The sequence below is a fragment of the Onychomys torridus genome, chromosome 5, assembly GCF_903995425.1.
Source record: "Onychomys torridus chromosome 5, mOncTor1.1, whole genome shotgun sequence".
In the NCBI taxonomy this organism is placed as follows: domain Eukaryota; kingdom Metazoa; phylum Chordata; class Mammalia; order Rodentia; family Cricetidae; genus Onychomys; species Onychomys torridus.
The window spans coordinates 31,603,789-31,675,163 of record NC_050447.1 but is presented as its reverse complement, the minus strand read 5'-3'; the positions used below and the strand labels follow the sequence as shown (position 1 = coordinate 31,675,163).

Here is a 71,375-nt window from a genome sequence, read left to right as displayed (position 1 = left end):
TTAGGGGGTTTGGGGAGATGAGGTAATTTTTGTTATTTTAGGATTCTCAAGCATTGGAACCAAAGGCCAAATAATAAACAGCCTTCACTTTTTAAAGTAAAATTAATTTTATTTGCAGAATACACTTGTATGGTAGACTGTAAAAGACAATTTTATGACTATTTATACACATTATACTGATTACCTCTGTCTTTAAATGGATAATTTTAAATAAGCCCAACCTAAAAGTTTCAGCCCAGATGAGGGCTGTGAATTGGTCTTTCCTAAAAATCCAACAGACATGCTGCTAGATTATTTTATTTGCACTTTTTTTCTTTCTCTTTTTAAAGACAGGGTTTCTCTACATAGTCCTGGCTGTCCTGGAACTTGCTCTGTAGACCAGGCTGGCCTCCAGCTCAGAAATGCACCTGACTTTGCCTCCCAAATGCTGGGATTAGAGGTGTGTGCTACAATGCCCAGCTGCACCTTTTTTTTTTTTTTTTTTAAATTGGCATTTAAAAAACAGTGTTTAAACTGAAGAGACTGTTTTCTTAACTTGAGGAAGTTGAAAGTGGCTGCTCTGTACATCATGACCCTAACAATGCTGATGCTGTAAGTGAAAGTTCACTGTTGTCTCTCTGCTAAGTTCATTGGTGTTTTTAACTTAAAATCCAGAGTGCAGAGGATCTCCCACTAGCCTTAGTCTAGGGTGTGGCTCTACCTGGGTGCAGTATGCAGTCATGTGGAACCTTGCTTTCTAGTGCTGGGGAAGATGTCTAATTACTGGCTTCAATAAACATGAATCCAGACTGCTTACAGGTTTTGGTGACTTTGTTTTTGATAAATCATTTCACTAGGTATCTGTTAACCACTGATCATATGGGGGTATATGGGTATGTGGCAATGTAGCTAAAAATGTGTACCTTGGGCTGGTAAGATGGCTCAGGGCCATGAAGCTGCCATGACAACCTGAGTGCAATTCCTAGGACCTACTTGGTGGAAGGAGAGGATTGACCAACACAAGAACATACACAGTAAGGTAAATGTACCTCTCTTGCTTAAAATAATCAGAAATGGGGGCTGAAGAAATGGCTCAGTGGTTAAGCACACTTACTGCCCCTCCAGCCTCCAGAGATCTGAGTTCAGTTCCTAGGACTTCATCAGGCAGCTCACAACCGCTTGTAACTCCAGCTCGGGGGTCTGACAGCTACCCCCCCCCCCCCCACACACACACAGAGACCAGAAATTTTTTTAATTTACTTTTTGTTTTTGTTTTTTGTTTTGTTTTGTTTTTTTTGATATGGAGTCTGCCATCTAGCTCTGGCTGGCCTGGAGTTTTGTATCCACCAGGCTGACCTCAAATTTATGGCAGTCTTCCTACCTCTGCTTCTTAAGTATTGAGTTTATAGAATGCCTAGCCAATAATCATAAATTCTGATAGAACATTTAAAACTGTACTTTAATGGTTGCCCATGCAGACAGAGCAGACAGAGGCTTTGTGGGTTGCCATGTGTTGCTTTCATATTCTGAAGTGCACTGAGTGATTTTTCATGTGGTTGACTTAGGAGTGTTGAGGATTCATAGAGAAACTTTAAAGCAATGTTATAAGCTTTTCTCTAATTTATTTATTCAGATTTTTAAAGATTTATTTTGCCGGATGGTGGTGGCGCACGCCTTCAATCCCAGCACTCGGGAGGCAGAGCCAGGCGGATCTCTGTGAGTTCGAGGCCAGCCTGGTCTACCAAGTGAGTTCCAGGAAAGGTGCAAAAGCTACAGAGAAACCCTGTCTCGAAAAACCAAAAAAAAAAAAAAAAAAAAAAAAGTATTTCTTTTTGCTAGGCAGTTGTGGCACACACGTTTAATCCCAGCACTCATACTCGGGAGGCAGAGGTAAGCCAATCTCTGAGTTCAAGGTCGGCCTGATCTACAGAGGGAGTTCCAGGACAGCCAGAGCTACACAGAGAAACCCTGTCTCAGAAAACCAAAAAGAAAGGAAAAAAAAAAAAAAAGATTTCCTTTGATGTGCCTATATGTATATCTGTGCACCATGTGTGTACATGGTTCCTGAAGAGGCCAGAAGAAGGTGTCAGATCTCAAGACTGGAGTTACAGATGTTGTGTGCTGCCATGTCAGTTCTGGGAATCAGGCCTACTTTTTCTGGAAAAATAGCAAGTGCTCTTAACTGCTGCACTGTGTCTCTGGTCCCTGTTACTTATTCTTCTTTGAGATGGCCTCAGACTATAACCCTGGCTGCCCTGGAGCTCACAGAGACTGCTTGTCCCTGCCTCCTGAGTGTTGGGATTAAAGGCATGCCCCACTGTGCCTGGACCCACCGCATTTTAAGAAAATATTTAATTTTGTTTTGTTTTTGTGTATTGCTTGCATGTGTATTTCTGCACCACCTGTGTCTTGGTGTCAACAGAGGCCAGAAAAAGGGTATTGAATCCCCTAGAATTGGAGTTACAGCTAGTTGTGAGTTACCAGGTTAGTGTGAACCAAATCCTGGTTCACTGCAAGAGCAGCAAGTACTCCCCTGTTGAGCAGTCTCCAGCCTCTACCTTTTTTAAACAGCCCTGTGTAGTCTGAAACTCAGAATCTTTGTCTTGGCCTCCCTGACTTCTGGGATCATAGATGTGCACCACCACCCCTGGCTCCTTCCTGTTATTTCAGCAGAGCACAATAAATGTGTTTAAGGAAACTGGGCTTGGGCTAGAGCAGTAGCTCACCTGTTAAGAACACACACTGACTCGGAGAGGGTTGGAGTTTGGCTCCCAATATCCATCTCAAGGGCTTATAACTGCCTGTAACTTCAGCTCCAGGGGAATCTAACACCTCTCGCCTCCATGATACCTGTACTCACATTCACATAGCCACACACATTCACATAATGAGAAACATTAGACCTGTTGGCAGTGGTGGTGAGCACCTTTAATCCCAGTACTTGGGCGTCAGAGGCAGGCAGATCTCTTGAGTTCCAGGACAGCCAGGGCAGCTACACAGAGAAATCCCATCTCATGCACCAACCACCTGCCAGTAAATAAATAAGGAAACAAACAATAAAAGAGAGAGAAAGTTGGGTTCTCTAAATTGAAATGCATGAATTGCGGAATGTTTTTGTTATTTGTTTGATTATGGCTTTGGTTTTTTGAGATTTTTTTTTTTTTTTTTTTTTTGGTGGCCCTGGCTGTCCTGAAACTAGTTCTGTAGACTAGACTGGCCTTGAACTCAACAGATCCACCTGCCTCTGCCTCCTGAATGCTGGGTTAAAGGCATGCACCACCACCACCTGGTATTGTTATTGTTTTGTTTTTGAGCAGACTGTACAGACTTATTAAGGAAAAACAAGAAGAGCTGAGTGAGGAGCTTCAAAGAGAAATAACCCCCGCTGCCCTTTGTTTTGGGACATGTCATGAAGCCTAGCTAACCTAAACTCTTCATCCTTCTCTCCAGCTCTCTAGTGCTGTGGTCCAGCAAGCCTTACTCATGAATTATATTTCTGATTATTGAAGTTTTACCAAGCTGGGCAGTAGCCTTTAATCCCAGCACTTGGGAGGCAGAGGCAGGTGGATCCCTGTGAGTTCCAGGCCAGCCTGGGCTATAGAATGAATTCCAAGACAGACTCCAAAGCTACACAGAGAAACCCTGTCTCGAAAAAAAAAAAAGAAAGAAAGAAAAAGAAGTCTTACCAACTTTGCTCCTCAAGTTTTATTTTAAAAATTATAAACCTGCCAAGCATGGTGGTGCATGCTTTTAATCCCAGCATTGGGGAGGCAGAGGCAGGCGGATCTCTGTGAGTTTGAGACCAGCCTGGGCTACAGAGTGAGTTCCAGGACAGCCAGGGCTATACAGAGAAACCCAGTCTTTAAAAAGAAAAGAAAATATTGAAAAGAAATATATGGAAATACATTTTTGTTTGTTTTGTTTTCAAGACAAAGTTTCTTTGTGTAGCCCTCACTGTCATGGAACTCAGTCTGTAGCCCAGGCTGGCCTCAAACTCAGGATCTGCCTGCCTCTGCCTCGAGTGCTGGGATTAAAGGCGTGCGCCACCACCACCTGGATCTTTTCTAGAGATTCACACTTCTGCTCTCCCTTCCAAGATACGATCTCATTCTGTAGCCTAGGCTGACTCCTTGCTCTGCTTCCCAAATTCTGGGATTGGCATGAGTTATGATGCCCCTGCTTCACCTGTATTAATTTAACTGTCATCAATCCACTTGCTTCATCCTCCTTCCTCCAGCTCTCCTCCCGATATACTTTTGTGCATCTGGTCACAGGGGTTTTAAGGCTAGTGGTGTAGTTTACTTGTAGAGGGCTTGTCACCACATACAAGGCCCTTGGCTCAGCCCCCATACTGCACAGAGACAAAATTCAGAGTATTTCACCCTTGGCTAGATTGAGCCAGGCTAGTTCCAGAACAAGGTGGATTAAACTTTCCACTCTTGACCACTTTGCTTGAATTTTTAAAAAACAATTCTTTAGTCCAAGTTGTGATATATGCCTATAGTTCTATCACTTGTGATACAGAGATCAGTAGTTTATGGTCATCCTTGGCTACACAGCAAGTTCATAAGCCAGGTTATAAGAACCCCTTCTCAAACAGAAATACATGGTATCTATATAATTTCTCATTTATTACATGTAAAAGCAATTTGCATATTACTGAGATAAGGTGCTTTTTTTTAAAAACCAAAATCGGAGAACTTCACACTTCAGTCCATTTTCTTGTCTTCATAAAGGCATAAAATGTCTTTCTAGTCGTGAACAGTAGAGGAGGTTCATGTATGTCTGACTTATGGTAGGGTTTCAGTGTGGTGATCCTGAAAGCAATTCCTCATTGTAGCAACTTCTTCCTTAACCCCACTCCTTCCATTTATGGCATTTTGGTTTATAATTTAAGGAAGCAGAGGTTAGAGGGAGGGATATGCCTCAGTCTTTACCCATGAGTCACTTTGCATCCCTCCCTGTTCCCTGTCTCCTTCCCCTTCCCTACAAGGCCTATAGACAGACCGCAAAAGACACAAAGTGCTCTTTTTTGATGGTTTGTCTCTTTTAGTGAGTCAGGGATGGTAACTGGGAGGTGAGTGACAGACAGAAACAGTGGAAGGGACAGTTTAGACCCCAAGAAAGAAGGCTGCACCCAGGTGCTTTGTAGTTAGCCAGGCCTGCACCAGTGAGAGAATCTCAAGGTCAGAAGGGAAAACAAGCTTTGCAGAGTAGCAAAAGTTTGCAAAGCCCCAGTTCTGTGGGGATGGGATCCCAGAGCTGAAGGGATTACATGCTATGTGGGACAAGAAATCTTTTAACCACTTAGTCATAGTTTAGATAGTAGCCTGACCTACCAAATGATTGTAACCTTGTTAAATTCTTTTGTGTTCTAACTAGTGGCCCCTGCCTATTTTTTGTGTATGAGTACTTTGTCTCTTGTGTGTATGTGCACCATGTGTGTATCTTGTGCCCACAAAAGTCAGAAGAGGACTTGGACCCACTCAGACTAGAGTTAAAGATAGTTGGGAGCCTCCATGTGGATGCTGGGAATCAAACTTGGGCTCTTCCATAAGAGCAACAAGTGCTCTTAATTGCTCAGCCAACTTTCCAGCCCCAGCCTAAGCTATTTGACACCCTGTATTTAAAAAAAAAAAAGCAAAAAACTAAATAGCATCCTCATCAAGGAAACTTGTCTTTGCAGCAGACACAGATCATGACAGAAAACCACAACCAATCAAAATGCATAGTTAATGGAGCCTAATCCCAATGGACACATCTACAAAACAAATCCTGTACTTAAGGCTCAGGGAACCTTTCAGAAGAGGAAGCAAAAAGATTTTAAGAGCCAGAAGATTCGGGAGTTTGCTGTGAAATTGTGTCTCCTGATAATGTCAGAAGCTATACCCTTAAAAGTCTCACCAACATGACTGTCCAATCATAAGCTGAACAAGGACAATGATAGACAAGCCAAAGTGCTTGGGGGGAGAATGACATGACACCGTGAGTCTTCAACCCTACACAAAGAACTGCAGACAACTAAGGAATGCTGAGAACAGGAGAAATAGTCTTCTCCAGGGAAGAGCACAATTGATTATCCAACACCAAATGGTCAGCCTTGGAAACATACACACAAGTTATGTACAGACTGATCAGGTTATATTTAAGAATATATATGTCTACACATATATACATACAATAACAATGAAAAGGAGGCCACAGATTTGAAAGAGCAAAAATTAGTATGTGGCCTGTGGTAGTGGCACATGCCTTTAATCCCAGCACTTGGGAGGCAGAGGCAAGTGGATCTCTGTGTTCAAAGCCAGCCTGGTCTACTGAGTGAGTTCTAAGACAGCCGTGTCTACACAGAGAACCCTTGCCTTGAGAAACAAAATAACAAAAAATGATATGTGGAAGGGCTTGTAGGGAGGAAAGGGAAGGGGGAAATGGTGTAGTTATAATTGAAAAAATAAAAGAAAAAGCCTAAGTGAGCTGGAAAAATGGTTCAGTGGTTAAGAACACCTACTGCACAGCCATGAGACCTAGTGTTTGGATTCTAGCACTATTAACAAGCTAAATGCCCACAAATGGCTATAGCTCCAGTTCTGAGAGTCTCATGCACTCTACTGACTTCCCCTTGCACATGGCTGCACACCTGCATGTGCATTTGCATACAAACCTAGAAAATAAAAATTTTAAAAAGTAAAATGTTTTGGCCTATCAAGATGTAGATGCCTATAATCCTGGTACTTGGAAGGTAGAGGCAGGCAGATCAGGAGGGCTTACTCAGCTATACAGTAAATTTGAGACCACCCATGGCTATGTGAGACCTTATCTGAAAACAAACAAAACAACAACATAAAAACTAACTTAGTAGTTCCTTTGTGGCCAGCTTTGAGACTGCAGCAGGAGAACCATAAGTTCAAAGCTTGCCTGAGGTATAGAGGGAGTTCACGGCCAACATGGGCAGTTTAGTAAGACCCTGTCTCAAAACTTTAAAAGGAGATGAGGGGGTGGTGAGCTAAATGGTTAAACATACTTGTTGCTCTTGCAAAGGATCTGGGTTCAGTTCCAGCACCCACATGATACAGTCCTCTGTAATTCAAGTTTGACGGGATTGGACCGCTACCTTTTGATCTCCAGGGACACCAGGCATACACAGTACATATACATACATGCAGGCAGAATATACACATAAAATAAATCTTAAAAAAATGTGTCAATCAGGGGGCTGGAGAGATGGCCCAGTGATTAAGAGCACTGGCTACTCATCCATAGGACCCCAGTTCAATCCCCAGCTCCCACATAGCAGCTCACACCTGTCTCTAACTCCAGTTCCATGGGACCTGACACCCTCACACACATACATGCAGGTACAACACTAGTGCACATAAAAAATAAATATGTTAGCCATTAGTGGTATAACACAGTGGTAAGAGTTTGTCTAGCTTTTTTCCTGTAACATCTAGTAGAACCTTTTTCTTGTATAGAATGGAATTCCCATTCCTAAAAGACCAGAGTTGTAGAAAGGCAAACATGTTGAAACTTTTGAGAAGAATTCAACAATTTAAAACTTCATTCCTTTTTAAGGCCCTAATCTATGTTAAGGATTGGGGGTGCCTCCGTGTGTCTGAGGGGATCCTCTGACGTTACTATGTCCTTGATATTTTAAACACTTGTCACAGTTCCACTGTGAGTCCATTCCTGACCTATTTAGACTCATCTGACAAACACTAACCTGACATTTTAATTATTAGGCATTTATAGGAAATTAGAAATAGCTACAAATAAATAACTGTAATACTTTAAATCCTGAATGCAGAAAATGTGTGCATGTTGTTTAGGTATTTTTAAGGTGCCCTGAGAGAACATCTCTTCCAACAGACCCAATGGGGGTTAACAAACCCTGAGCTTAGGATAAGCCCAGGAAAAAAAGCCTTCAGTTCTGGTGCAGGCTCTACCCCTAACTACCGACTTTGCCTGGACGATTACTTTCCCTATTTGCAAAGACTTAAGCCTACTCTTCCAGAAGTGTGTTCTGGACGGCATCAAGCAGGTTTAACTTCATTGAACAGGTTTTTATTTAGATTTGGTTTGTGGGTGACTGGGTAACATGATTATTCAGAACACCCTAAGTGTTGTGTTTCCTCCCATCCCCCAGGTTCCACAGAATGAGCTAAATGTGCTCCTAGAACATTTGTGTGCAGAGTGCTAAGGCTCCAGCTAGGCCTGTGTCCCTGTAATGTTTGCAATTTGGACTGGCAATAGCACCTTCTCTGTCGCTCTTCTGTCCTGCCCTGCTTGCTTCCTTCCTTCTCATTTGTGAATGTTAAGACAGCCTTGAGCAGGACATCACTGTGGTGCCCACCAGTAGCTCTGTCCTAAGCACAGAGAAAAGTCAAGTAAATGTTCCCCTGCAGGTGGCGGCAGGCCTCGTGGGAAACACCACCCAACACAGTGTCCATTCAGCTGCTTTGCCAGATGGTTCCCACTGCACTCAGAGCTCTCATGGTATTCAGCCAGACTGGGAAACTAGCCCACAGCTGCAGCCTTGACACCTGGACTTGAGTGTGAGTCCTGGCCCCAGAACTTGATGGTTGAGTGGTCTTGGGGGAGTCCTTCAGCCTCCCCACACCCATCTCAGTGTCATTCTCCAAAGAAAAGAGAATCTCACCTGCCTCTTGGGGAGACCCAAGGACTCTGAGGCCTGTGCCTAGCAGCCCTGAATTATGTGGCAAGGGCAGAGCTTAGAACTTTGAAAGGGCTTAGAGAAAGGGACAAAGAGCCAGGAAGGAAGTTGCTGACAAGGTCACACAGAAAGGAGCAGGCTGGGGTGTGAATGAATTCCAATTTTCTTGGTGTTGCCTTCTCAGGCTGCGTGCTTTCTTCCCCAGGCTGGACAATGTCAAATACCAGGTCTTAAAACTCAAGAAATAAATTGCTAGCTCATACTGAGCAAGATAGCTATTTTAGGGCAGACAGGCTCTCAGCAAATCATAAATTCCATCACCTGGGCAACTGCCTGCTCTCATGGGCAAGGCAGCGCTCTGCCATCTGCATGCGTGGGCATCTGGATATGTAGATATATCTGTAGCACTGGGCCTCCTCTCTTCCTCTCTGGGTAGCTATTGTCACTGTCCAAGGACCCATGGACATGGGTTGCTGATACTTAAGATGCTAGTAGTGGAGAGTTGAATGTGGAGTCCACTCAGTCCAGACAGGGCTAGTGTCCCTGGGGCTACAGGTAAACTCCATGGTTTCCCTTTAACTCCACTTTCAATTGCCAGATTCTTTTCTTTATAGGCCTCTTTCCCCACAACAGTTTGGTGCTAAGGCCTTTCAGTGGGCAGAGCATGGGAGATATATCTACCTGTGGGTATAAAGGGGAGCCATGGAGGCCTGGAGCAGGTGTTTGGAACTTCAGCAGGTAGAGAGACATTTCCTGTGTATGGGAGTGGAAGAGCCTGGCAGGGAGGGCTAGCCACTGCCATGGGAGAAAAGCACTCCTGCAGGCATCAGAGCTGAAATGGGGTGAGAAGTACAAAGCCATAGACTCAGGATTTGATGGGATCTAGTATCACTAAGGAGACAAGCCTCTGGGCATGCCTGTAAGGAATTACCTTAATTAGGTTAATTGAGATGGGATGACCCATCTTAAATGTGTGCAGTCCTGTTCCCTAGGCTGGAGTTCTGGATTGCATATAAAAAAAAAAAAAAAAGAAAAAAAGAAAAAAGAAAAAGAAAAAGAAAGCTGTCAGGGTTGCTGGCACATGCCTCAGGAGGCAGAGGCAAGGAAATCTCTAAATTTGAGGTCAACCTGGTCTGCAAAACAAGTTCCAGGCCAGCCAGGACTGCAAAGTGAGAGACCAACTCTTAAAAAAGGGAATGGAGTGTGGGTGGAGAGGTGGCTCAGCAGTTAACACTACTAGCTGCATTTCCAGAGGGCCTGCTTTGATTCCCAGCACCCATGGCACAGCTTACAACCATCTGCAACTCTAGTTTCAGGATATCCAACACCCTCTTCTGGCTTCTATGGGCACAAGGCATGCATGTAGTTTGCTTGCATACATGAACACCCATACACATGATAATAAAAATATTTTTTTTAAAAAAGGAACAAAGCTGACCACTCCTAATCACCTCTCTTTGCTTCTTGACTGTGGAAGCAACATGACCAGCTGCCTCAAGCTCCTACTGCTAGAAACTCCTCACCATGACAGGTGATACATGATGGACTGTCTATCCTTAAATGTGAGTTAAAATAAACCCTCTCTCCCTTAAGTTGCTTTTGTCAGGGTATCCTCATGGATGTATTGCACCCAGGTATGGGTGTGTGAACCAGAGAGGGGTGACCCAGCCATATGACAGGATATCTATAGATACCTATGTAAGTGAGGTGAGGGTGGCAGTGAGGATGGGAGAGCATGGTATAAAGGGACATCGAGCCTATGAATTCATGAAGAATGGATAGCCAAAAGAAGGCAAACTAGAATGAATCCTGTGCTGCTGGATGGGACTAGGAAGAGCCAGTGTGAGCTCAGTTTTGAATAGTCAAGCAGAAAGGCGATTAGCTAGAAATATGTGGCTCTGCCTTATTATCCTGCACTGCAAGGCCTGGAAGGAGCATCAGAGCCCGCATATACCCAGCAAGGCCCCGGGTTCAATTCCCAACACTAAGAGGAAGAGGGAGGACAAGAGGAAGGAAGGAAAGTCCACGTTTTCCCCACTCAAAGGGGCAGTTGTAGTGGCCTTGGGTTTCTACAGAGTTTTGAAGCAACTGACTTCTTTTGCCACCTTCGCCCCCAGCATCATATGCTCTGGGGGAGGGGCTCAGAATCTGCCCCAAAATGAGTCCTATGTACACGACAGTTTGTGAACCCCCCTGTATTCTAGAGAGAAAGCACAGGTAGGGTTCTCATCAGCTCATCTCAAGTCCTGTATTCACCCCAAGCTAATCATTGGGGTGGAAGGGTCTTTTTGTTGCACTCTTCCTGGGTGGGCCTCTGTCTTAGGGTTGCTGTTGCTATGAAGAGACATCATGACCATGACAACTCTTAAAAAGGAAACATTTAATTGTGGCTCATTACAGTTTCAGAGGTTCAGTCCATTTTCATGGCGGGGAGTATGGTGGCATGCAGGCAGGCATGGTGCTGGAGAAATAGCCAGTGTCCTACATCTTGCAGGCAACAGGAAGTTGACTGGCAGTCACACAGAGGGAAGCTTGATCAAAAGAGACCTCAAAGCCTGCCCCCACAGTGACACACTTCCTCCAACAAGGCCACACCAGTAGTGGCACTCTCTTTGGGGACCATTTTCTTTCGAACCACCACAGACTCCTTGTTCAGGAACATGGTGAGCACTACCATTAGCAACAGGGTTGGATGCTAAGCAAAATCACTATGATTGCATATGTATTCCCCAAACCTGGTTCTGATGTAAGAGCCTAGTGGTCCCAGCACATAGCCCAATGCCTGGCACATGGAGTGAGCCATCAGTAGATAGTGGTTGTGGGTGTCGCCTGCTGGTTACCTCAATGGCTTCCTGAGGTTCACATGGCTAGATTAGTCACCATTTGGCCTAGCAGGACACAAGTCTTGGGGATAAGTGAAGTCAGTTTGCACTTTTCCTTGCGGCCACACTTCTGGCCTTTGCCCAGAAGAAGGGGGAAGTCAACCAGGCGAATCCCCTGCCAGCACCTCATGTCTGCAGGGTATGGAGGTGCCTGGCAACACAGAGTGGGGTCTCCCAAAAGTGGGATGCCACTGAGACTAATGAGGGGTGCACAATGGTTTGTTTTAAGTTGTCTTTGGTCACGGAAGAAATGTCAAACTGGAAAATCCCGGCAGGCACTATTTTTAGAGAAGACTCAGAAAGCTTTTTTTTTTTTTTCTGGCCAAAGGGACAAGTTTTTTTTACAGAAACAGCAGTTAACTCTAACCCTTAAACCAACCACTCCAGACCCTGGAATTCTCCAAACCCTGGCCCCTCCACCATCATGTGGGAATGTTGCTGGAGGAATGTAGTGCTGCCACAGAGGAGACTCTAATCTTTCAGATACAAGGATGTCATACTGGTACCCTCCTTTGAAAGGCCTTTGGAAATCAGAATCATTTCGAATAAAGTAATTAGTCTTAAAACATCAGATAGAAATTTTTCTCATCTGTTTGGTTCATGCTTAATGCTGGAAATTGTTCTTTGGGATTATTTTTTTTCTTCTGGGCTAATCAACCCATATCTTATTCATGCTAGGCAAGCATTCTACCATTGAAATATATCTTCTGGGGTTGGAGAGATAGCTCAGTGGTTAAGAGCACTGACTGCTCTTCCAGAGGACCCAGGTTCAATTCCCAGTACCCACATGGCAGCTCACAACTATCTGTAACTCCAGTTCCCAGGGGACCTGACACCCATGGCAAAACACCAATGCACATTTTAAAAAAAAAGAAAAAAGAAAGAAGAGAAATATATCTTCAGCTCCCTCTGTTTTTCGTTTTGAGACAAGGTCTTAGTTACCCAGGCTGGCTTTGAACTCACTCTGTAGCCTAGGCATGCCTCAAGCATGTCATCTTACTGTCTTGGCCTTCTAAGATTGCAGACCTATGCCACTGACAGTGTAATGATTTACTTAGTTAGTCCCCACCCCACCCACAGGAGACAGGGTTTCTACGTGTATCTTTGGCTGTTCTGGAATTTGCTCTGTAGACCAGGCTGGCCTCGAACTCACAGAGATCTGCCTGCCTCTGTCCTGAATGCTGGGATTTAAAGTGTACACCATCACCACCACCCAGCTTAATGATGATTTTTTAAGATTTATGGTTTAAATTATATGTATGTGTGTGCCTATGTGGGAATATATGCTTTTGAAGCCCTTTGGAGCTGGAGTTACAGATAGTTTCGAGCCACCTGATAAGGGTAGTAAGAATCAAACCTGGGTCTTCTGCAAGAGCGGTATGGACTCTTAACTGATGAGCCATCTCTCCAGCCCAAACTTTTTTTTTTTTTTTTTTAAATGAGACAGAATCTTATTATATGTTCCAGTCTGGTTCCAAACCCACAGTAGTCCTCTGGCCTTAGTCTCACAAGTACTAGGATTATATCTGTGCCTCACCATGCCAGCTTTAATGATAACCTTTGGGGGAAAAAAAAGAGACATTTTTATTTTATGTTTTGCCTGCCTGCATGTGTGCCTGTGAACAACCATATTTGTGCCTGGTGTCCTCAAAGGTTAGAAGAGGCATGGGATCCCCTGGAACTGGAATTACAGACAGTTGTGAACTGCCATGTGGGTGGTGGGAACTGAACCTGAGTCCTCTGCAGGAGCAGCCGGTGCTCTTAACTGCTGAGCTGATTCTCTGGGCCTTTAATGGTTACTCTTAGTCTCCTCATCTTATACTTTATGTTTGAAACCTACTTGCCACTAGTCTGTGTTTTTCTTCAGAGACTGAGGTCTCTCCGGGGTTCTTGCTGGTTGTGGAGTATGTATGCCACACATGGAAGGTGACACCAGCTAGCTCACTGAAGCCAGAAAAACCTTTCCTACCTCCAGCACTCACAGGATGCAATGGGGCATGGCCTGGGTAAGAAATGAGGTGGGGGCCTCTCTCACCTCGCTCCCCACGTGGACAGGATACACCGGGGACAGAATCTGGGCAAGCATTTTGTGTCATGGAATTTGGAATCTAAACTTGTAGGTTTGATCATCTGAGGCAGAGGAGGATATGAATTCTGATGATCAGGAAAGAGAGAGAGAGAGAGAGAGAGAGAGAGAGAGAGAGAGAGAGAGAGAGAGAGAGAGATGTGTGTGTATGTGTGTGTGTGTGTGTGTGTGTGTGTGTGTGTGTAGGGTACAGTGAAGAACTCCCTAATTTGGAGGTAGCTGAAAGGAACCAAGTCCAGATTTAAACAAGAAGCCAAGGGACCTGAGAAGATGCCAGACTTGGTCCAGGAGAACTTAAGTACTACTGTATAATAAGGATGCTACAGGGTGAGTAAGGTCTGCAGTCAGCTGAGTGAAGAAGAAAAGGTGAATGACCAAGAGCTTGTTCGGGCTCTCACTGCCTAGATGGAGGAAGACTTGGCCCCTGGCACTTGTAAAGCCCAAGCATGTCTGCAGGTGTGAACTCACTGTTCCATCCTGGGTCTTCTGAGCAGTTCATTCTGGATCCACTGACAGACTAAGATAAGAGCCTACCTTCTGGTAGGATCTCCCCTCCCTCCCGCAGTCTGGAATAAGGTAGCATCTGGCTTCTTCATCAGCCTTGTCTGAATCTGTTTGCACTGAGTCAGGCCTGGATTTGTGGATCGGTCCCTGCAACAGGGTCCTATCCAAGTGCTGCCTGCTTCAGTTACTTTCCAGTTGTTGTGCCTCTGGCACTAACAGAGGCACAGCTATTGCTAGGGACTCCTGATATATTACAGTCCACCACTGAAGACAGGATCATAATACCAGGTTTTGTCAACTATTTAAGGATCCGTGCGGGATTCCCAACAACACCCCTTGGAAGTCTGTGAACTTCTGTTAAAAGTCAGAAGAGAAAAATTTGAGTCTCTCTCTGGAACTAAAAATAAACTTAGGCAAGGGTCCAGGAGCAGAGAACAGTTAATAAGTACTGGAAAGAAGCCTCCAATCTTGCCTCTGCTCCATCCATCTCCTGCATAGAAGCCAGAGAGTGTCCCAAGAGGCAGGCCACTGGGCTGCTCTAGTGCCAAACAGTCTTCCGCTTGGAGCCCACCCTCTGAAATGCTTCACAAGGTCCACAAGGTTCAACTTCTGACCTCATCTGACTGTCCTCCACTTGAATTCTGCACTTGCTCCTCCTTTTTCTCTCTAAATTACATTTAATTTTATTTTTTAGAGATTTGTATGTATGAGTGTTTTATCTGCATGTGTGCATGTGTATCAATGTGTATGGCTGGTGCTTGTGGAGGCCAGAAGAGGATGTTGGATCCCTTAGAACGAGAGCTACAGATGGTTGTGAACCACCTTGTGGATGCTGGGAATCAAATCTGGGTTTCTCTGCAAGAGCAGACAATGCTCTCTTACCAGCTGAGCTTTTCTCTCCCGCCCTTATTTATTTGTTGGTTGGTTTTTTTGCTTATGTGTGTTGGTCAAAAGACAACTTGCAGGAGTTGGTTCTCCTTCCACCATGTGAGTCTCAGGGTCGTCATGTTTGGCAGCAAGCACCCTCACTTGCTGAGCCCTCTTGCCAGCCCTCTCTGTTTTTTGTTTGCTTGTTTTTTAGATAGGATCTCACTATGTAGCCCTGGCTGGACTGGAACTTGCTATGTAGACCATTCTGGCTGTGAACTCACAGATTCACATAAACTTTCTTGCTCCTAAGTGCTAGGATTAAAGGTGTGTATCACCATGCACCCCCCTCCCCTTTTTGCGACAAGGTCTTGAAGTGATTTTACCTCCCAAGTATTGGAATTACAGGTGTGTCCCCAACACCCAGCCACACTCCAGCCCATCTTCAGAGTACTTCACTTCTGCTCATCTCTGGGCCTTTGCATGTGTTGTTCTCTCTGCCAAATGCTTTTCCACCATCTCTCACCACCCTGGTGCTCAGATTTCAGATCTCAGCTGGAATTAGGATCAGGACATGAAATTCTTTGTGGGGATGCTCATAGCCTTGTGAGCATCCTCTTCTACCACAAGCATTCAGCAAATACCCTCCTGTACTCACTAGCCACAACAGATGCTCTCCCTGTCCCTGTTGGCAAAGACATTGCTTTGTTTTCCATCAGTCCCCAAGATTTTATCTTACTCTTCTGGGCTGTGAATGGGAACTTCTCTTCTGCGGTGCTGTGAATGGAACTTGGGGCCTTGGGCATGCTAAGTGAACACTCCACCACTGAGCTGTACCCCAGCCCCTGAGATCCTTTTTTGTTTTGTTTTGTTTTGTTTTTCAAGACAGGGTTTCTCTGTATAGATTTGGAGCCTGTTTTGTTTTTTTTGTTTGTTTGTTTGTTTTTCATTTCCATTTCCTCTGTTCTAAATTCATAGAAGTTTTTCTCTTGGACTATGTCTCTATGCCATATTATTTAATATTCATGAGTATGTATATATGCATGTGATACATATAAAACATAAATATATACAAATCTTCTTGCCCCTCTGAAGTGTGTCATTCAATGACATTAAGTACTTTGACATGTTTGACCATCACCATTATCCAGTTCTAGAACTTTCTCATCACTCAACTGGAAACTCCATACTTAATAAATATTATTCCCTGTTGTCCTCTCTTCAGTCCCTTGAAAATATTAATCTGCTTTTTCTTCTTATGGACTTGGCTATTCTGAATATTTCATATAAATAAAATAATGCAATATGTGGTCTTTTGGGTTGCCTTCTTTCACTTAGCATGCCCCTCCTTCAGACAGGGTTTCTCTGTGTAATAGTCCTAGCTGTCCTGGAACTCACTTTGTAGACCAGGCTGGCCTCGAACTCACAGAGATCTGCCTGCCTCTGCCTCCCAAGTGCTGGTATTAAAGATGTACACCACCGGGTTGGGGATTTAGCTCAGTGGTAGAATGCTTGCCTAGCAAGCGCAAGGTCCTGGGTTTGGTTCTCAGTGGCACACATTTGGGCTGTGTCTACTTTCTAGCTCCTATAGATAATACTGCCATGAATGCTCTAAGTTTTGTTTCAGCACCTACTGTTGAAGTGTAAACTCAAGAGAGGAATTGCTACACAATGTGTTGTTGTTGATGGTGATGATGTATATATATGCACATGCCATGGCACTTGTATGGAGCTCAGAGGACAATTTTCAGGAGTTGTTTCTCTACTTTTACTTTGTGGAACTCTGAGATCAAACTCAGATGAAACTCAGGCGTGGCAGCAGGTGCTTTTATGGGCTGAGGCATCACATTGAGCCTGTTTTCATTTTTTGTGTGTTTGTTTGTATTTATTTGTTTTTGTTTTTTTGAGATAGTCTCTCTCTCCTTAGCCCGGGCTGTCCTGGAATTTGCTTTGTAGACCAGACTGGCCCTGAACTCACAGAGACCCACGTGCCTTTGCCTCCTGAGTGCTGGGATTAAAGATCCCACCACACAAGGGTTTTTTTTTAAGAACTTCTTAGATTTGTTATTTTACTTTTTTATTTGTGTTAGTGTTTTTCCTGCCAAGTATGTATGTTCACCATGTATATCTCTGGTGATTGCAATGATTGGAGAGGTTATCAGATTTCTTGGAACGGGAGTAATGGATGGTTGGGAGCCACTCTGTGGGTGCTGGGAATCAAACTTGGGTCTTCTAAAAGAACAATAAGTGTTCTTAACTGTGGAGCTATCTCTCCAGCCTCTTATTTTTTGGGGGATGTTATGAATATATGTGGGTTTGTGCACATAAGTGCATTGCCCCATGGAGGCCAGAAGAGGACACCAGATCCCCTGGAACTGGGGTGATAGGCATTTGTGAGTACCCCCCTACTGGGTGCCAGGAATTGAACTTGGGTCCTCTTCAGGAACAGTACCTATTCTTGGCTGCTGAGCCATCTCTCCAGTACCTTTTATGTGTTTTTGAAACAATATCTCACTATTTCCCTAGGCTTGTCTTGAATTCATGGTCTCAAGAGATCCTTATGTCTCAGCTTCCCAAATAGGTTGGCCTACCAGCTTGTCCCTGGATCCCATATGGAAATTCTATGTAATTTTTTTGAGAGTTGCTAATGTGTTCAGTACAGTGGCTGTACCATCCTGCCAGTAGTATGTGGGGTTCCAGTTTTTCATAACCTCACTAACATTTGAAGTCTTTTCTTTATTTTTTAGAACTTACTATGTAGCTGAGGCTAGCTTAGGACCTCATGGCCATGATCCACCCTCAACCTGAATGCTTGGATTATATATAGGTATGGGCTTTGCCCAGCTCTGCTTATTTTCTTCTTGTATTTCTATCCTGGCAAGTGTGAAATGGTTTTGATTTGTATTTTCTTCATATGTAATGACACTGAACATCTTTCCATGTGTTTGTCCAAGAGGGCTTTTTTCTCTTAAAATTCTCTTGTATAGCCTATCTTTCCTTTCCTTCCTTCCTTCCTTTCACCTTTAGACTCTCCTTCCTCAGCCTCCTTAGTGCTTGGACTATAAACTTGTCATCCTTCCCTGCTTAGCACTATCTGCATTTAAATTTTTACTATAGTCTCCTCTGGTTGAGAGCTCACTAAGTATCCAGAATGGCTGCAAAGAAGTGTCCTCCTGAGTGTAGGGATACCAGGTGTAAGCCACTACCACACCCAAATTCTTTTGATTTTGTTTTTGTGATAGGCCCTAGTCTGTAGACCTGACAGCCCTAAATCTAGCTATCAAGACCAGGCTGGCCTTAAACCAAGAGTTCTCAACCTGTGGGTAATGACCCTCTTGGAGGTTGCATATCAGATATCCTGCATATTAAATATTTGCATTATAATTCATCACAGTAGCAAAATTACAGTTGTGATGTAGCAACAGAATAATCTTATGGTTGGGGGTCACCACAGCATGAGGAACTGTATTAAAGGGTTGCAGCATCAGAAAGGTTGAGAACCATTGGTTTAAGGCTTAAACTGAAGCAACCATCCTGCCTATGCATCCTAAATGAGGAATTATAGACATGCACCACCACATCAGTGTCTAAATCTTTTATGATTATATCCATTCTTTGTAAATACTTAAATACATATATTTGCATATATACAAATATAATGATATATTTATAAAATGATATACACTTTTTTTTGCAGACATCAGTTCATTGCTTAATCCAAACACATGTAATCAGGTAATGACATGCCTTACATGTCTTCTAGCTTATTACTTCCAGGGGATTTTCCTTGTTTCGACTTATATTACATGATTGGTGTTCCTTAAATGTTCAATGGCCTTAAGCCATCATATTTCAAAGCTGATTGGCCCTACCAAGCTCATTTGGAGGTCTGTGGCTTAGGTAATATTTCTCAGCTGTTGACTCAGTGATGGGGAGAACTGGCCAGCTGGACCTGGAGGAACCTTATCAGTCTCTTTAGGTCTTTCTTCCCAGCTACCTAAGCTGTCTAGAGATGAGCTGAGGTCTTGGCTTTCACGATCTTTTGGGAAAAGAAACCCAGGAGTCTCTACATTTAATAAGCAAACTTTCACTTAATTAATTCCAGTTTTCAGTAAGGTACCCGGCCTCGCCCTTTGCTGTGCCTATTAACTTGGTTTAAGAGATTCCTACCCCCAGCCCCAGAGACGGTGCAACAGGCAGTGTTTGCTGTGCTCATCTGATGACTGAATTTGAGTTTGGATCCCCAGAATCCACATACCAATCCAGACATGATAGCACAAATGCCTGTAATTCTAGCATGCCGCTAATACCTTGTCCTAGGAAATGTGAGGTGCAGACAGAAGAACTACCAGGAGCTGCTGGACCAGCTAGCCTAGTATTCACTTCAGTGAGCAATGAAAGAAATTCTGTTTCAAGCAAGGTGGAAAGTAAGCACCGCCCCCTGAGCCTGAGCATGTGTTGTAGACTGCACTCACACACATCTTCTAAACGAATGGGTTTTTTTTGTTTTGTTTTGTTTTTTTGAGACAGGGTCTCTCTGTGTAGCCCTGGCTGTCCTGGAACTCATTCTGTAGACCAGGCTAGTCTTGAACTCAGAGATCTGCCTACCTCTGCCTACAAAGTGAAGGAGATTAAAGGTACCGGCCAGCTTTTTTTTTTTTTTTTTTTTTTTTTTTTAAGAGACCCTTTTGGACCTCTTTTACCTGGACCCACCATCGTGGCCACATTCCTACCAAAACTGTGATGAAAGTGGTAGAGCTTATTGGGAAGTGCTGCACATGCCAGCAGGGATTTCCACGCCAAGTGTGTGTGCCCAGATCGCCACCATTCCCTGCAAGAAGCTGCACAAGAGGCTAGCAGCTGTGCCACGCATAAGCAGATTCAGGGAGGCCCTGTAGAGGTTCCTCCATCGAACTGCAGGAGCAGGAGAGAATGGAGAGAATTCTGTTCCTGAGGCCTCGGCCCCATATCATGCAGGTAGACCCTGACACTAGGGGAAGGGGAAGACCTTGGCGGTCCCTCCAACCTGCAGGCCATTCAGCTTGCAGTGGGGATGAATGTGGAAATGCTATCTGGAGCATCCGAGTCTTTTCTGTCGTGCTGTAATATCTTCAATAAACCTGGGGTGTGCGAGGGGTCCAGGGGTCCTTCTGTACTTCTTTAAAGATTTCAATAGATGGTCTTGTTTTTTCTTGTGCTCACCCCTACTTATAGACCTTTTTTGGTGCTCCTGAGCCTTTTGTTCTGGTATCTAATCTGGGTTGCATTTCAGCGTTTCCCACTGCCACCTTGGAGTTCTCTTAGATGTGCTGGATCCTGCCTGCACACTGCCTTCCAGCTTCCAATATTTTGTTGTCAGTGTCTCCTTTCCCATTCTTTGTCTCTGTGGTTTTATGCCCTTTGAAAAGGAGGCCCTAGAGCAGTCATTTCAGTAGGATTTTTAAGAGGGAGTAGAGTTTGTCTAATTAAAAAAGAAAGCCATTACATGTATTCTTAGGGTGGCAGGACTCTGGTGCATGCTTTTGGAGGTCAGAGGACAACTTGCAAGAATTGGTTCTATCCTTCGCCACGTGGGTCAGGTTTGGTGGCAAGCACCTTCACCCACTGATTCTCCTCAATATCCCTGTCCTCAAGTCTTAGCATATTCCCTCCCCCAAAAATATTTGGCAAGTCAAGTAATTTAAGCATTGAAGCTGTTGTCCTTTCATTTTTGGAAAAAGTTAGAACCCGTGTTCTACTCACTGGTTATTTGTGTGCTCTTGGACAAGCCTCTCCCACCCTGGTACTTCTGTCTCTGCTCGTGTAAAATACTAATGATTATAACACCTCATCCAAGTGCCTACCCCAGGGCCCAGAGCAGAGGAAGCTCTGTGTTCAGAGTGCTGAAAGGTTCAATGTCAAAGTGACAATTCTTAGAAAGTCAGTGTTTTACTTAAGCTTAAAATTAGTCTTCACACTTGAATGACAAATTGGTCTATAATTAATGCCTCCAGGGCAAAATTCGAGCTTCACCTAGCTTGATGCTTAGAAGTAACAAACCCTTTCTCAGCCAAGAAAGGAAACTAGTATTAGTTGCTAAGGGCCTACTGTGTGCTCATACCCCTTCTGTGCCAAGCCACCAGATCTTAAATTGACACAGGTTGTGTGGATTCTGCAGGCTCCATTAGTCCTGACCTCTCACCCCTGCATGCTGTACCTCTGGCATAAAATTAACTTGTCTCAGGGTGCCCTCTGTGGGAACTCACACACTTACACTTTGCTGTGTGTTACACAGATGCAGTCAAGTCCAGCTTGGATCAGGAACTGTGCCTGGTACTGGGTGGAGACACAGCTGAGCTTTACTGTATATACTTATTTAGTGAGTGTAGAGGGTGTGCATATGGAGGTCAGGGGCCAACTTGAGAGACTAGGCTCTTTGCTCTCACCATGTGGGTCCCTGGGATCAAACTTAGGTCATTAAGTTTGGCGGCCAGTTCTTTTACCCATCTCACCATCCAGCATAGCCTATCTCTCTTTTTAAGGTGTGTGTGTGTGTGTGTGTGTGTGTGTGTTTGGAAGGATATGTGAATGCAAGTGCCTATCGAGGCCAGAAGAGGGTGTCAGACACTCTGTGAGCCACAGGAACACTCTTCATCTAATCACCTCTCCAGTCCCAAGCATAGTTTTCACCAGGAAGTCCCCCGGAATACCTGCATAAGATCCTACTTTCTTTAAAGCAGACTCTGAGGCTGCGGACGAAGAAAGCAGCTCCGCAATTCCTTGGTGAAACTCCATCCTCTCCACCATTTTTCCCTCTTTGGCTGGACCAATCCCTTCCCAGCAGCCGACGACCAGGGGAGTCCAGGCCGGATGCCCAGCAGGTGAGGGCGTGGTGGGGGCGTGACCAAGGCCCACCGGCCCCGCCCCAGCCTGCAACGCCCCTCCTCTCCTGGACGACCCCCGCCCCCAGCCCTCAGCGCCCCGCCCCTCCCCGCGCCGGCCGCAGTCTCCGCCCCCTCCGGGCCGGCGCGCGGCTCCCGCCTCCTTCCCTGGGCGCCCGCTCCCGCCTCCCTCCCTTTCCGCTGCCGAGGCGGCGGGAGCCGAGCCCCAGCGGACCGAGCCGCGGCCGCAGCGGGCGGCGGGCGCAGAGGCGGCGGCGGCGGGGTGGTCAGGCTAGGGCGATGCGGCGGCCGCACTGAGCCCGCCGGCTCCTGGCGCTGGGGGAACCGGCCGCGCGGACGGCAGCATGCGGGGCGGCGAGGAGCTGGACGGCTTCGAGGGCGAGGCCTCGAGCACCTCCATGATCTCGGGCGCCAGCAGCCCGTACCAGCCCACCACCGAACCCGTGAGCCAGCGCCGCGGGCTGGCCGGCCTGCGCTGCGACTCCGACTACCTGCGCGGCGCGCTCGGCCGCCTCAAGGTCGCCCAAGTGGTAGGTGTCGGGCGAGGCTCCAGGTACGGGCGAGCGGGTCGGCGGCCTAGCCCGCGCCTGCCTTCCCCCCAGCCCCCCTGCACCCCGCCGCGGGGGGCAGGCCCGATGGGCCAGAGCCAGGTCCGGGCTGCGCGGCCCCGACCCCGCGCACCCCATACCCCAAGGTCTTCGGGCTGCGTCCCCGCTTCTCTGGGGACCGCGCCCACGGCAGGAGCCTGCCTTCTGCAGCTCCGAAGCTTCAGGGGTTCCTGGTATCTGCACACCTGCACCGGGGCCTACCTGTGCCCTCCTTGCTTCATCGACGAGCTTGGTGCACGGAGCTGGTTGCGAGGGCCGTGCCACCGCCTGGCTACTACTGTGCTTAGCAACTTGTGGCAGGTTTTCCGGTTCGTGTAACCCCAGACGGCTCTGTGCTCACAGAGAGGCCAGGGGCTGTGGTACGGTTTCCTCCCTGGCGCCTAGCAGGGTGCCCAGCAGATGGTGGACGCTCAATAAATATTTGTTGAATGGAGGCATGTAGCCCAGATGCAGTGGGGGAGTCCAGATCTTCCCATTAAGCCTCCAGTCTTTACAGCGGACGTTTGGTCCCTCCTTAGCATCCCGTAATCCTCCATTCAGCACTGGTTGGGACTGCCCAATTGGTACCCAGAGTTAAGTCATTCTGGTAGGGCGGCCAGTATGGGAAGTGACAGATACGAGGAACTTTCTGTTGGACTGAGGCATACTAGACCACATTTCTCAGAGTCCTCTTATTTTTATTTAATTTTTTTAGCCTCCAGAGTGTTTGTTCGGGGGCTTGTGGGTTTTTGTTTCTGTTTTTTGGTTTTGTAGCAGGTCTGTCTGGGTTTTGGTTAATCTCTGTTGTGACCAGGGTATGGTCCAGTTTAGAAAAACCTCTGTATCCCTCCTACTCACTGCCACTGGAAGCCTTCCACTGAGGCCTCAAAACTTTATAGACTTCTCAGTCAGACAGAGAAGACATTTACACAGAACTATAAAATACGTGCATTTCTTTCAGGGAGCATCGGTCCTGTTGTTCTTAGCTGAGTGCATGCATTAGCCTTTTTTTTGGGAGAAATATCGTATGTGGGCACCCTTTAAATAAAGGTCACAGTGTTTGTAGGTTGCAGAATCATAGAGGGTTTTCTCTCTTCTGTGTTGAAGGCTTGGTCTTCTATTTTTTTTTTTTTTTAAGATTTATTTACTTATTATGTATACAGTTTTCTGCCTGCATGTATGTCTGCATACCAGATCTCGTTAGAGATGGTTGTGAGCCACCTTGTCGTTGAGGGGAATTGAACTCAGGACCTCTGGAAGAGCAGCCAGTGCTCTTAACCTCTGAGCCATCTTTCCAACCCGGCTTGGTCTTGTGATTCATAGTTTTGAAGGGCTTTAATGAGAAATAAGTGGAGCAAGTTATCTATCTTTAAATTTTAAATCAATCTTAAACCAGTAATCTGGAATGTTCTCAAGGATGTATTGCTTCTGTGTTAGATATTGCTGTTGGCAGAGAGAATATAGGTGTGAGGGTGTATGTAATCCTGTTTTAAAAGAGGCAGCTAACTAGCTAATGGTTGAATACAGTACTGATAATCAGAAGTGAGTAAAAAAAAGGGCAGGGCTGAACTTGGAGCCAGGTGGACTTGCAGGGCCTACTCAAGAACCTTGCTTAGTTTACTCACTAGGCCTTTGAGAGTAAATAGAATTTGCCTCTGGTGAACTCTTGCTCCTCAGAACTGAGATGGAGTGGTTTGTACTGAACGGTGGTTATCAGTTCACTGCTGGACTTTGCCGTCTCCATGAGCTGTGGAGCAGGAGCAGGAGCCAGTGTTTACCCCTCTGGAAAGGTGTGGCTGCCGGTAGAATTTACTTTTCTGGTGGAAGGATTAACATCTCCTAACTGTCGTGTGTCTCCTGCACAGATTCTGCACTGGCTAGTGAAAGAAAGGCCACTTGAACGATGATGTGGCCGTTTGATGGTCTTTTGAGCCCTTGCTAATGTTAGTGCTTCCTGGGTGACCACCTTCCCTCAAGATAAAGCAAAAACAAAAGCAAAAAACTCCCAAGAAATTAAACTTTAATTTAAACTGGAAAAATAAATAAGAAAATACTGATTCCTTTAATTCAGTAAAATTTGGCTTTTAAAAGTCTTAGTATATTGCCGGACATGGTAGCACACCCCTTAAATCCCAGCGGAGGTAGAGGCAGGCAGATAGATCTCTGTGAGTTAAAGGCCAGCCTGGTCTACAAAGTGAGTTCCAGGACAGCCAGGGGTGTTACAAAGAGAAACATTGTCTTGAAAAACAAAACAAAACAAAACAAGTCTTAGTGTTTATAAACATTGTGATGTGAGGCCTACGGAAACCTGTGGATCCTTGTTTTTCCCACCCTGGAGCCAGCATTACTACCATTACCACCCCAGACCTCTGCAGAATCAGCCGATTCAGACCTTCTGAAACTTAATTTTTAACAGGATTCCCCAGGTGATCTGCTTGTAGTGTTATTTTAGTGTTAGAAACCTCACACAGGAAGCTGGAGAGATGCTTGCTAATTCTTGGAGAGGACTTGGGTTTAGTTCCTAGCACTCAGGAACTGGTGGCTCACAGCTGCCGGCTGGCCTCAGTGCCACATAGACGGCATATACTCACACAGACACTCGTACACATAAATACAAATTTTCAAAAATGCACCAAACCTTTAGACGGGTGCTAGCAGTTGTGTCTCTGTCGTAACCAGAAGAGTACTTCCATAAATCTCTAAACCCTGCCCACCCCTTTCTTTAGTAATAGAATACGAGGGAAAATGACTAATTGAGCATTTTAGGAACTGTAAGAATTAAGGAGTTAAAGTAACCTAAGGTGCTTTCTTAGCTGACTCAGAGGCAAATCGGAGTGTTTGCATTTCAGGGTTGGGTGTTGTAAGATCTTTTGTTTGATGGGCAGCCATGTCAGTGTGTAACCCCAAGCCAGTCACCACAGTCAGTGATTGTTTTATTGTACTCTTGAGATGTGTGGGATGTGATGGTAAAACAGACAAAACCAAACCTGGATTTTCACAATAGCCCAGTGGGAACATAAAGAAACTGTATGTAGCATAGAGCAGCTACATTGACGCAGCTTCAGCTCCCGTCAACACTGGCTGTAGCTACTGTAGCTACTGTGCCAGCTTATCAGTCCCCATCCCACAGTTACCGTATGTAGAAGGTCTGGGCCAATTGGGGTTTAACTGGGACAAACTTGGGTGTCCTCTCTTTTGGAGAGCTGGTCTAAAGACCAGGCTGCAGGGCTCGGGAGATACCTGTCAGTAAAGTGCTGGCCTCACAGGCCTGAGGACCTGTGTTTAATCCTTCAAGCCCATGTAAAAAGCTAACTATGTCGGCTTGTGCTTGTACACTGAGCACTGGGAAGGCAGAGACAGGCAAATCTCTGGAGCTTGCTGGGCAGTCAGCTTAGTTTAATTGGCAAGCCCTGGCTCTCAGTGAACATTCATGAGGAGGTAAGAGGATGACTGTGGCCTCAGGGATGGAATGAAGATCATCAGGCTTACATATTCAGGTGACAAGCACCTTTACCCACTGACCCATCTCACCGACTCCAGAATCCACCTTTCTATAAATGTTGCCAAGAAATGTGAAAGAAAAGATGGCTGGCCTGGAAATCAAAGATCTGCCTGCCTCTGTCTCTGTCTCTGCCTCTGCCTCTGCCTCCTGAGCGCTGAGATTAAAGGAGTGTACCACCACCTCTCAGCTCAGCAAGATTTTTGTTTTGGGGAAAGCTGAATCTAAAATTAGTGTGGAAAGTCAAGGTGGCTTCAGGATGGTGATGGGAGAGGTGTTTGCTGGGTAGGGTGGGAGGAAGTTTCCTTAGGGAATGGACTTTGTGACCCTTATCATGCATGAGAATCTTTAAAGTTGCTTTTCATGTCTGGCCACTTTAGTGAAGCCCTGGGCTCACTGTCACTCCTGTTCCGAACCACTGCACGCCACTCCCCAGCCCTAGCTCATATACTGGAATCCAGTACCTAACGAGATGGTTAAGAGGCAGAGCCTCAGTAGGGTGAGGTGGTACTCACCCATTCTCAGCACTGGGGAGGCTGAGGCAAGAGGGTAAGGAATTTGAGGATAGTCTGGGCTTAAAAAAAATATGCTTTGGGAAATCCTGAGAGCTTAGTCTTTAGTGTTATACCATTGTAAGAAAGATCAAGGTTCCTCCGTTATCTGTGTGTGCACAAAAGGTGCCAAACTGTAACAAAAAGGCTCTCTCTAGAAAGAAAATCTGCTAATACCTTGATCTTGGACTTTGCTGCTTTCAGAGCAGTAAGCAATACATTTTATTATTTATATCTTAGCCAGTCTGGAGTACTTTGTTATAGTAGTGTGGATAGACCAAGACAGCTATATCTTTGACCTTTCCTTCTCTGAGTTAGAGAAATGGGTGGCTGAGTCCTTGAGTGGCAGGGAGAGGTTCCTCAGAAACCACTTGAAAAAGCAAAACAAAAACCTGGGTGTGGTGGTACACACTGATAATCCCAGCACTTAGGGTCTCATTTCGTGGGGCTCCCTGACTAGCCAGCCTGATCTGCAGGTTTCAGGCCAGTGAGAGAGCCTGTCTCAGAAAATACATGGACAGTACTGGAGGAATGACACCCCAAGTTGACTTCTGGCCTCCACACACAAATGCACACATGTGCATGCACATCTGCACGTATACATGCAACTGTCTGCATATACCTGCACATAAATATTTTAAAAATCTTTTAAAATAACATCTCTACCTTAGTGCAGATTAATTTTAAAGCTAACATATCAGCCACATAATCTGTAATTCTCCCTTTACTGTCCTTTGCAATTTGGAGGCCCTTGGCGAAAAATGACTTGAACAAACACTTGAACAAACTTGAAGCTTATATATTTTTTTTCAATACATTTTCTTGCAAGGCATGGTGTAGCATGCCTTTACTCCCAGCACTCAGGAGGCAGAGGCAGACAGATCTCTGAGTTTGAGGCCAGCCTGGTGTACATATCAAGTTCTAGGCTGGCCAGGGTTACCACAACAAAATAAAATTTCCTATTTAAAACAACAACAACAACAACAAAACAAAACAAACAAAAAAATGGGCTGGAGAGATGGCTCAGAGGTTAAGAGTACTGACTGCTCTTCCAGAGGTCCTGAGTTCAATTCCCAGCACCCACATGATTCACAACCATCTGTAATGAGATTTGGCGCTCTCTTCTGTATACATAATAAATAAATAAATCTTAAAAAAACAAAAAACAAAAAACAAGCATCTTATTTTTATAGCTGATACCACTCAAACTAATGGAAAACTTCTGTTTGAAAGGAATCTTATCTTCAATAAATCTTATTTATTAAACTCTGTTAACTTTGTAACTTTATTTTATTTTAGTGATTTGTTCTTTTTCGGTGCCGGGACTAAAGGTATTCACCACCATGCCCAGTAAACGCTGTAACTTTAAGGGAAATTGGGGAGGAGGGAATCATCATAGTGTGACAGACTCAAATGGACAGAATCTTGAAAATTTCGAGTTCTTGAGAGCGTGTGTGTGTGTGTGTGTGTGTGTGTGTGTGTGTGTGTGTGTGTGTGTGTGTAGAGGCTAGAGGTTGATGCTAGTGACTTCTTTGATCACGAACCATTTTATATATATATAAAATGTGGTGTACCACCACACCCAGGTTTTTGTTTTGCTTTTTCAAGTGGTTTCTGAGGAACCTCTCCCTGCCACTCAAGGACTCAGCCACCCATTTCTCTAACTCAGAGAAGGAAAGGTCAAAGATATAGCTGTCTTGATCTAACCACACTACTATAACAAAGTACTCCAGACTGGCTAAGATATAAATAATAATTTTATATATATATATGTGTGTGTGTGTGTGTGTGTGTGTGTATGTATGTATGTATGTATGTATGTATGTATGTATGTATGTATATTGAGGCAAGGTCTTTCATTGAACCTAGACTCACCAGAATGACTATTCTAGTTCAAGAGTTTGCTCTGGGATCCCCTTTTCTTCCTCTATTAATGCAGGGATTACAGGGGATTGCCCCGCCCACCTGGCATTTCATGGTAGGTAAGAACTCTATCCTGAGCCACACCACCACTGATCTAACTGGCATTTCCATACTGAGGAGCCAAAATCTAGTCCTTGCACTTGTGTGGCCAGTGTTTTACCCACCGAACCAACTTCCCCATTCCGGAATTTCTGTTTTTGAAAGTTGTATAAATACTTCTGTACAAAGGCCATAGTACTGGGGTCCAGGTTGTTGTTGTTGTTGTTTGTTAGTATGACCATGTCAGTAAATGTCCTCATGAGTAGCTTGGATGCTTCTTTTGAGTCGTTATTTTGTTACTGTTAAATTTCCAGGGGTTCAGTTAGTTCTTTGAAGGGCAATCTTCTCACATCTCCTTTTTCTCCCCCATAGGGCCTTTTATTTTTATTTTATTATTTTTTTAATCTCATCTAACTCAAGCTGTCCTTGAATTCACTATGTGGCCAAGGCTGGCCTTGACCTGCTGAGTCTCCTGCCTCTACTTCCTGAGGGGTGATAAGCCTGGCTCACAGCTCTGTAAGGCTTTAACTGTTAACCCAGCCCTGGTCCATAGTCCATGGTTTCCCCCTGAGCAGGAGGCTCAGGCCAGGGCGGCCAGCTCTGAGCCGCTCTGTGGCCTTTCCTTGGTGTCCATTCTGAATGGGCTGGGATCCTCAAGGCTGGGATACCCTGCTCTTACCTCCAGTGCAGGTTCCCCCAGCTTGGCACAGTGCCATCTTCCAGGGTCCATGCCAGCTCATTTCCTGCAGCAAATGAGCCCTTCACACCAGCAAGCTGGGACCGAGTGAGCCTCTATCCCCAATCCTTGATCCCCTGTCAAGCTATGACCTTCCCTCGCACTGTGAACATCACAGAAAACAGACTTGTTTGACTTGCCCATAACTTATTTGAGGTCTCTGTGTGCCCCTGGTCTCCACTGTGCTCATCCACCACAGAGACTGGCAGCTGTGAGCTCGAATCCTTAGGGCATCCCTTGGCTTACCAGGCCCAGTCCATTCTTTCCTGTCAGCCCTGGAGGAACTGTGTTCCTAACTAGAAATTGGGACTCATCGACAGTTCTCAGAGTCCCAGGAAGAGAAACAAGGGTGGGGTTTGTGTGCACCTTTCTGAATCCCAGGTGTTTCTCCCTTCTCAGACGACTACTGTCATATAGTTGGAGTGTGTCCCCCACGTTCATGTTGTGGCTTTCATTCAGTGCCAGAGTGTGGGGAGATGGAGTCTGGTGGGAGGGTTTGGATCCTGGATGCAGAACACCGTGAATGGATGATTGCTTCTTTCCTGTAAGTTCTCAAGGACTGGATTAGTTTCTGTAAGAATGAGTTGTTACAAAGACAGTTTGCCACCCGCCCCCTCCGGCATGTTCTCTCTCCTACACAAGCCTGCTTACCCCTCTTCTTCCTACCGGGACTGTAGCATAAGGCTCTCACCAATGAGGGATTGAAGTCAGAAGGGGGAGGGGAATGAGCAGTAATTCTATTTCAAGTCTCGTGTAATATAAACCAAAGCATAATAAGGTACAGTTCTTTCCTTTGACTGGAGTTTTTCTACAACTGATTATTTTGTGTTGATCTGGAGCCTTGGTTACCTTTTCATTGTTGACGTGGAGGTGCTGGGGTGGAGTAGAGGGCCTCAAGTGAGCTAGCTGGACAAGCACTGTACCGCTGGGCTATCCTTCACTACCACATTGATGAGCTTTCTCCCACCGTAGCCTTGGCACTTGGGTTTCTTACTCTGCCCTTACTCCCTGTGGGAAAATGCCCTCGTGGCTCTGGTCTTCAGGTTACTGTTTGAGAGCCCTTCTCTGACCTCCCAGTCCCTGGAGAACAGCCCACTCTGCCCCTCACCCTCTTACATTGTTGTCAGCCCCAGGGGAGTAATTTTTTGTTTTAAGTTTCTTGCTGTACCCTGGTGCCTGGCGCATCATGAGACACTGAGTAAGCAGATGAGTATACATGTCTGTGTGATGGAAGAGAAAAATAGGGATTATTACTCAGCATAGTTTATAAGGTCAAGGTATTTAAAGACAAGGAACTTATAAGGGGAAATTAATGTGTATTTATAAATAAACTGCCAGGCTCTGCTTTGAGTGGAAAATGTTGGGGAGAAAGTATGGAAATAAAGTGGCATTGTGATGATTTTTTTCTTTCTTAAACTTTTTTTTATAAAGAGCGTCTACTGCTCCTGAGAAACAGAAGCTTTTGCTTAGAAGACAGATTTTTGTAAAAGTTGGGGAAACCATAGGAAACTTTGCCAAGCTGTTCACTTAGAGAAGTGTAAAATGAAAACCAGGGATCCGGCAATTATTATTGGACTTCTTTGCTTTCTGATAACTGTGTTTAGAAAGGGAGTTGCTCCTATCTGCCAAGCTGGGGTCCTCTGGTACCCCTCAAGGTCAAGTGGATGCCTGCAGGCAAGAGTTAGGCAAAGTTATGGCGGTTCTTAGAAAACTTGATTAAAAGCAAAGAACAGCAGCAGCTCCCAGAGCCTGGGGAGGGCCATAGGCAGTGATGTAGTCCAGAATTTGTCTCTGGAGGCTGAAGGTGTGGCTCGGTGGTAGAGTGCTTGCCTACCATGAGCAAGACCCTGGCCCCATCCATCCTCAACAACACATAAACAGGCACAAACACAGGCAGGCACGTGTCCTTCATAGACTTGAAAGAATTGCTGAGTTTGGGAATTAACTGAGTTAACAAACACCTAAGGTTGTCAGAGTTTCATCAAACGGACTAGTTCTGGGCGATTTCTTTGCTGCCACTGCAGTTTGGTGATGGAGCGCAATGGAAGCCTTCATTTTTGTGGTTTCCCATTGATTCCAACATAGCTATGAAAAACAGTGTAATGCTCAAAGATTTCAGTGCCAGTGGGAAAGAAAGAAGGGAAGCCAAACCTGAGCTCTTCTTGCAGAAACTCCCTCAGCTGTGCACGCCCAGGGGTTTGTGAGTATGCATAACTTGGGATTCAGACCTGACTGCCTAACTTTAGCGCAGGTCAAAATCAGTAAGTAGCTATGTGCACTGGCAGGGGCAGCTCAGTAATTGTTCTTGTCACACAAGCTTGATGGCCTGAGTTCAGTCTTAGGGTCCCACTGTGAAAAGAGAGGCTCAAATTCTGAAAGCCGTCCTATGACTTCCAGGATGAGAGCCGTGGCAGATGCAAGCATTCCTTACGTATAACACATACACAATATATACACATAGAGAAAGTAACAATAAACAAAATAACTTAAAAGAATTATGACACATCTGCTCTTGTGGGTACTAGGGGTCATACTTGGGCCTCATGCATGCTGGGTAAATGTGTTACTGTTGAGGTCCATCTCCCAATATCTCTGCCGCCACCGCCTTCTTCTTCTTCTTCTTCTTCTTCTTCTTCTTCTTCTTCTTCTTCTTCTTCTTCTTTTTCTTCTTCTTCTTCTTTTTTGGTGGTGGTGGTGGGGGAGGGTTGAGACAGAGTTTCTCTGTGTAGTTTTGGTGCCTGTCCTGGATCTCCCTCTGTAGACCACCAGGCTGGCCTCGAACTCACAGAGATCTGCCTGGCTCGGCCTCCTGAGTTCTGGGATTAAAGATTGTTAGTTTTAAAGGATTTTTTAAAAGATATTTATTATAAAATATAAGCAGTTTTATTAATGATGAAACCAGTAAAATGTTACAAATTGTTCAAGGGAAAATTCAAAGATCATTACTTCCCATTCCTTCTTTCTGAATTTCAAATGGTCAACTCTTTAACAATGAGAGCAACAGTGCAAAAAGGATTATTCCACAACAGCAGATAACCACTCTTGCTTTTTGTCCCCCAGACGGAAATTATTTTCAGTTAAACAGATTAGTTACATACAATTTGACTAGTTGTAAAGTAGCTCAGAGACATGAAATGTACAAGTTCCATAGAATCAGGTAATTGAGTTTAGAAACTCAATTCTGACAAGATCTAGTTTCCCATTGAAACTACTTAGTAACCTTTTCACTCCATTTCAGAATTGTTCAGCTTATGCTGGGATGACTACTCTGAAGGGGCTGTGAGGGCTGTATTGTTACCCATAGGCCCTCCTGACCCCATCTACCCCTTGCCCCTTTCCCCCAGCCTGAGGCATCGCCTCTACACAGCTTGAGTGCTGGACAAGCATCCTTCATGGTCTCAAGCCCCCCACTGTAGATTTCCTGTTTATCCCTGGTCCTTTTAGCTCACAAACGTTAGTTTTTTACTGCCTGTACTCAGGACTATGCCCTTAGAGCCTTAGCCTGGCCTTGTTGGGCCTGAGTGACCTGAGGGAGATCTGAACAGTCCAGGTGAGAGGGTTACCTGCCACCAAAGGCCGAACAGAAGATGAGGAGCCTGGCCTTAGCTGTAGGCAGTACTTGGTAAATATTAGCCATTATTGTGAACACCATGGGTCCTGCCTCATCTGACCCAGGGCTGACCCAGCTTCTTTTCCTTTCATAGAACTCCACCTTAGCCTGGCTGGAAGGCCTTCGTTCCACTTCAGAAACTTCAGTAACACGCTGCTGCTGCACGGCCCCCAGCCCCAGCCTGTCGGCCTGCAACTGAACAGACTGGGGCGAGGCAGGGACCTGTGTCCTCGTTTCTGGCAGCTGTTCCCGGCCTAGCCCTCCCTCACTGTTTTTTCTTTGCTTGACTGATGACCTACCTGTGTCTTGTGACGTCCTGTGATAAAGCACTGCCTTGAACTGTATGTTTCTCTTTCTCACTGGTCTGGGCTTTCTGAATGTGTTTGGATAGTAAGGTGTACCTATAGTTTGTTGATAAGTTACATACATCTCCATGGCAGAGGTACCATTTTTCCCCCTGTGCGTTGTCCATATTGGAGAACTCCTGACTGCCAGGCAAGTGTCACCAGCTCATCCAAGTTCAGTCTTCTGGGTTGCTGAAGTTTGGGAAAGTCCCAATTCCAGAAAGAAAAGATTTATCTGATTCATGTTGACCATGAGAGCATTGGTAACAGGTTCCAGGTGACTCTACAGTTTGAATCTCAGTCACAGGAGCAGCTTGTGTGTGTGCTGGGTGTGTTTACAGGTGAGGAATCTGGCTTTTGGAAAAACTACATTCTTTCCTCTTGCCAGATAGGAGAAAGTTGAGTGAATTTTGGTAGGGCCTTGCATATGCAAGGCATGTATTAAACCACCATGTGCTATACCTCCCAGCCTCCTTCTTGTCTTTACTATCCATTAAATGCTCATGGGGAAGACTGATGGATTGTGAAGAGCCTTGGGCATTTTTAGCATAGTAGCTTAGGAAGCACCGTATATGAGAAGTCAAGTCTTATGTGTGATGTCGTTTAAAGGGCTGGTGTTGAACCATCCCAGGCTGGCTGCCTGAATGAATGTCTTAGAACAGGTAGCTAAGAGGCCTATAGTAACTTGGGGTTGGTAGGTAGAATTTTGCCTTTTAGGTTTTTCTTTCTTTCTTTTTTTTTTTTTTACTTCTATGCTAGTAAAGCAAAAACATACTAGTGGCACAGAACATCTAAAGTCTTCATAGAACATGGCTGTGGAATTGAAGCTAGGGAAATGAATGAATTGTTGCCCATGGCTGTGTGTGAGTCCTCAAGTATGGCTTGGTGGGCTAGTGAGGAGGTTTTGAGAACACATAACTAGGCAGTGTCGCCCTCACTGCCTGCACTACATGTCTGAGAGAGCCTCCGATGTTGGTCTGGACTTCGGAGGCCCAAGAGATGCCAAGCTAGGAGCCCATCAAAAAATTAAAAACAAAAAAACAAAAAACCGATTGCCAGGAAGTCCCAGGGGGTCCGCAGGACCGGGGGTTTGTCAGAACATCTGTGTTCCATTCTGAGTTCTATAGGTAGCTTGCAGGGTGTTTGTTTTGTTTTAAAATGACCAGATCAGCATAGCTGAAGAGTCTTTTAAAATAGAAAGAAAAGAAACACTAGCTGTTTACAGTTACTGTCTTAGTAGAGCGTCCAGACCCGTCAAGTACAGAACTCAGCCAGACTGGTTCAGCTGCCTTGTTCTCAACAGCAGCTATTGCTTACGATGGGCAGGTTGTGTGCAACATGGCTGGTTTGCCTGGGGATGAAGGGAGGCTGAAGTACAGTTGGCATGCTCTGATTGCCCAGCCACAGGCCTGGCACTAGCAGCATCTGCTGGGGAGAAGGGTGGCCTGCTGTCCAGAAGGGATATGTTTTCATTTGTTGATTTCTTCTGAGACAGAGTCTCCCTGTATAACTCAGGCTAGCCCTAAATTCTTAATACTCCCTGCCTCAGCATCTTGAGTGTTGGGATTACAGTCGTGCCCCACCATGCCTGCCTTCCCCATCTGTTTGCCATTGGCAAAGAGCTTCTGTGGGGGGGGGGGCACTGATGTCTGCCCCTGCCCCCACCTTTAGAACTGGGGATTGATTGACTCATCAAGCGTTCTACCAACAGCTTGTTTCTTTTTCTTTCAGTAGCTCTGTTTTACTTAGCAAATAGGGACATTTATTTTACGGACACAGCTTGGGCATGACATTTAGTCAGATAGGAAAGTAAGATCTCAACTAAGCAAAAATGTAAACTGTAAGTATCTTCCAGACATACTATTTAAAACAGATTTATTTTGAATTAATAAACATGTAGCACCTTTCAACATTGTCTTTGCTGTGTGCAGGGTATAGTGTGTTTGGTACCACATGATTGACTAAATGCATACAAGCAAATAAGTAACTGACTTGCTGACTTATTTTAACAAGTTCTCCTGTTTGTTGAAATGAAAAACTTTCAGTAGCCCCCACCCCCTTTTGAGACAGGGTCTCTCTATCAGTGGTTCTCCACCTTCCTAATGCTACGACCCTTAATATAGCTCCTCATGTTGTGGTGACCTCCAACCATAAAATTATTTTTGTTGTTACTTTATAACTGTAATTTTGCTATGAATTGTAAGGCAAGTATCTGTATTTTCTGATGGTCTTAGGTGATCCCCGTGAAAAGAGTCATTGGACTCCCCAGGTTGAGAAGCACTGCTCTATATAATCCTGGAGCTTGCTATGTAGACCAGGCAGGCCTTGAACTCATAGAGATCCTCCTGCCTCTGCCTCCCTGTCTTTCTGCCTCTCTCTGCCTCTTTCTCTCAAGTGCTGGGATTAAAGGTATGTTCTCAGTTTCTCTTAAAACCCAAGTTGTGAGGTGAGGTGTAGCTCAGTGGTAGAGCTCTTGACTAGCATGCACTGGGTTCAGTGCCTGCTGCCCTCTCAAAAAAAAATCTCTTAAGTTATCAGAACATCCATTGAACAGTCAATGATGTGTTATAGGAAGTAGATGGGTGTAGACAAATGATAGAATTTCCACCTGAGTGTGTGTGAGGAGCCCCTTCCTTCCTCTCTTCCTGCCCTGTACTCCTCTACTGCTATGTTTCCTAGACTGGCCTTGAACACCTGGACTCAAGCAGTCCTTCGCTTTCAGCCTCCCACTTAGCTATGGTCGCAGTTTCACCACTGCTCATATCTTTATGGGTTGCCAGGAGGCTTTGAGGTTACATTGTGTGGAGCTGACCTGTGTTGTCTGGTTGGCTGCGGGCTTCATTGATAAATAGACTCTGGAGGATACATTCGAAGGGTCTCCTGAATGTACTTCGTTCTTTCTATAGGACTGTTTTTCTCTCTGACTGCCTGTTCAAGAGGAAGCAGCATGTGACCCCTGAGCCCCAGTGGCCCTTATCTCCCTTCAGCACATCAGACACTACATTTGATGGAAGTCTCAGCTCTGCCCAACTTCGTTCTGGCCCCACTTTTGCCTGAGACCTGCCAGATACTTCATTCTCTGCCAATCTGGCCAGTTTATGGAGGGCATCCGTCCGTCCGTCCGTCCGTCAGGCTTGTCTGGTAGAGGCTTCTGAGCACTGACTGCCTTGGACTGAGAATTTAGGGGCAATACTGATGTGGGGATAAGAGCTTGTGCCACTGTGGTGGTACTGACTATGGAGGATAGCTGGGGGCTGGCTACCATGAGCCTGAAAGCGTTTCATGAGAGAGTGATCGGATTGAGGGAAGGTGCAGACCACTGCAGAGGAAGGTGCTGTTCTCAGGAAGGTGCCAGTTCCTGTGTAGTTCTGTCAAGCCAAGAAACCCAGCAGGGCAGAATACGAGGGTTGTTTTTATTTTATTTTATTGATGTTTTGCTTGTATGTATGTCTGTGTGAGAGTATTGGATCCTGGAGTTACAGACAGTTGTTAGCTGCCATGTGGGTGCTGGAATTAAACCCAGGTCCCCTGGAAGAGCAGTCAGTGCTCTTAACCACTGAACCATCTCTCCAGCCCATGCTATATTTTCAGTGAGTGGAATGAACTGCAGGGGGGAGTCTGGGAAACCTTGCTGCCTTGGCTTATTTGCAGAAGGAACCCAGTCTTGCTTGAATGATGTATTAAGAGGTCCATGGAGCCAAGCATATTTGCCACATGAGATTTTGGTACTCAGTTCAGAGCAGTGTTTAGAATGTGTCCTGCCCCCATGTTGTTTCCCATTTTATAGTAGCACAACTCAAACAACTCTGAAGAGCCAGAGGAGTCGTAAAGGAATGGTTAGGAAGAGTTGAAGCATTCTGGTTTTTTGAATGTATTGTGGTAGGGGATGCATTTTAAATGTTTGTCTCTGGCTGTCTGCCAGACCCCATGCTAACCTGCTCTTGGAGGTTAAATCCCAACAAGCATGAGACTGTCTCTGTTTTAGACCTGGCTGGGTCAAGTTAGAGGTGCCTGGCCAGCCTGGGTTGTGGTCACTTCTTTTGGGGGTGATGGGATAAATGACCAGCTCCAGAAGGGGTGAGTGAGTGTGGGGGTCTGCTGAAGCTGCGCTGCTCTCTGTCTCTACCTTGCTGCTGCTGTCTTCCCACACAGCTCTCTGGCATCCTGCTTCCTGCCTCTTGCTGGCCACCTGCCTCCCCTCTGGCCACCTTTGCTGCTTTCCTGATTGCTTGTCTCTGCGTTCCAGACTTCCCAGGCTATGCTTGAAGCTGCTCCAGTTCCTCCTGTTGCTCCAGCTTCACATCTGGTGGAGTGTTTTGGGGAATCTGGGGCTGTACAGGGCTTACAAAGCTCCTTTATGTCAGGGACCTCAGAGTCAAACACGTTTGTATTAGGAGTAGCACACTTGTAACTCGTCTATAAACTACAGAATAGGAAAGCAACCTCTTATAATATTTATGCCTTTAAAAAATCAGGCTATTGTAGAAAAATAAATTTTAAAAATTGCCAGTTTTTTTCAGCTCTCAAGGATGGCCTCCTCAGATAATTGGGTGTATATTGTGTTAGCCTTATTCTGGAGTGCAGCTTACTGGGATGGGATACTATGGATGCTGTTTCATAATTTATCCTTGGATATGATACAGTCTGAAAATAGATCCACATTATTTCTCTTAAGAACTTCCCGTGAAGATGGCTAGGGAGATGGCTCTGTGGGTACTGTGCCTGCTGTGAAAGCGTGAGACCCAAGTGCAGCCCTTTAGCTGCCAGGTGCAGCAGCACATCTCTGGAACTCGGGCACTAGGGGAGTGGGGGCAGAGACAGGTGAATTACTAGAGCTCATTGGCCATCCAGTAGAGCTGAATTGATGAGAGACCCTTTCTCAAAAAATACAGGTGAAGGATGATGGAGGAAAGACGCCAGATGCAGAACCCTGATCTCCACATGGACTTACCACACATGCACTCAGACATGTACATGCACCCACACAAACACATCTATACAGCAGCAACAACACACACACACACACACACACACACACACAATTTTCAAATGGAACTTTCATTTCATGATTGAGTGTCTATTGAAGAATTTTTTCATAGATATATAACCAGAGCTAATTTGCATTAAAATGTTGATTTAGGAGATGCCCACCATTTTCTTCCTGAAAACATAACTCAAGCAGCATTGACCCTGGGGCTTGGACACATGCCAGTGACACTGGTGGTCTCCACTGTGCTGTGTTGGCACATGGACTCGTGTGTAGTTCTGACTGTGCGTACAAGCACATACTCCACAGTTAGGGCACAGAACAGCCAGTGCCCTACAGCACCTCCTCCCGTGTAGTCTAACCCAGCTTTTCCTACCTCTCATTTATCCCTCATGACTATACCTTTGTCTTTTCCAGAAGACAAAATGGGATTGTAAGGATGTATTTTGAGATCATCTTTCACTGGTGTAAATGTATTGAGACTCATTCCATTTGTATCTTTGGTCAGTAGTTAATTTCTTTTCGTTGTTACATACATGTTTCCATTATGGAAACTATAAATAATTCTTCCTTCCTCCGTCCCTCCCTCCTTCCTCCCTCTCTTCCTTTCCTTCCATTAAGAGATAAGGTCTCACTGCCTCAGCCTTATGTACCTAGGACCATAAGTACACAGCTTGGCTCAAGTTCCATTATTCTTTCAATTCTTGGAAGCCATTTGGGCTGTATGTAATTTTTGACAGTTATGGATAAAGCTGCTATAAATGGATATATACTTTTCTGTTTGTGTTATTGGGTTAATACCTAGGAGTGAGGTTGAGCTAGAGATGCAGCTAAGTGTAGAGCACTTGCCTAGCGTGTGCAAAGCCCTGGGTTCCATCTCAGGTGTGCTCAAGTGCATGTATGTGTATATACATGTATACATTGTGTGTGTGTGTGTGTGTGTGTGTGTGTGTGTACACAGACACATAAAATTTAAAAGGACTTAGGGGGATGGCTGAATAATAGAATACTTAGCCCCTGATTCACTTTACACACACACACACACACACACCCCACACCACACACCACACACACACACACCACACACACACCACACACACACACACCACACACACACACACACACACACACACACACACACACACACAGAGTTTCCTAGGACTGTGATTTCTGGATCATAGGGTAAATGTATGTTTTAATTATTATTGCCTTTAAATGTTTTATTTTATATGTATGGGTGTATTGCCTGCATGGACGTCGTCTATGTATCATGTCCATGCCTGGTGTCCAAGGAGCCGGCCAGAAGAAGGCGTTTGATCCCTGGAATTGTAGTAGCAGATGGTTGCAAGCTGCCATGTGGATCCTGGGAATTGAACCTGGGTCCTCTGAGGAGTCTGTGCTCTTAAACCACTGAGTTGTCTTTTCAGCTCCCTGTTTTAGTTATTTAAGAACTGGGTAAACAGTTTTCTAGAGTGGCTGTATCATTTTTTTGGGGGGGGGGGTGTTTTTTTTTTTGTTTGTTTTTTTTTTTGCAACAGGGTTTCTCTGTATAACAATCCTGGCTGTTGTGGCATTTGCTTTGTAGACCAGGCTGGCCTCGAACTCACAGAGATCCACCTGCCTCTGCCTCCCGAGTGCTGGGATTACAAACCTGAACCATGCCGTCCAGAATATCATTTGTGTTCTTACTAGCAGTATGTGACTCTGGGCGCTCTGCGTGGCCAGCGCTTCCTGGTCTCCTCTCTACTCTGTCTGCCCCTGACTGCTGGCTTGGGCTTCTCCACACTCTTTCTTGCTTTCGGAGTCCTGCTCTGAAAACTTGTCCCACGCAGTGTTGACCAGGCAGCAGTCAGTGGGGAGCAGCTGAAGTTGGACCTGCTTCGTGACTGAGATGGAATGTCGACGTTGTGATATTTGGATGCTGTCTAATTTGTTTTTACTGTGTGTAGCTGACATGCTGTTGGCTTGCTTTGCTCTGTAGTGTTAGGATTGTTTTGCTTTGTTTTGTTTTTGTAGTAAGTGAGGGTTTTACAAATCATTCTTGGATGAGTGTGGCTTATGCCAGAATCCTGGAAAAGAATCCATCTTAATAATGCTTGAGCTTAAATGTTAGTATCTACATATTAATGAGTGGGTTTCCAAGGTGGATGTGAAAAATCAAGCTTTCTAGAAAAGCTTGGTGACCTCTTAGTCTCCCCACCAAAACCAAGCTTGCTTCTGCTTTATGTTCCCTGGGACACATGTCCCTATATCATCAGGCCCATTTTCACTTGGCTGCTCTGCTCTCCCCTGTCACACATTCTTGCTACGGAATCTTTGAACCTTCAGCCCATGCAGGTTAGAGTTCACTTGCTCTCAGGAAGCTACCCCTGGGGTGATTGCAACTCTCGTGGTTGGTGCTGTTTCAAATCATAAATAGTGCAGGGGATGGGCCAGTTCTACAGGTTTTCTCTAATGGTTTTTAGAAATGTATGTGACCTCACCTGAGCCTGTGCTTTGGGCTGACATGAGACATTAATTTTAACTCATTAGAGATGTCCAGTTACCTGTGGACATGGTCTAGTGGTTGGCTCATAGATGCTGTTGGAGTTGCTGGGTTAGCCGTTGCTCAGCCATCTTCCTGAATATTCAGGGGTGGAGCAGGGAAGCAGCTGGACATAATTGCAGGAACAGGGCACAGGTGAGGCTCCTGTCGGGAGGTAGCAGGTGACTGGAGAGGAGCCAAGTCCCAGGGCAATGTGTTTTGAGGAGTCTCAGAGAAGCCTGGAACAATAGAAGGGAATTGGGGACAATCCTCAAAGGAGCCCTGAACTTTGTATCTCTTTGTTTTAACACTATTCATTAAGGAAATCTTTCTAATAAGGGGGGCGGGAGAAAAAGAAAAAGAATCCCTGGAATATTACTAATCTGAGATGAGCAGTTGTTTACCATGTGCATAATCTTTTGTCTGTTTATGTGTTTGGGTGTGCTGGGGATGGAACCCTGAGCCTCAGTATGTGCTAAATATGCATTTAACCACTGAGCTGTTTATTCCCAACCATCTCAGTTTCAACTGATCCCTTTCAATCATTAACTCTTGCTTCCACATAGCTTTGCTTTCCCCAGAGCATCAGCTAAATATAATCACATCCCATGGAGCCTTTTGAATCTGGCCTTATCTACTTAGCATGGATCTCTTGAGATTAATCCTTGTTACAACTGTTGGTAATCCATTCCTCTTTCTGTGGAGTAGTTTATATTTGATGGATTTACCATTGCTTGCTTATCTATTTACTGAAGTACATTTGGGTTGTTTCTAGATTTGGGTGGTCATGAATTGAGTCAGCATGAATACTTGTTTAACAGGTATTTATGTGACTGTAATTCTTGTTTCTCTGGGACAATATCAAGGAGTGGTATGAATATGTTTAACTTTATAAGAAACTACAAACCATTCTCAGAGGCTGTACCATTTGTCTCCTTACCGGCGGTATGTGAAGTCACTGTTACGCGGAGTCCTGGCCATCACTTGCATTTTGAAAGTTGGAGTCATTGTAGTTAGGAGGTGTGGAGAGGTGTGTCTGTGGTTTGAACTTGCATTCCCCTCATGGCTAGTGATGATAATGATGTGCCTGTTTGTCATCTGCATTTTTCACGAAGTGTCTGTTGATACATTTGGAGTAGGGACATGGACCTCTGCATATGAGTGGAGGTCAAAGACAGCTTGTGAGAGTCGCTTTCTGCCATGTGGGTCATCGGGCTTGGTGGCGATCACCTGTACTTGAGTCGCCTTGCCAACCCTCAACAATTTTTTTTTTTTAATTTAGCTTTTTGAAACAGAGTCTTCTAACACACACTAATAGAGAGAATAGTGAAACAGACCCCTAGACGTCCTCACCTTGCTTTCACAGTCAGCTTTATTCCACTCTGTCCTAGCCCTTCTCTCCTTTTTTTAAAATTTTACTATTTTATTAAAAATGTATTTTGGCCTTTAAAAATGTCTTTTATAAGTGTTTTGTCTGCATGCATGCATGTGCACTACATGTGCGCCTGGTGCCTGCAGAAGTCAGAAGAGGGCTGGAACGGGAGTTACCAGCGGAGCGGTTCTAACCACATGTGTGTCCTGGGAACTGAAGCTGGCTGCTCTCAACCTGAGTGCCCTTAACCACTGAGACATCTTGTCATATTTTAGAGTGGATCTCAGCTATTGTAATTCTCAGCTATAAATACTAAGTGAACATCTGTACTGGTTGATAACTTTTTCAACAGCTGCAGAGATCTGCAGCACAGTCAGTAAGAATTCCTTGATGTCCTCTATAGCGGATAAGTGCCCACTTGGTGCCGGTAGCCTCACAAGGACCATTTTGCTGTTTGAAGTAGGATGTAAACAAGACCCACTCATTGTATTTACCTAATAGATTTCTGTTTTTAAAAAGATTCATTTTGGCTTCATATGGTGACACATGCCTTTAATCCCAGCACTCGGAGGCAGACACAGGCAGATCTCTTGAGTTCAAGGCCAGCCTGGTCTACAAAGTGAGTTCTAGGACAGGGCTGTTACATGAAGAAACCCTGTCATGAAAAACCAACCAAACAAACAAACAAAAAAGATTTATTTTGACTAGGTGTGGTAGCACTTACCCTTAATACCAGCATTTGGGGAGGCAGAGGCGGTGGATGGATCTTTGTGAGTTCGAGGCCAGCCTGGTCTATTTAGTGAGACCCTGCCACAAAACAAAATAAAACATCCAAAACCCCCCAAAAATCTGTTTTTTAAAATAATGTGTACTCTGTGTATCTATATATAGGTATGTATATGTGAGTGCAAATGCCCACAGAGGCCAGAGGCATCGGATCCCCTGGATCTGGATTTAGAGGTAGTTTTGAGCTACCTGATGTGGGTACTAGGGATTGATCTTGAGTCCTGTGTAAGAGCTGTGAGTGCTCTTAACTACTCAGCCACCTCTCCAGCACCCATTTCTCAGTCTCAGTCTGTAGCAGCTCCCATCTTCTTTGGCACTGCATGGGGCGAGGGGCAGCCTGTGGGCAGTTAGAAGATAGCCTTGGACTGATTCTGACTTCTGTGTTCCTGAGACAGGGTCACCTGTTTGTTGCTGTGTACACCAAGCTAAGGGGCCTGAGTTTCTGGGGATTCTCCACCTCTCATCTTGTTGTAGGAGCACTTTAATTACAGATGTCCCACTGCACATGACTTCTGTGGCTTCAAACTCGGGTCTCCACACTTGCACAGCAAGTACTGTACCCACTGAACCATATCCCCAGCCACTTCGGGGCTATTTCTTCATTAAAGAAACGAGGCCATTCCTCAGGTGTGTGTCCTGCATGTCAGTGTTAGTTGGAGTCCCCTTCGTGCATGATTTTACCCTGTTTTTGACTCATTGTCTCTGAACTGGTAAATGCTAGGACACAGAAAGCTGTGTTCATGAACTGTGTGTATGTCCCACCCACTGCAGCCATGTGAACAGGCAACAGTAACTGATGTTTAGTGAGAATAATATTGACTATTGGATTACTGATACATTTGTTTAGAACCTGTCATTCCCCCCCCCCCACCCACCTCTCACCATTTACTCAGGACTTTACTCAAAGAGATTGCCTACCTCTGCCTCCCAAGTGCTGGGATTAAAGGCTTTCACCACCACACCTGACATGAGGAGGTTTTGACATTATCTGGAGATATGTTTGATTGTTACTACTGGGAAGGACATGGATGCTGCCGCCTGCTGCAGGGGCAGGCCAGGGTTGCTGGTAAGCACCATACTCTAATCACGATGCCCCTCCCAATGGAAAATGATCCAGTCCAAAATGTCAGTAGGACCAGATTTGGGAAACCTTGTTCTGGAGTATAGCGTATGCTATCTCAGAAATTTGGAAGGATTCCTAGTGACCAAGTGCATGAACTCTGAGCATAGAACAAGGGCTATGGGAAATGAAGCCAGAAGGCAGAGGCAGGTGGATTTCTGAGTTGGTGGCTAGCCAGGGCTATATACTGAGACCCTGTCTTCAAACAAACAAAAACATACTTACTTTAGTATCCTTAAGACAAGAACATTTTCTGACATAATCATGGTCTAATTGCCCAAATCAGGAAGCTGACATGATGTGTTAGTATTAGTGATTCGGTAGACTTTGTTCCTGTTTCCCTTAGTGTCTTAAAGCTTCTTCTTAAAAGGGAATCTTCACTTGGACGTCAAGTTTAGCATCATGTCTCTTTAATCCTCTTGCTTCTGGAATAGTTTGTCAGCTCTTGTGTTTCATGCCATTGACATTTTGGAAGGATACAGGCCAGTTATTTTGTAGAATGGCCCTCAATTTGGGTTTGTTGACGTTTTCTGCTGTTTGGATTCTGGTCACTTTGTGGTGCTGTCAGGAAGACCACAGAAATGATGACGCATTCCTTTTAGTGATCCCAGCCTACTGAAAGTAACTGGTGCCAGGCGTCTCCACTGCCAAGTTGCACTTCTCTTATATTCTTAATGCTATTTTTTATGCAGGACACTTTTAGACAGTGTAAGTCTTTCTCACATTTTCATGCATTACTTTTAATGGTGCATGATCATCCTTACTCCAATCAAGTATTTTTATGATGGCTGCCAAAAGGTGATTTTAGTCTGCCCTTTCTTTGATATGAATTGTACTTTGACTATAAGGAAGAACATGGAACATGGATCCTCCACACCAGTTTCTCAAATATTGGGCTTACAGGCATGTGCTACCATGCCAGTTTCCCTGTACTTTACCTGTATCCACATAAACTCATGAGCTTTATTCATAAAACTTAACACTTTGTTAAGTTTTGTGTGTTTTTTAAGTGTTTGGTGCTGGGGACTGTACCACTGAGCTGAACTCCCAATCCCCATTATGTATTTTGGAGCTCAAATTGTCTCAGATTTGGCCAGTGTGAGTTCCCATGTTCATGGAACATATTCCCTTCCTTCTCTGAGCACAAGATGTGCAGGACATTTGACTCTCCCACCATAGCCCTGAACTGGTCAAGAAGCCCTGGTTCCTTTAAATAAAAAAAGATAGTGTTTGGAAACGAAGGTTTGGATACGCCCCGCACAACACTATGCCTAGCCCACTCCCTCCGTTAGTTCTTCCTCCCTTCCAGCCTCCCTCCTTCTTTCTGCTTCAGATCAGTTTCACTAAGAAGCCTTTGTTCTCTCTGGTAGGATGTCAGTCCGGGTGCTCTTTCTTGCTGTAAAGGGTTCTGGTGCCTGGGTTTGACTTCAGCTGTGCTGTTAATGAGACAGGGGGGGTCTGGGGCAGGCTGCTAGACATCTATGCCTCATTTCCTTATAATAAGATGGAACTTAAAAGCTGATTGGCTGGCAAGATGGCTTAGTGTGTAAAGGCAGTTGCCACCAATCCTAATGACCTGACTGCTATGGCTTGCCCACTGATACCCCCATCCCTGTACTGCCGCCACTGCGGGCGCGCGTGCGCGCACGCGCGCGCACACACACACACACACACACACACACACACACTAAATAAAAGGGTTTAAAAAAATTAAAACCACTATAATCCTCACTGAGACTTGCTGGTCACCAGCTTAGCTAAATAAAACATGAGCTCCAAGTTAGTGAGACCCTGTCTCTAGGGAATAAGGTGGCAATTGATGGAGAGCACCTGACATTCTTCAAGGCATTGAACATGTGTACAACACATGTGTGCACAAACACACACAACAAAAAGTCATGATTTGGAGAGTGTAACTCATTGGCAAAATGCAAGCTCAGCATGTGTGAGGCTGAGGTTAGACCCCAGTATTGCAAAAAAAAGAAAGAAAGAAAGAAAGAAAGAAAGAAAGAAAGAAAGAAAGAAAGAAAGAAAACAACAACACACAAAACCTCAAGAACACCGAACTTCTCTTTGGAAGAGGCAAATGGTTACACACTCAACTAGGAATTTTATGGACTGTGAATTAGACATCAATTAAAAGCCAGTTCACTGATCCAGAATTTTCAGAGGCTGGATAAATTAGAGAGAGAATACTTCTGAACCCATTTTAGTTCTGTGGATTGTCCCTGCAGAAACTGGACTTCACTAAGGCTGCAATGTCACCATTTATAAACACTGCGCTTTATAGTAGGCAAGGAGTCCAAGTGTTGGACACAGACTTCATGCTCAGTGGGCTGCTGGCACCCTTCCTCAGTGGATTGGGCAGAAATTCTGGGGCCTCAAGGGCAATGGGACATAGTAAGCTGAGTTCCTCCCCAACACACACCTCTTAGAACAGTTCACTCTCTTTATCCGAGTCAGTCTTAAGTATGAAGCTGCCACAGCCTGCTGACTTCTTGGTCAGTAAGCAGAGCAGTTACCCGTTTTCACTTGGCTAAGGGGGATGCCAGAGCTGTTGGGGAGGTACTGGTTACTTGAAGTTAAAGCAAAAAGAAAGAGGGGGCCAGGCAGTGGTAGCTCACACCTTTACTCACAGCACTTGGGAGGCAGAACCAGGCGGATCTCTGTGAGTTCGAGGCTAGCCTGGTTTACAAAGCAAGATCCAGGACAGGCACCAAAAACCTACACAGAGAAACCCTGTCTCAAAAAATGAAAGAAAAAAAAAAAGTAGGAAAAGAAAGATACTACCCTCTGGGTTTTCAGCCTCGCCCATGAAGCTGGGACCATGAGAAGGAGGTGGGAAGGACTCCAGGGCCAGCAACATCTTTGAACATCCTCAGCTGGGACTGGTTTGAAGGTCTTTTGCTTCCTGTGTCCTCTGCAAGTGCATTGTTGTTTTGCTCCATTACTAATCTAAACAATATGGAAATGGAGCTTTTGGGGCAGAGTGGCATTTGCCGTAAAACTTTGTGGGTATTCTCTTGGCAAGAAAGATACTGACCACCCTGTGGCTCTCTGAAATTATGTGTAAGTATATCATCAGACCACAGACAATCTTTCAGGCTTCCTTTCAAAAACAAGAAAGAGAATATTTTTATATAACACTCTTTGTGTTCTCCAAGGAGTTAGATATCCCCAAATAAGTGTATTGTAATTTGCTGAGGCTGCGGCCTTCATTGACAAGCAGCTCACAGGTTGAATGTGTACACCAGTGCTTGCTCATGCTGTAAGTATAAACAGCTACATTAAAAAAGTGATGCATAAAGCTCCACTTTTATGGCTTTAGGAGGAGATCAACAACAAGATTGTTTATACAGTGGAACCTGCCTTGGTTGAGTAGGCTTTAGTGGCAAGCAACAGCTTCCTAGGTCACCAGCAGCCTGCACCCTCTTCTAATGCACTTGGCTGCACTGAGCCCTTGGCAGCTTCTCTTTGGTCCTCATCCCCATCTTAATACGCAACTTAGTTGACTCTGCTGATCAGCTCTTTTGCTGCTGATTAATTGCTTCTCTCAGTGTGTGTGTGTTGGGGGGAGTGGGGACTAAGGCCCCTGGGACCAGCCATTTCCAGCTCTACCCTTAAAGAGCAGGGGTTTGGCTTGTTATGCCGCCTGCGAGCCTGCTTTCTTCTCTTCCTCTTTTTCTTTTTCTTTTGCTCCTTCTTCTCTTTCTTTCTGTTGTCGTTGTTCTTTTTTGAGATGGGGTCTCACTGAATCTCAATCCAGCTTGAAACTCACTATGTAGGTTAGGCTAACCCGGAACTTGAAATTTTCCTAGCTCAGCCTGCCAAGTGCTGGTAGTACAGATGTGCACCACAATGACCAGCATCCTTTGCACATCTTTTTTGTTTGTTTTTTGAGACAGGGTTTCTCTGTGTAGCCCTGGCTGTCTTGGAACTCGATCTGTAGACTAGGCTGGCCTGGAACTCAGAGATCCGCCTGCCTCTGTCTTCTGAGTACTAGGATTAAAGGTGTGCAACACCACACTGGACCTCCTTTCTAACTCTTAAATCCTAAATTTGGCACTGTTTATTTATCTGGAGAAAAATGGAGAACCCAAAGTTAACTTGAAGAAATTTTGATTGTAGGTTAAAATATTTACACTTGCTATGAGCTCCTTTGTTTTGGAACCAGAAAAATACTCTCTGGCTATGCTGTTGTCTGAGTGGTGGAGAGGGCACTGTTAGAGACCTGCCTTCCTCAGGAGATGGTCTCCATAAGAGAGATTTTCTTTCTTAGGAAAATTAAGGTGTTCCTATAGCAAGCTCCTTTGAAAATGGCCATCATGCATGTTCGGTGTCAGATACTCTCTTGGTGCTAGCCACCGAGCTTTCATGCTGTGTGTCCTTGAAGAAAGACTATGTACTGACGGGGCTTCCCATGCCCCAGATGTAGAAAGTGCCCAGATAAATTCTGTTAGACATCTCATGTAGGAGACTATGGCACAGGGAAGAACTAACTACCCATGGCCTTGGACAGACCTGCACCATATAGTGGAGGTGCCACCTGCTTCCTGAGTAGGTATAAGGATGCTAGAAGGTGTATGTCTCAGAGCTGAATAGTTTCCTTACATGTAGATGTACACTTAGTGTGAGCTATTGACATTCTGGGGTACTTCCTAAGGCAGTTTTGAATCCCTCTGTAGACTGTATGATGTGGTTGAGATTTCTCATTCATTCATTCATTCATTCATTCATTCATTCATTCATTATATATGCAGTGTTCTGCCTGCATGCCAGAAGAGGGCACCAAATCTCATATTAGATGATTGTGAGCCACCATGTGGTTGCTGGGAATTGAACTCAGGACCTCTGGAAGAGCAACCAGTGTTCTTAATCTCTGAGCCATCTCTCTAGCCCGTAGTTGAGGTTTTAAGATCTGCCATTTAAAAGGATGTGCACATACAGAGCAACTTCATGTCTCTGCTCTTGACTCAGAAAGAAGGTGGGAAGGCCTGGTGTCTCTTCTGGTTTCAGGACCCCACCTCTGTGACCTACAAACAGAGCCTGGCTTCTGCACTGCCTTCCCTGCCCTTTCTGTTCTGCAGAGACTGACTCTAGGTCCTCTAACAGAAGCTAGGATGGCTCATAGCAATTGCCAACTTGACAGGGTCTTGAGAGACAAACCCGACTATGTCTTTGAGGGAGTTTCTAGAGTAGGTTAATTGAAGTGGGCCACCCTAAATATGGGCAGCAGCAGCCATCTCTCTCTGCTTCCTGACTGTGGATGCAATGTGACCAGCTACCTCCAGTTCCTGCCTTGATGGACTGTAAGCCAAAACAAACCCTTAAGTTGCTTTTCTGAGAATTTTGTCATAGCAAAGAGAAAAACTAAGACTGTGAGCTGATCATTGCCTGTGTTGTTGAATACAGGCCATGTTTTACTCTCAGAGGTCGCTCTTTAAGAGAATTCTACTGCAGCCTTGAACTCCTGATCCTTTACCTCCTGGGCGTTGAGATTACAGGTGCATGCTGCCTCGACTGGTGACATTAAATTTGGAGCACACTAGAATTAGTTCCACCTGCTTCTGAAGTCATGCAGAGGCTGCTGTGTATGTGTGTGTTCTCTCAGTTCCCAGCAGCCTTCATCATTGCCACCCTGCTGGGTCAGTAGGTTTCTGTGCTTCATTCTGTAAGCTGTGCGTAGACAACCTCTATGTTGTCTTATTAAGTATACTGGGAAGGGGCATCTTGTGTTCAAGGCACACAACCTCTGTATCAAATAGAGGGAAGCACCTCAGGACCAGGGCTGTAGTTACAGTGGACATGGACATGGGTACTTAGCCTGAAAAACTCCAGAGCTGTGTGGCTACAGTGTGAGATCTGGCTGCTCCTTCACAGCTAGAGTCTAGCTGTACTGCCCAATGAGCCCAGCAGTAGTGTTCCCAGCATACAAACCAGCTTCTTACAGTGGTCATTTTAGAATCTGGGCTTCTTGCGTAAGAGCAGGAAATGTTTAAAAATGTTGTAAGTGGTACGATTTTTGTGGGCTTGTATCTTTCTCACTGTGATCTATCAGATCCTTTGAAAAGCTTATCTGACTTTAGGATTTAGATTGATTCTCAGAGGTACTTCTGAAGGTTGTCAGGACCAGCATCTTCCCTTGGGGTCTTTGCTTTGGGGCTTGAGAGGGAATGGGGTTGACCCCTTGCTGTGGGCCCCCTTGGTTAGCTTGAGGTACATTGGCATTTGTGTGGTCATCAAGCAGGCTCTGGAGAGGATGAACTCTTCAGATAAAGAAACGGAATCAACATAGATGTGTACAGAGTGGCTTTCATTTTCCATTAAAGCTTTTTGTTTCATTTTAAAATATTCAAGAATGGTTTAAAAGTAAATAAGGATTGGTTTTTAGAGGCCATTAACGTTTAACTCATATATAAAACTGGCTATTTTTTTTAAAAAAAAAAGTGTTAGGACTGAGAATGGTGCTTAGTTGGTAGAGTGCTTGCCTAGTTTCATCCCCAGTAGCATGCTAGCACGTGCTTATAATCCCAGCACTCAGGTGGTAGAAGCAGGAGGATTTGAAATTCAAGGCCATTTTTGGCTGTATGGTGAGTTCAAGGCTAGCCTGGGCTACACGAGACCCTGTCTCTATGAATGATCTATGTATGCACATTTCTTTCCCATTAAAAATGCACTGTTTTTGGCCAGGTGGTGTACACCTTTAATCCCAGCACTTGGGAGGCAGAGGCAGGTGGATCTCTGTGAGTTTGAGGCCAGCCTGGGCTACAAAGTGAATTCCAGGACAGCCAGGACTAGTACACAGAGAAACTTTGTCTTGACAAAACAAAACAAAACAAAAAAACCCAAAACAACAAAAACCCCAAACAACAACAACAACAACAAAACACTATTTGGAAAATAACAGTCTAAAGCAATGGAAAGCAGGGAAGGTGTCACATTCCTGTAATCCCAACATTTGAAAAGCCAAGTCTGGAGGATCTTGAGTTCAGAGGCCAGCCTGGAATGACTGTCTCCAAATGACCTAATGTCCTAACAACAAAAGCAATAGCAATCATTCACCTCTCCACATTCTACCATGTAAATGAATTGTTTATTCATCAACCCTCCTGAGCATTGGGTTTATAGGCATGTGCTCTGTTTTGTGGGGTACAGGAGACTGAGCCCAGCACTTCATGCATGCTAAGCAAGCAGCCCATCAACTGAACTACATTCTCAATCCTGCACATAGTTTTTAAAAAATAGCCATTTACTTATGGGTTAAATGTTAGTGACCTCTAAGAATCAATGTTTTATTATTTTACTGTGGCTCTTTCTTAAACGTAGGTACATGTGATCTGCTTATTATGTAGGTGTATAGTTAGATTTAATTAGGCCTCTGACATGCATATATGATAAATATAGAAGTGTGAGTTCTAAGTGTATGTCTTTCCTATCAATTCATAGGCCACAGAAATGTTTGAAATACAAAAGAAGAAACCTTTGACCCCATCCCTCTGTCAGTCCTACCCCACAGAAGTGGTTTTTCACTGTTTAGTGTAAATGCTACAGTATATGTAAGAGTGTGTGTGAATACAAACACCGTCATTTTTGTGTGTGTCTGATTTGCCCAATGTTCTATGTTAAGTTGTATTTATTGTTGTGTATATGAATGTGTGTTATGTGTATGAGAGTGGTCACATAACTACCAGGGCATGGATGTGGAGGTCAGAGGACAGCTTTGAGGAGTCTGTTCTGTCCTTCCACCATGAGATCCTGGAATCAAATTCAGGTCATCAGGATTGCAAGGCAAGCATTTTTGCCTCACTGACCTTTAAAATCAAGTATAGCCCAGGCTGGCTTCCACTTTGAGATTCTCTTGCCTCTACCATTTCTCATATCCTACTGGTGTGCCATTACACCTAGCTTTTTTTGTTTGTAACCTAGGCTGGTCTCAGACTAATTATGTTTCTGAGGATGACCTTAAACTCCTAATCCTCCTGCCTCTTACCTCCTAAATGCACCACCTCACTCAGCTCTGTTGCTTTGCTAGGTATCTCTGGATGTCTTTTACCATCAACACATGTATCCCATCTACTTTGCCTCAATTCCTTACTGCTTTGAAGCTGCACTGTGTGCTTTGAGGAGAGGGTATTGACTACTGGTGAATATATGAGGCATCACCAGAACATTGATTTCTTCAGGATGTTTGAGAGTTGGAGGTAGCCTTATGTACCACCTTACTAGGGATGTCAGACTGCCAGTTCAAAATTTGTGGAAATTGAGCGGGGCAGTGATGGCACATGCCTTTAATGCCAGCACTCAGGAGGCAGAGGCAGGCAGATCTCTGAGTTTGAGGCTGGCCAGCTCTGCAGAGAGAGTTCCAGGATAGACAGAGCTAAACAATGAAACCTTGTCTCGAAAAACAAACAAACAAAAATTGTGGAAATCTCAAGGTGCTATCTGACAGGTAGAGACTCAGATCTGCATGCTCCCACATGCATGCTTGCAGTTTATGATACTGCTATAGGGTTATGACCCTCAAACCCTGGAGTAAGTTCTCTAAAGTGATTTCTACCTGAAGTGAGAGCAGCTGTAGAGCAGGCTCATGGCTATATAAAGTGCATTGTTGAGTATATCCCCAAGACAAGAGACTCCATTTCTCAGGTTCCAATCACAGCCTAATGTGTGCGATGACCGGAAGAATTTCCAAGACAACTTGATGGCTCCATTGGGCTCACACCCCATTTCTCCTCCACTACTCATATGCTTCTAGTTGGCATGTAGGACACATTTATCTTACAAATTTGAGAGCCCATCCCTCTGTCACAGAGTCAGTTCAGTCAGTAAAGTGAATGGGAGATGTCTCAGAAGCTGTTCCTACACTGGTAAGGCTACAGGAATTTAACCATTTGTGGAAAAGACAGCTAGCCCTAAATTTAATTCATCCTTCACTCAACTTCCAGTTAGTTGAACCCCTTGTTGCTGTTCTCTTAACATTTGCCTCAAGGAGCAGAATTTGGAGTGGAAGGAGGTAGCAGTTTGAGCAGATTGCAGTTAAAATAGCTCGATTTCATAGGTTTTGTGAAAGCACAGCCATGTGCGTGCATTGCGGGGATCCCTTCCAGGACTTTGCAAGGGGCAGAAGCAAGAGAGGAGCCCTGAAGCATTAGCTTCCTCTTCTAGAATAAGCCTGCCTTTAGAAAGTCACACGGCATGGATCTTCAGCTCCACCATGTGCTGGAACGGAAGAGAGCATGTGTGTCTTGCAAGGTTGCTGCCAGTCCAGTGGTTTAATTCTTTGGTTGCCTTGACATTGAGCCTCCCAACACAACTGGCTGAATCTTTCCTTTCTTCTTGTTGGTTAATAGGTGGCTTTACTTCACAGGTGATTCTTAGATTTCACTGTGCTGGAAGACATTTTGGCTTTTTCTATGCCTATTCCCATCTTCTCCCCACTCCCCAAAATGTACTCTGATAATGACAGAGTTTTAAAAAACATCTGAGTAGCTATTTTAGGGATAGTTTAAATTACGCTATGTATAGATTTATCGTTACATGCAAATACTATGTAATAATTAAAAATAATGTTTCCCTTTATTTAGAAATACCTGTGGATACTATTAAGAAGAAAAAGTAGGCTAAAAAGTAAGATTTATAATGTGTTTTCTGAGTCAGAAATTATTTGTGTATAGATTTTAACATTAAAAGATTTATGTGTTGGGCTGGAGAGATGGCTCAGTGGTAAAGAGTACTAGCCACTCTTCCAGAGGATGCGAGTTCAAGTCCCAGCACAACTTCCACCATTTTGAACCATCCCAAGGGAATGCTGCATTGCTGGCTCTGGAGGGCCTTGGAACAGCTTGTGTCTTCTTCTTTGGCCTGTATCTCAGTGGAGTGGGGCTGGATCTGGTAAAGGATTGCCGTGGATAACTCTGTGAGTAGAGGCTCGGAACCAAAGACTGATCAGACATTAGGTATTAAGAGCACCTTTGCTTGGAGGGCCATTAACATAGCCTGGGACCCACTTCTTCTCCTGGACTCTAGATGTTCATATGGTTGTGTCTCCTGGTATCTCTTTAGTTTTATGATTGCTGAATTTTTGGGATACAATGCTAGGATGTTACTTGGGCTTTTCAGAAGATTCTATTCAAAGATTTAAACTATTTATTTATTTATTTTTACCAGCCTACTTGTTGATGAAATCCAGTGACCCACTTTCCAAAAGCATGTGAGTTAATGAAGATGGGCTCTTTGTCTTTAGCATGTGAAGGGTGAAGAGAAGCCAGACAGCTTCTTTTTAGGGACTTTAAAGGGGTAGCTAACACACTGCAGAGATACTTCCTTTCTTCCTTCTTCCAAAGGACCAAAGGGCCTGGAAGAGCCACACCATGCCTGGCTGATTTCAGTATAGCAGTGGAAGGGCCTTCACTGTTTCCCTTAGGAACTTGACCTCCCATTCCAGTTCCTTTACCTGTTCTGCCTGCAAGTTGAAGCTGGTTGTGTTTCTAACAGTCACACTGCTCTCTGCAGAGGAGAACCCTATTGCTCTATACTGTTCAGTTGTATTTAAACACAGCAGACATATATGTCTGTAGATAGGTAATAAATATATATGTACATTTCTTTCCAATTTTCTTGCTAGATTTTGGCCCTGATTGCATTCATCTGCATCGAGACCATCATGGAGTGTTCCCCGTGCGAAGGCCTCTACTTTTTTGAGTTCGTAAGCTGCAGTGCATTTGTGGTGACTGGGGTCTTGCTGATTCTCTTCAGTCTCAACCTTCATATGAGGATCCCCCAGATCAACTGGAATCTGACAGTGAGTATGCTGCTTGGCTCTCCCGGAAAGGGGAATCTCCTGGCATGTTAACTCTGGCTCATTTTGGTACTTAAACATTCCCTCATAACTCAGCTGTGACATTTTAAGTTTCCTTACTGGGTTGAGCAAAATTACACAAGTAAAGTGAGTCCTGACTTAATGGGAAACATCATAACAAGCTGTGTTGATCCTTTCAAAGATGTTACTTGTATTTACACTTATCTGGAGGATTGGTTATGTTGCCATTTGTAGAATGTAGGAAAGAAAACATTACATTTGCATATTTTTCAGACTAGACCTAAGAGCCATTTAAAAAATTTTAATTCTGGTGGGTGTAATGGTTCACACCTGTAGTCCTAGCACTTTGGAGGCAGAGACGGGAGGATCACTCCAAGTTCAAGGCCTTCATCTGGTCTACATAAGGAACTAGACTCCCTGGGTTCTATAACAAGACCTTGTCTCAAAACAAAACAAAACAAAACAAAAACAAAAAAAACAGAGCAAAATATTGATTCTGAGAGAATTAACAATATGAGTAAAAATGCCAGTAACTTGCAAATCCCAAGAGTGCTGTCAAACTCGGAGCCACTGAGGGCTGCAAGTCTGACTGGAAGGTCTGCAGAAGGAGTGCGTCCTCTCTCAGTGCTTTGGGTTCTAAGCTTCCTTAGGATTCTCTTGCCAATTGGCCTGATATGTTCAGAACTTGTTGGTTCCAATTTCCTGAACTTTGTTGTTTTTATTTGTCCTTGAATGAAAAACAATTTTTATATCATGGTTTCTTGCCCTTGCTTTGTAGATGAGCATGTACAAGGTCAGAGGGAGTCATTGAGGGAGGTCCTCCATAGCACAAGAGTGCCTTGCTCTCTCTACTTGTGAGGGAACACATAGGCATCACAGCTTTGGGAGAGTAAAGAGGGTTAGCTGTAGATCCCCTGCCCTCACTCAGGGCTGCAGCCCATACACCCTCCCCCTAGTGTCTGGGGCCATGGGAAAAGTCCAGCTTGGCTCTGACTCTATTGCTAGTGCATGGTTCTTACAGGCACCTTGGGAAAAGGTGACTATGTGGGAAGAAATGGGAGCTGTCTGTGTGTGTAATGGCACTGTTGTTGTGGTATGTTCTGGGACATGAAGCAGGGAAGGTCTTCTTTATCAAATTGCTCCTGTATTGTCCCAATGGACAAAACACAGAAGGGATGGGGTGAGGGGAGGGGAGGGGAGGGATTTCCTAAAGGAGCCATTAGAAAGTTAATGTCAGTTGTAAACTCAGCTGGTTTTGTTGTAGCCTTGAAAGTAGAGGAAAATTATATGCTAGGTTTTATTTTATTTTTGAAACAGGATCCTATGTATTCCAGGTTAGCCTCTTATTTACTGTATGGCCATGGATGTTCTCGAACTCCTGGTTTTCCTGCCACTACCTCTCAAGTGCTGAGAGCATCAACTTGAGGTCCCCATTGAGGCAAGTGCTCCTGGTCATGCGTTGATTCAGTGGATGCAGGCGGACTGTGCCTGTCTGCCGTGCTAAATAACATGATAGCGGGTAGTCAGCTCTGGACAGGGCCCATGCTCCTGCTTTGCAGTTTTCCTCTGGTCCATGCAGAGGCTCAGTAGGAGCCCTGGCTTCTGGGTTTCTGTTGCACAGGAGTGGTACTATTATGATAGAGTGTTGGCTAGGAGTGGTGGCACATGCTTTTAATCCTAGCACTTGGGAGGCAGAGACAGGCAGATCTCAATGAGTTTGAGCCTGGTCTAAGTAATGAATTCTAGGCCAGCCAAGGCTACATAATGAGACCCTGTCTCAAAAATACGATATTTAAAAAATGAAAAGAAAGAAAAATAGAATAAAAGAAAAAGAAAAAAGTCAACCTTTAGGAGTCAGGCTAGATCTGCAAGTGTTGATGATATAGTCAAGCAGCCACTTAAAGAGATGAGGTTTTCCCTGCAGTTTCTTCTTCAGTGAAGCTCACAGAGGCTGTGAGGTAAAACCCAGGATTCTAAGGACCTGAGGTCAGAACAGGAATAACAGAAGTGCTGGTGAATGCGTAAAGGAGGACCCTCGCTGTCGGCCAGACACTGTGCTTGGCTCATCCATTTACTCCAGAACAGCTCCAGGAGGAGGGAATTGCTGTTACCATTCTAAAATACAGAGAGACAAGACGGCTTGTCTAAAGTCCTCCATTGGTTAGGTGCCGTGGGACAGTGACTCTTAGTCACTGTGTCACCATCCTCTCCACAAGGAAGGCAGCAGTTCCATCCGTGCAGCACCAAGTTAGTAACCTCACTCACTCTGCAAAAACCTTGTTGGAAATCCTCCAGACTTCGGTGACATAGAAGCTTGAAAGTCTGTTGAGAAAGTATGTTTTCAATGTATGAATGCTGTGTTTTAGATGTCATATGGGGAAGAGAGTACTGGGAGATGCCCTGGTTTAGGTACATTTGTCTTCCTGGGAAGCTTGGCCTTATCTAATGGTATGAGAACCTTTTTAAAAAGGTGACACTAAGCCATGCATACTTTTAATCCCAGCACTTGGGAGGCAGAGGAAGGTGGATCTCCTAGTTCAAGGCCAGCCTGGTCTACAGAGCAAGCTCCAAGGCAGCCAAGGATGCACAGAGAGACCCTGTCTCAAAACATAAAATCAAGATGACACTAGAAGACTGTGGGTAGCTCAGTGGTAGGCTGTTGGCTTGTATATGTAAAAGACCTGGGTTCGATGCCAAGCACTGCAAACAGATAAGTAACCCAAACTCTGAATGGTAAGCCGTGTTACCAGTTTGGGTTGCTCTTTAAGTCAAGACTTGGTAACACAAGTGGTAAATGTGTTTTGTAAACCATCACTGCTCTGTTCTTCTTCCAGTGAGTAATGTCCCTGTGACACTGAGACTGACGTCTGGAGGCACAAGAGAAATGAGCTTCATTGGAAAGTTTCTCAGGTGCTTTGCAAATGATTCTACTTTTTCCTTTTTCTTTAGGATTTGGTCAACACTGGACTCAGCACTTTCTTTTTCTTTATTGCCTCAATTGTACTGGCTGCTTTAAACCACAAAACCGGAGCGGAAATTGCTGCCGTGGTAAGCAGACTGGATTGGTTTAAATAGGCTGCGTTTACACCTCGCAGTGCTCCCTGGTCTTGGGAGGACTGAGAGATGAGGGGTGGCGGTCAGGTGACAGAAAGGGTCCGCTCTCCATGCTCTGCTTCTGCCTTGCTGTTGATTTATAAAAAGCACATATCACTTTCGTGATGGGTGAGGGTGGGTAAGGGGCTTTAAGAACCCCTGAAATGGGGCCAGCAAGATGGTTCAGCAGGTAAAAGGCACTTGCTGCCAAGCCTGATGACCTAAGTCCCATCCCTAGGTCTTACACGGGCAGAGAGGACTGACTCCTACAAACTATCCTCTTATATCTATCTACCTATGTACCATGGTACACATACCCCTCACACACAAATTATGAATAAATAAATGTAATAAGCAATTATTTGAAAACTATGAAACTGACTGCTCTTCCATCATGATCAGGAGATCCATCAAGCTTGACTAAATAGTTAAAACTACTTCATTCTGCCTGGTGCTGCCCAGGTCAGAGGCAATAGTGGGGTGTGGTGGTAGAGAACAAGGGATTGGTGGCTTACTGTGGGGTTCTCATGTGAGATTCTAATCTTTCTGTATCACATTTGGTCTACATTATATTTTTACTTGTGAGACTACTGACCATGAATTGCATGCGGTAAAAGAGGTACTTTTGCGATTTAAAAATAAAAAAAGTTCAAAGCCAAATGTGGTGCACACTTGTAATCCCAATACACAGGAGGCAAGATGGTTGCCCTGAATTTGACATAGAAAATTCCAGGTCAGCCAGGGCTACGTAGTGAGGCCCTCAAAATAATATAGTAATAGCAATACTATTAATTAATATTTTAAAAGGATAATGGGCTGGAGGGCTGGCTTAGTGTGTAAAGTGCTTGCCATGTAGGCATGAGAGCCTGAGTTTCAGTTACCAGAACCCATGTAAAGCTGGACATGGTAACAGGTACATTCATAATCCCAACAGTCCTAAGCAAGATAGGGAGAGGGAAATCCCCAGAAGCTCATGGGGTCAGCTAGCATTGAGAGGGCACTGCATGTCACATGACAGAGGCACAGGGCTGGAACAGTCAGTGAGGTTCTTGGACAGCCCCCTAGTGGGTGGGTGTTGAGTCTGGCTGGTTAGATCCACCCTTCTTGTCTTCCATGCCCAGGGCATCTAGGCAGCCAGCATGGCCCAAGACAAGAAACCTTGTTTTAAATAAGAAAAGATTGCCCCCAAAGTTGTTTTCTGACCTCCAAATGCATGACACCCCTCCCCCCACAGAAAGGGAGGGGAGAAGATTAAATAAACCAGGCAGTGATGGCACACACCTTTAATCACAGCACTCAGGAGGCAGAGGCAGGTGGATCTCTGAGTTTGAGGCCAGCCTGGTCTACAGAGCTAGTTCCAGGACAGCCAGGGCTACACAAAGAAACCCTGTCTCAAAAAAAAAAAAAAATTTAAAAGATTCAAAAGACTTCTTAGTTGTCTTCATGCCAGCCTAGATTTTCGGTAGGTCATGTGGCTTCAGCCAGATACCAGCCAAACACTGGGTAGGGCTGGGATCTGGTATTGCTGGAAGGGGCTGAACACAGCTTGGGTCCCTATGACAACACTCAGCCTCAGCTTCAGGGCACATGCACAAGGGTAAACTGTGACTGTGTATTTTAGATATTTGGCTTCTTGGCAACAGCAGCCTATGCAGTGAGCACATTCCTGGCCGTGCAGAAATGGAGAGTCAGCCTCCGCCAGCAGAGCACTAACGACTACATCCGAGCTCGCACTGAATCCAGAGATGTGGACAGTCGCCCTGAGATCCAGCGCCTGGACACATGAGAACCTTCTGGAGTCCTTTTCCCACTGCCCTCACACCTATTCTTCTAATCAAATTTTCTTTCTCTCAGCACATCAGATTTTTGTGTGATCCAGTTGAATTTTGTCCTGTTTGGTAAAAATTCACTTTGGGAAAGGGTGCCTAGAATGGCCCAGTGACTGATCTGTGGTGGCCTGAAGAGCCCAGGTCCTCCAGCATCGGGTGCCTGTGGGAGCAGCCAACTTCATTTGACTGTTCTAGGTCTTAACTGTCTCTGAACACACGGTCTCATCTGACTCTGAGCCAACCTGCCATGTGTATTTATGATGAGTCAAAACTTTATGAAATGGCATTGAGAGGGCACTACATGTCACATGACAGAGGCACAGGGCTGGAACAGCCAGTGAGGTTCTTGGACAGCCCCCTAGTGAGCTGTGGGTGGGTGTTGAGTCTGGCTGGTTAGATCCACCCTCCTTGTCTTCCATGCCCAGGGCATCTAGGCAGCCAGCACGGCCTGGGTGGGACGTTGAGGGCTTGGCGAATGGATGTGCTCCTGTATCCTTCTTGCCAGGTCTTTATAATACAGGGACAGGAAAATCTAGTATCCTGTGGGACCACTGACTCGGAACAGTGACCAGTTGTCTCCTACCCTGCTGAGAAAGCACTTGATCCTGCCTCAAATGAGTCCCCTTCCTGTGGTCCATATTCACTTCCCAGGATAGGGGACCGTCATCTTTGCCTGTCCCCTGCCTTCCTTCCATACCTTGAGGCTGGATTGCAGTTTCAGCACTTTTACCTTCTCCTGTGAGAGCTGCAGAAGATACAGTCCTTCCACCAGCTGAGGCACTTGCCCACTTGCTGGCCTCACGGATCACATGTGTGTATGTAGAGGCTGGCAGAGTATGTGTATGTGTGTGTGTTACAAAGTGGCACACTCCAACTCACACTTCTATTGTATGGACATGTCTAATTCTCTGAATATCCAAGACAAGCTCTAAAGTGATTCAGAGTCAGTTTATCTAGGATTTGAAAATACTTGAATCTGCACCAGGACACATCTTTCCACAGATATGCCATAAGGCACTGTTGTCATTTTGGGTGCCCGAGTGTCCTTACTATGAACACCTGTCCTGGAACATGTTAGGAATCCTAGTTACATCCAGCTTTTGGATTGGTTCTTGATAAACTGAAGATTATTTTTGTGGTGAATGAGTTGAGCTGGCCCCTATGATGCTGTAATTTTGTTGTTGTTGTTGTTGTTGTTAGAGACTAATTATGACTTTTTGGAAAATTGTTTTAACATGTCAGGTTCTCACTCTGAACTGTTGATGTTTACAGACCTTGTTGTAGCTCTAATATTTTGTGTGTAGCCTCACCAAGGAGAAGACCTGGCTGGCGGAAAGATATTGCAATAGTAGAGAGCCCCCACTATCTCCTACTGAGACTGTTCACAGCCTGAGCAGTGTCCTCTGTAGTTTATAACCCAGAAGCAGCTGGCAAGGCTGGGGGAGGAAAGTCTGAGGAGGTGCCTCTTGTGCCATGGCTCTGCATCATTCAGGGAAGAGCAGTGTTAAATGGTTGAATACCACTGCAGGGCTCAGGAGTCCACAGGAAATAGGATCAGGCTATATCTGATTGGGGGAGTACTAGAGACTGGCTCCCTAAACCCAACATCCAGTGTAATCCAGTTCTGTTGTCATCTTATATTGGCAGTAGTCCAGGTCTCATGTTCAAAGGAGAGCTGAGCTAATCTGGTGTAACTCCCCTCCCTACTTCTCTTCTCCTCCAGAGGGCAGCCTGGGTCTAGCCCTTGCCCAGCTCCTGATAGAGATTTCTGTCCTTGGATGTCATGAGTCAGTCAGTACATCTTGTGTTTTACCAGCTTTGAACCTGTTGTATGTGGTGATATGGGAGAGTGGATGGCATCTGGATTTTTATCTGTTAGTTTGACATGGTTACTTTGCATTTGTTGAGTATGTCTACACAATCAAAATCAGGCTTCTTTCCCTCCAAGAATTCCCTTTAAAATAGAGTCACAAAGACTTGGCCTGCATCAGATGGGGCCCATTTGGAAGGACCACCCTGAACTTTATCATGTTACTGGGCCTCGAGAAAAGGACACCTTTGAAGTGAGCCAGAAGAAAGAAGCATTCAGACTGGATTGCTGCTCATTTTCCCAAGTCACTCAATAAAACCATTTTATCATGTGCTGAAAGGAAGCCTCTGAGAGTGTTGTCAGCTGAAAGAAATAATCCTGAGGCCCATTGAGACCGTGAATACTGAGATAAGATAAAAGTGGTGGTGTCTTAGGGCCTGAAAGACTTGAGAGTTAGTTGCATCTTGGTGTCAGAATTATCTTTGTGATTATTTATATCCCAGTAACTATTTAATATCCTTTGTGCTATCAAGTGTCCCTGTGGCCTTTGTATATGTATTTCCTTGTATTATTTAACTAGCTCCCACAGAGCCAGAAGTGGCTTGTACACGTTCTAATAGCATGATACATAGTCTCAGTCTATACAACCAACGTGATGAGGAAAAGCCATGAAGGGAATATGGTTGCCTACGGTGAATGCAAAGACACTTGTCTTTTTCCTGTCGTGCCTCTGTGCAAACAGAAGATAACATAGATTTGGGGTTTTTAAATAACCTGCAAATTGAAAAAAATCATATTTTTGTGTTTATTAAGTCTACTACAGACCAGTGTCACTTAGGTAGGTTTTGGGCATTTTAAGTCAACCTTAGCTTTTTCCATTTCCCTAGGGAATGAACTGGCTTTCCCAGTCGGAGCAAAACTTGAAGGGAAATGCAGTTGTTGGGAACACCTGGGGTGGTCATGGAGACATGGGGTTGAAGCCCTCCCTGGTTGGTGGTTCTGATGGATGTAAACACTGACATCCTCAGAGAGAGTGTATTTTGGCGCTGTTGACTGAGTGTCATCCACCACTACTCTCCTCTACCCTCCCTGCCAAAGGCAGAGGGTAAGCCCTTCTTCCTTTGAATGGAGAGACAAGGAAACATAAAGATACTTATTGGCTCCTAGAAAGAGCAAACACAGGATGGAATGGATTCTCTTCAGAGAAGTTCCATTTAAAGTAGCTAGCCATGCAGGGCAGATTGCTTTTGTCTACAAAAAAAAAAAAAGCAAGAATTCAGTAAGCTGCCCACACCCAGTGCCCACATCTTTCTTAGCAATATGCTAAAACACCAGAGTGGGCAGACCTGGGTACAGGGAAACCAGCAAGAACCAGCCATGGTCTTTGTGTAGTGAGCACTTGGCCTTGGGGTCTTTTCATAGGTCCCTGGCTGCAAGACTCACACCCATGGGCCTGGTATACCTGGCTTCCACCCTGTGCTGGATACTTGAGGGGAGTTTCATAGCTTAGCTGAAAACATTTCTTCTCTTCAAATTTCTTCTCTCTTCTTTGAAGTTTTTCTAGTGGTTAGGGCATTCTTCGATGAAATGAAGGTCTAACTCTTGTCCCTGCATGTATGTGAATTCTTGCTCGTCTTGAAGGAGTCTTGGCTAGCTGTGTGTGTGACACAAATTGTACTATTTGGAGGAAACCCTTTGCCAAACTGTGAGGTGGCCTGAGGTTCATCCCTGCCCATGTCATGTTCCCTGTGGGCCAGTCTTAGGAGCATGGAGACTTTGTATCTAATGACCATGTAGGCGGTTCCTACTCTGCTGTCTGTGTTCAGAACACACATGGTTAGTGTGCTCCTGCCTGACTGCCTTTTTCTCAAGATGTCATCTACATAGCAGTAGTGACAGTAAGCATGTAGCAGAAGGGATGGGCTATGCACTTCCTGGTTAGAGAATTGTTGACTGTTCTCAAGCAGGGGGCAAAAAAAAGCTGCTTCTAGTGTGTGAAGAAGTCTCCAGGTACCTTTTCGTTCCTCATAAAGTTGCACAGTCTAGGGTTTCTCTCAATGTCTGGTTTTATGAGCACTTGCCCCCGTAGGGGCAGCTAGGCAGGGAGTTTGGTGGCAGCAGGAGGAGGCCTCAGCGGCGGGAGCAACGAGACAATAAAAATGGTGCTTGATGCGTTCAGAACCCCTGCTGCCCTGGAAGCATTCCCTTACCTCCCCCCTCTTCAGAAGAGTGAGGTCTTGTGCACCCTGAATGGACTTGAGGTCAAGAGCTGGATGTTAGAGACCACCATCCCTCAGTGCTGACATCTATTCTGCGCCTGAGCAGGCGACATCTGCCTAAGGTGCATTCCAGGCAGGATGCAGACCTCACAGGTCTGTTCTCTTGGCTTTGTTAGTCCCAACTCCTTAGTCTATTGTTTCTCTCTTCTTAGCAGACATCTTTAAAAGAAATCAGACCTGTCTGGTTGAGAAAGTAATTTGAAATATTTGACCTGTCTATGTTTATTTAGCCATTATCTCTGAAAGAAAATACCATCAATGTTAGATCTAGAATTTTCTTCTAAAAGGGAATGTTCTCTTGGATTTCACAATAGTCAATATAGCATTGGATAAGTTCTCAGGCTTTGGGAATTTTTTTCCCTTTCTAGTTTCTCCTAGTCAAAACAAAACAAAACAAAACAAAAACCCAAAAAAACCTAAGAGGAAAGGGGATGTGTAGGTTGAGGGGGCACAAGTCCATTGAGCTCAAAATACTAGCCTTTTGCCTAGAATCAAATTTAGATTATAGGTCCTTGAACAGTGTATTTGTGCCATTTATGTACCTTGTTTCCCTTTTTATTCTGATACTTTTAATTCAGGTGAGCCTTTGGTTAAGGGTTAATGCCACTTGGACTGTGGCGAGTTAGTGGAACTTGTTTGGTTATAGTTATGGTGAGAACGTGTCTGGAGCCCTTGAGCCAGCTTTGTTAAAGGGGTGTAGGGCAGGGCTGGGAGGTTTGCTTGTTTGTCTTTCATAATTGTTTCTGAAAAGAGAGAGAGATGCTAATACCCCAGCAGGAATTACCTCGCCCCCTCTCTTTCGATCAGAAAAGCTACCCAAGGATGGCTAAGAGAGAAGACCGTGGAGGAAGACTTGTGTCCACTCCACCCAAGGCAGGGCCAGGCCTGACTGACGCCACTTCCTCCCACTAACCTGCTCTGCTTCCCTGTTTTTTCAGAACTGATTTAGCAAGTTTCACAACTCTGTTCCCTTTCTCGTGGCAGTGAAGAGGACAACCATTCAGGGCTTAAATTGGCTAGGTCAAGGGCTAGCGAGAGCAAGAGCAGGGACATGCTGTGGCCCCGGCCTACTTGTTCCCAACTCTCATTCCTAACCCATTTAAAAATTAATTCAAATCATGATGAAATTAACCCATTTGCCTAAAATCATTGCTTTTTAATAACTTGATTTTATTTGACATGCTTCCATCTGAAAGAGTGTTAGGGAGTATGGTGGTATTGTGGCAAGGTGAGGTGGCTGTTTTTAAACAACATCCCGTTTGCTTATTACAAAAAGGCATGATCTGCAGATATAAAAAAAACTCTGCAGCATCCCATCAGAAACACCGGCTCATCCTGTTACTTAAGGAATGCTTTGTAGAGCAACAGTGAATGGCTTGTCTCACGCTCATTTTCTAAACAAAATATGAAGTCCCTGAGGTTGACCCACGTGATTCTTTGCCGTGTGAACTGTCTGGGGCTTCCTATGCCAGAGCAGCCTGGGACCACTGCGCCTGGGCCTAAGCCCTCTGCTCCCAATCCCGGCCCGACACAGTCCACTGTCCTCTTTTTCCTGGGCCGGATCTTGCTGCTGCATCTCTTTTGCCTTCTGCTTCAACCTTAATTGCTCTGGGTCTTCTTGTCTGGACCGAGACTTTGCTGCCCGCATCAAGATCTCCCTCAACTGCTCATCTTTCCTTTGCTTTTCAATCTGATCAAGCTGTTCAAAGAATTTGAGCTGATGGGCTGGGGATTTAGCCCAGTGGTAGAACCTTTGCCTAACAAGCGCAAGGCCCTGGGTTCGATCCTCGGCTCCACAAAAAAAACAAACAAACAAACAAACAAAAAAACAAACAAACAAACAAAAAAAATTGAACTGAGCCCAGACATCATGTGCTTGCTTGTATCTGTCGTCATCCTTGTAAGAGAAGTTTTTCTGCTGAGCTGTTTCAGATATTTCTTCGGCCTTTGCTGTAGTTGGAGTTTTCCTGCCTGGCCCACAGTCAGGACAAATCTCTCTCACCCGCCAGGCCCATAGACGCTCAGAACCAACCAAGTAAACACACAGAAACTTACATTGTTTAGAAACTGTATGGCCGTGGCAGGCTTCTTGTTATCTACTTCTTCTATCTTAAATTAACCCATTTCTGTTAGTCTATACTTTGCCACATGGCTTGTGGCTTACCAGTGTCTTTACATGTTGCTTTTCATGGTGGCTGGCAGTGTCTCTCTCCAACCTTCCACTTCCCAGAATTCTCTTCTCTCTTGTTCTGCCTATACTTCCTGCTTGGCCACTGGCCAATCAGAACTTTATTTACACAGAGTGATATCCACAGCACTTTGCTGTGTGGCATGAGACACGTAACTCACTACATTTGGATGCAGTTCCATGATGCCATGCTTTTTACCTATTTCCAGTATCCTTCTCTGCAAAGGGGAGGGGAGGAGGGTGTTGTCTTTACAGGATCGAGTCAGTGTCCCCACCAACTCAGTTTCTTGCACTTTCTTCAGACAGGTTAACTCCAGCCATTGATGCAATATCATTGATGTCATCGTCATCCTGAAAGGAGCCTCCCCTGGCTCCTTGAGCTTGTTCTTCTGTGCAGTGGCTGCTTGTGCAGATTCAGTAGAAAGGGCTTTGGTTCTAGGTAACACAGTGGGTTTCACAACGGGGACTGGCTGCAGCTGGTTCAGTTGGATCTGCTGTGGTATCGTGAGCATGATCCGGTTGTGAGGCTGCTGCAATGCGACCATGGGTGTCTGCATCAAGGTCACCTGTGGGGGGCATGGATCAAGGCTTCAGGCTTCGGGGGCTGCTGGATCACCTGTGTGGGCTTCGTGAGGCTGATGACCAGGGCCTGGAGGGTGCTGGTCACCGAGGCAGCCATTTTCCCAGCTGAGCACCACAGCTGTGAGTGCAGTGGTGGCCTGTGAGGCAGGTGGCTGTTGCTGCTGGCTCTGCTGGATAAAGGTCACGGGGTCTGGGGTCAGCTGTCTGAAGGCAGGTAAGCTCCTCTTGAGGAAAGGCACAAGGTGAGGTTGAGGTGAAGAGTTCAGTTCTCGATATAACCTGCTAGTGAGATCTTCTGCTTCAGTTTTCCCATCCAGCAAGTTTTGTACTAATTCTTTCACATTAGCTGCTGTCTCTGTATGTAGACTGTTTACCAGAGGAAGCCAGTTTTATTAATGTAGATAGAAAACTTTTACATTTCGTCACATTTCCCATAGTTTCCATGGCAGCCGTGGAGGTGGTGCTGGCCCCGGGGACTGTTTGTTGAGGTGTCCATGTCTGAACAGCTTTGGCAGTTCCGAGTGAGGCTGTCTGTTCAGAACCACCCAGAACCAGCTGAGGCTGTACCCCAGGACATCGCTGAAGGGTTATACCGTCGTCTATGCCTGAGACACCGACCTGCTTAATTATGGTAGTTGGGGTCACCTGAGGTGCAATAATAGGTGTTCCTGGAGCCTGCACGGTGGAGATCTGGACAGGTGGAGCACCTGTGGGGGTTGCAGGACAGGGTGCCATGTTGCTCTGAGGCTGGGCCTGGGCCTACATTTGGGCCAGGGCTTGCTGAGGGATCATTAACAACTGCCTATTCTCACTCCGCACGAGGACCATTCCTGGGGGCAGCTGGAAGTACTGGATGTTGGTTGGGTTCTGCAGCAGCTCCAGCATCAGCGTGGCCCGGATAGCGCCGGTGGTGGCCACCACAGCTGTGCCCTTTGCCAGCCCCGCGGGGGTCCCATGCGCAGGCACCAGCCCCCAGCCATGTTTTTGGGGTGAATGCTGGAAGATCAGAGAAGCAGAACAAGCCACAGCTTTCTCGCTTCACCAGTTCCTCAGCTGATCCTGTTTCCTTAGACTGGAAGCCTCTGAGTTCTTATCCAGAATAGATCTCAGCTGAACTGTGCTGCTCAAAGGCCTAAAAGCTTAACCAGCCAAATGCAAATGCTTCTAGTTTCTGGTCTTCATGCCTTATATATCTTTATGCTTCTGCTGTCACTTCCTGGGATTAAAGGTGTGAGTCACCTTGCCTGGCTGTTTCCATGCGGCCTTGAACTCACAGAGATCAGACGGGATTTCTGCCTCTGAATGCTAGGATTAAAGGCGTGATTGCCACCATTTTCTAGCCTCTGTATCTAGTGGCTATTCTGTTCTCTGATCCCAGATAAGTTTATTAGGGTACACAGTATTTTGGGGAAGACAATACCACCACACTTCCCCTTTTTTGTCTAAAATTTTAAAAAGCTTATAACTAATACAAGAAAAACTATCTAATAAGTATATTATTTAAATAGGTAAAAAGCACAGCATCACAGAACTGCATCCAGATGTAGTGAGTTACGTGTCTCATGCCACACAGCAAAGGCTGCAGAATCTTGCAGAAAAAATATCTGAAACAGCTCAGCAGAAAAACTTCTCTTATAAGGATGACCTTATAAGCGAGTGATGTCCGGCCTCATCTCAAATTCTTTGAACAGCTTGATCAGATTGAAAAGCAAAGGAAAGATGAGCAGTTGAGGGAGATCTTGATGCGGGTAGCAAAGTCTCGGTCCAGACAAGAAGACCCAGAGCAATTAAGATTGAAGCAGAAGGCAAAAGAGATGCAGCAGCAGGAGCTGGCACAGATGCGACAGTGAGATGCCAACCTCACAGCATTGGTGGCGATCGGGCCCAGGAAAAAGAGGAAAGTGGACTGTGTCGGGCCGGGATCGGGAGCAGAGGGCTCAGGGCCAGATGCAGGCGCAGTGGTCCCAGGCTGCTCCGGCGAGGGAATCTCCAGACAGTTCACACGGCAAAGAATCGAGTGGGCCAACCTCAGGGACTTCATATTTTGTTTAGAAAATGATCGTGAGACAAGCCATTCACTGTTGCTCTACAAAGCATTCCTTAAGTAACAGGATGAGCCGGTGTTTCTGATGGGATGCCTGCGGGCTTTTTTATATATATATAATTTGCAGATTATGCCTTTTTGTAATAAGCAAACAGGATGTTTAAAAACAGCCACCTCACCTTGCTAATTCCTCAGGTGATCCTGTTTCCTCAGACTGCATGCCTCTCAGCTGAACTGTGCTGCTCAAAGCCTAAAAACTTAACCAACCAAATGCTTCTAGTTTCTGGTTCTCATGCCTTTCTGCTTCTGCCCTCACTCCCTGGGATTAAAGGCTCACTTCTTGGGATTAAAGGCGTGAGTCACCATGCCTGGCACTTTCCAATGTGGCCTTGAACTCTCAGAGATCAGATGGGATTTCTGCCTCTGGAATGCTAGGATTAAAGGCGTGAGTGCCACCATTTTCTAGCCTCTGTATCTAGTGGCTGTCTTGTTCTCTGACCCCAGATAAGTTTATTAGGGTGCACAATATTTTGGGGAACACAATACCACCACAAGGGAGTGAAGCTGTCTGTGTATGTTGAAGTTTATAGGAGTTTAGGAACCCATGGCAGAAACACTAAGCTATTTATTACAGTCTGTGTGGTTTTTTTTTTTTAAGTAGGCAATTCTGCCTTTGTATATTTTATGATAAATAATCACTTCACCTTTGGTGCCTTCCATGTGTCACATAAGCACTCTTGTCAATCATGGAATGGGGGGGGGATACATTTAGTTAAAACAGATAATACTATTTTTGTAGCATGATTGTGTCCTTTCAATATTGCTTTCCATGAAACTTGGGCCATTTTCCTCTTAAACTTCCTATGTAGTTTTCAAAGTCAAACACCCTCCAGCGACTTCTACCCCTTGCACTGTGTTCTGCTGGTTGGGTCTGAGAGGCAGAGGACATTTCTAGAAAAAGTCCTGTCTCTAATTCTATTTGACATCACTCAACTATTGGTTAGGACTGGGGGAGCTGCTGCTCACCAACAGTAAGAAGAAAGTGGTCTCATTTCTTCGAGTTCTGTCTGTGCCCCTGCCTTCCTGCTCACCGAGTCTGAAAGGAAGAGCTTCATTTGGCTCCTTGCCTCCTACCCTAGCCGGTCTTTGACTGTTCTCTGGCTGTCTCCTAGGTTAGGCAGAGTGCCATTGCTTCCTAGCAGCACCTCAGCCTTGCTCTGGGACTCACCCCATTTGGATTCCAGGTAGGGTTGTAGATGCCCTTGGTGGGTAGCCTGCATTATGGGTAGCTGGAATGCAGTAGATTCCCTGCTGTGACAGGCTGGATAAAGCCAGGGCACAGGGTCACCCGGCCACTCATTCTGCTTTCCTGGCCCTGCACTTTGGAGTTGTCTGGTACGGATTCTCTGAGACATTAACTTGTAGCTCTTTGTTTTTGTTCTCTTGAAGAGTCAAAACATGTAATTCTGTGAAAAAAGAAAAAAAAGTCATCAGGTGGCCGAATGACAGCTTTCTGCCAGGATGGGCCACTGACACTTCATTTAACTAATGGCACAATGTTAGTAGTTACACATTTTGTTTCTGTAGTCTGGTAGTCTTGGCTGGTCTTTAACTTGTAGCAACCATCCTGCCCCTTTCTCCTAAATGCTGGGATACAGGAGTGTGCTGCCATGCCCAGCTAAAGTTTTTCTTTTTGGCAGTTTATAGACATGGCTGTGGACATTCTAAGGTGAAGGCTGTTGAAGAAACTGGTTTGTGTGGTTTGCAATAGTGAGCTGTTCCTCCTGGCTCATCTGACATGGCTACCATGGATGGGCCTCCCTCACTCCCAGATCTGACCCCTGTGCTTGAAAGAAGGGACGTGGGAGCCCTGTGGCATTTGCTCCCATTGATTTGCCCCAGATGGCAGACAAAGCTTCACACTGCCCTCAGCCTCCCCACTTTCTCCTTTGAAGGACCAATTTTTCATGGTACTTGTCTTGATTGTTTTCATAGTGTTCAAATCTGTATTTTTGTATGTAGAGGGAAATAATTTTCTCAACACTAATCACTAATGAATACTGTATTGTCATGAAGGAGTTCTTGTTTAATAAATGAACATATAAAAGTGTTTTAGTCTCTTCTTTCTCCCCAAAGGCTTTAGATCCCACTTCTGCAACAAGCTTGCTCTGTGGAGGTGACATGGAGACACAGTCAACAGGCTGTAACCAGACTGTACAACAAGTACCAGTTTGCCAGGCTTCAGGGCATTGCACAGCCGCTCTGCCTCTGACTACCCACGTGTTTCAGTGTGTGTTCAGTGACAATGAGCAGAATGCTCTGCTGCTTTCCATGTGCTTGGGCCTGAGCCCTGACTGGGGCCCTCATTGCTGCTGCTCTGAGGTCCCTTGCTCATGAAGCCCCAGGTTTTGACTGTCAGGACACCATCCTAACCCTTTACTGCTTACCCTTTACTGCCTTGACTGTAGGATTGAGTAAAAGATGCTAGCTAACCTGATATCCAATAGAGATAAGTACTGCCTGGCCACTGACGTCAGCCAACAGGACTCAGTGCCTGCTTGTGTTGAAATGGGCAGTTGCTGTGGGCAGCTCATGGGTTTCTCAGTCAGGCACACTCTGAACAGGTAGTCAGTTTGTTTTAATCCATTGTGGCATTCTTTTAGGAAGGGGATTCACATGCAAGGTAGGAAGGTTATAAATGCCCACGATTATGGGCCCAGAACTCTGGCTCATTCATGGGGCTTCTTGGGTCACAAAAAATGCCATTTGCTACATCACTTTTG

At 45.2% G+C, this 71,375-nt stretch overlaps 2 protein-coding genes and 1 pseudogene across 3 annotated transcripts in view; 1 reads left to right on the top strand and 2 right to left on the bottom strand.

The window, feature by feature from the left end:
* The first annotated feature begins 21,992 nt into the window (after positions 1-21,992).
* Positions 21,993-62,767, top strand: Cmtm4 (CKLF like MARVEL transmembrane domain containing 4). The gene is made up of 4 exons (XM_036187518.1): positions 21,993-22,400; positions 54,573-54,749; positions 57,717-57,815; positions 59,482-62,767. Exons 1-4 carry the CDS (start codon positions 22,215-22,217, stop codon positions 59,644-59,646), a joined length of 627 nt encoding a protein of 208 aa, XP_036043411.1. The 5' UTR covers positions 21,993-22,214; the 3' UTR covers positions 59,647-62,767.
* A 2,032-nt stretch (positions 62,768-64,799) lies between these two features.
* LOC118584550 lies at positions 64,800-67,559 on the bottom strand (annotated as a pseudogene).
* A 3,113-nt stretch (positions 67,560-70,672) lies between these two features.
* Positions 70,673-71,375, bottom strand: part of Cmtm3 (CKLF like MARVEL transmembrane domain containing 3) — an 8,264-nt gene continuing 7,561 nt past the window's right edge. Inside the window, exon 5 of one of the 2 annotated variants that reach the window (XM_036189163.1) lies at positions 70,673-71,375. This exon is cut by the window's right edge and continues 816 nt beyond it. The gene's annotated coding sequence lies outside the window, so the exon portion shown is untranslated. The other variant, XM_036189162.1, reaches the window with a different exon arrangement.

Bases quoted from the DNA above. Each gene is read 5' to 3' on its own strand.
- Cmtm4 (XM_036187518.1), top strand. From the start codon at position 22,215: ATGCGGGGCGGCGAGGAGCTGGACGGCTTCGAGGGCGAGGCCTCGAGC. The intron at 22,401-54,572 runs GTAGGTGTCGGG...TTTTCTTGCTAG, and splicing joins GCCTCAAGGTCGCCCAAGTG to ATTTTGGCCCTGATTGCATT. The intron at 57,816-59,481 runs GTAAGCAGACTG...TGTGTATTTTAG, and splicing joins GAGCGGAAATTGCTGCCGTG to ATATTTGGCTTCTTGGCAAC.